This window comes from Siphateles boraxobius, unplaced genomic scaffold (genome assembly GCF_051911475.1).
Source record: "Siphateles boraxobius isolate OS27281-9 unplaced genomic scaffold, OSU_SipBor_1 25, whole genome shotgun sequence".
Lineage (NCBI taxonomy): Eukaryota > Metazoa > Chordata > Actinopteri > Cypriniformes > Leuciscidae > Siphateles > Siphateles boraxobius.
This window is the reverse complement of record NW_027508866.1, coordinates 27,437,096-27,496,125: the sequence shown is the minus strand read 5'-3', so window position 1 is coordinate 27,496,125 and position 59,030 is coordinate 27,437,096. Positions and strand designations below refer to the sequence as shown.

At 43.3% G+C, this 59,030-nt stretch overlaps 1 protein-coding gene and 2 long non-coding RNA genes across 3 annotated transcripts in view; 1 reads left to right on the top strand and 2 right to left on the bottom strand.

Annotated features, from left to right (window-relative positions):
* The window catches only part of ctxn3 (cortexin 3), a 24,221-nt gene extending 20,869 nt beyond the window's left edge, over nt 1-3,352 (top strand). The window contains exon 3 of the mRNA XM_077243445.1: nt 2,071-3,352. Coding sequence (XP_077099560.1) covers nt 2,071-2,387 — 317 coding nt within the window. The 3' untranslated portion in view covers nt 2,388-3,352. The remainder of the gene's footprint in view (nt 1-2,070) is intronic.
* Nucleotides 3,353-33,706: 30,354 nt separating this feature from the next.
* Nucleotides 33,707-43,608, bottom strand: LOC143750394 (uncharacterized). The gene is made up of 3 exons (XR_013207153.1): nt 43,569-43,608; nt 43,361-43,470; nt 33,707-34,107 (listed from the first exon to the last, which is right to left on the bottom strand). It is a non-coding gene; the product is annotated as an uncharacterized LOC143750394 (long non-coding RNA).
* LOC143750395 (uncharacterized) lies at nt 34,308-35,885 on the bottom strand. The gene is made up of 3 exons (XR_013207154.1): nt 35,707-35,885; nt 34,487-35,638; nt 34,308-34,350 (listed from the first exon to the last, which is right to left on the bottom strand). It is a non-coding gene; the product is annotated as an uncharacterized LOC143750395 (long non-coding RNA).
* Nucleotides 43,609-59,030: the final 15,422 nt, after the last annotated feature.

Here is a 59,030-nt window from a genome sequence, read left to right as displayed (position 1 = left end):
GACGATTGGCTTTTTAAAGCCGAATAGAAGGAGAAAGTGTTGCAGGATACCTGCTATGTGCTTGCGCACATCACATCTCTCGGGTTCAGGGTGAATGTGAACAAAAGCAATAAAGATATATTTAGATGCTTGCTAAGTTTTCCAGTTCTTAGATGTGTAAAAACATTGTCTCTGCTTACCTTCAGACAAATTTTTACTCAAATCAACTAACTGTTAATAGTGGCGCAATAACTTCACAAATGACTCAAGACTGTGATGTATCCACTTTGGGTCGAATCTGCTTCGGCTTGATAGTTACTTGAGGCTAGGGGTGTCCCCGACTAAGGATTTTCATAGTCGAATCAGATTCGTCGAGTCCTGCCTATAGTCGACTAATAGTCGAATCATGTGTGTGGTGTTGGGGAGGGGGCGGGGCTTTAACATATTAAAGCCGCGATGTACAGAACATCACACAAAGGTATAGAAGAAAATGTATAAAAAGATTTTGGATCAATAAAACTAAGAAATAACATAAATAACTGCAGAAAGGCCACACTGCAGATAGGATTTGCATTTCACATGCAAATTAAATCGGCTGAATTGCCTGTATGAGCATGCTCTAAGTAGGCCTACAGCGCAACATCGATGCACTGAAAAATAATCAACAATTAAGAACACAATATACATTTATAATAAATAAAAATACAAAACGAAATAAGTCAGAATCAAGCCACAAGAAGCAGAACAAATGTGTGCAAAATGCCTAAAGTGCAGGGGTACAAATATTCAAAACACAAGTCACAGATAGTTAAATTAGATCACCCTGAGTGATCAATTAATAAAATTAAAATAAAGAAATTATTAAAATAACGAAAGTATGGGCAGGATTGTCAACTTTGTCTTTTTAACTGCAGAAACAACAATAAACGCTAAACTGGAGCGGCAGTCTTTTTAGCTAAACATGTTCACAGCAGGGGCGTAGAATTTAGAAATGTTAGAAGAATTTAGAAATGTTTTGAAATCACTTGTACCCATACCTGATCGAAAAAACTAAATCCAGTCTTTCACTCGGCCTGTGTCCGTTTGAGTCTTTTCAAATTGTGTGCGCGGATAAAATACATTCTAAAACGCTTAACGTGAAAAACGCTTAACGGCTTTGTCCTAAAACTGTTATATTAAAAGATCAAATTCTGTACACACCTTATTAATAAAGCATACTATATAGCCTACAGAAAAGCAGATGAGCCCAGAATATGAACGCAGCGCATTTTATTATAGGCTAAGTTAAGCATTTTCCTCCCATAGAAAACCGTTAAAGAAAAAGCTTTAGGCCTACGTGACTTTCTATAGGAGAAACGCGTTGCGTTCATATTCTGGGTTCATCTGCTTATCTGCTTATCGAATGGTTTCTTAAGGTGTGTAGCCTACTGTATACATACATTAAGCACGTAAAAGTGCCATTTAAGCGATTTAAAAGCTTTTTTCACGTTAAGCATTTTAGAACGTCCCGAGGAAAACCAACCTGTTAACGTTGGCCGGCAGAAGTGCGATCATGGCTTTCCTGATGCTAAATCCAGCCTTGGAGAATATCCTTTCTGATGGTGTGCATTTAGATTTTCTTATCCCAGACATTTTTAAAGATTTAAATCCTGCCGAAAAGACGCTCCTCTGTCGGTCACGGATCGAAAGTGAAACTTAAATCTGTCACGGGGTGTTTGGATTTATTCACGCTGCACGCACGTTACAAAATATTTATTAAAAGCTTCTTTCTTTGCACATTTTTATTGACAGCATTATCATAATAGGCTGTATATTAACGTATTGACAGAAAACCAGTAGTTCTATGTGAAATCAGACATTGAGCACACTCATAGAGCCAAAATGACATAATCCTCGTTTAATAACACATCTGCAAAGATTCGACCGTGAGATTGGTAGTCGAATCAGGCTCCTCCTATCGAAGCATCGAATCTTCGACTATTCGGGGTCACCCCTACTTGAGGCTATATTGTTTAATCTACCATTTAAGAAAGTTTAAAGGTAAAAGAAGCGTACCTCATAGATGTGCTGATTGTGTGTGTGTGTGTGTAGATGAGGTCCGTGTGAAGGATGTTGGGCACGTGAGGATGCGTGAGCGTCTGCTGTGGGACGAGCCGCTGCAGATCTCCTGGCTGATGGAGGCTGAGCCTTTCACCTCCTCCCTGCAGACGGCGGGTTCTGTGGCCGGCGTGACCCTGGAGCAGAAGACCACCTTCGCCTTCGTCATCCTCCTCTTCGTCTTCCTCTGCATGCTGATCGTGCGCTGCTTCCGAATCCTGCTGGACCCATACCGCAGCATGCCCACCTCCACATGGGCCGACGGGCTGGACGGCCTCGAGAAGGGACAGTTTGATAACACACTGGCTTAGAAGACACACACACAAACACACATGATGATGATGAAGGCAAACAACCTTTCTGCTGAACATCCTAAAGTCATTCACAAACACACTGTGTAGAAGAAATACATCAAGAATACAGTAATTCTGCATTTGAGCAGCTCCACCACAAGCTTGTGAAGATGACGAACACACACACACACAAACACTGTGCTTATTGCCATCCACATACGATGTTGTTTGAGAAAGTCGTGTGCAGTGCTTTATTACAGACTGAATGGATGTTGAGCTCTTTGGGACACAGGGTAGCTATTTTCCTCCTATATGTGCTGTTGTTAACTGCCAAGTACAAATCTCTAGAAGAGAAGCTCTTTCTAAACCGTTTATAAGCACTTCATAAACACCTCTGACGGTTTTGTCAAAATAGCCTTAAAAACGTGCACTGAAATCGACCACTGTCAGAGTGTACATGTTTCATCACCGCAGTGCTTCTGGGCTCATCAGGGCCTTTTTAGAAATATTTAGGTGATGTTAATACAAAGTTAGGCTAGGCTGTTAGATGAGCTGTTGATTCGTTGTGTAAAATGTGTCTTCACTGGTTCTTAACATTTGAAATCTCATAATTCATGGTAGTAATTCATGGTAGTAATCACAGGATTTGTCAGCCTTACAGCACAACAAATTCTCTGATCTTAGATCTCGTCTATATCTGTATTCATAGGCTGTAGTTTCGTGAGCCTTGCGAAGCTGCTATCAGCAGAACCATCATAATGTGAAGCTGCTCGACCCGTTTGAGCCTTTGAGTCAAACGCTCATCTTGATGATGGTGTAAATCGAGAATGCTCTGTCTATCATAGTTCATCTCATTGATGATTGTGATGGTTTTTGTTGCACTAATTCATTGTACCTACTGTCACTGTGAAAGAGACGACAAGCTTTAGAGCACTTGGTAAAGAACGTTTTATCATGTCATAATAAAGATTTAACGATCCAAAGCTGCTCATTTGTTTTTGAAAGACTGAAGTATTGGAGTGAACAGACAGTGTTCAATGTTCCCCTGCTGCTCTTTCAATGATACGAAGCACTAAACACTCTGTCTGTGAGTTTAATGTGTTGAACAGGACAGCATGTGGAGCCTCAAATCAATGAGAATTAGTGTTTAGACCTTCATACTGTTATAAGAAACAAATGTCTGTGCAGTAAGAGGAGTAATAAATGTATGAGCACCAGTATATTCAAACAAGTCAAGTCAAGTCATCCTCATTTATATAGCGCTTTTAACAATGTAGATTGTTTCAAAGCAGCTTTACAGAGATAAACATATAATTTAAGGTAACAGAGATTGGTTTAGTTTTATAGTGGTTCTTGAAAAATGTTTTTCTTCCAGCTAAAGTTAGTTTTGATTGATTCACTACCGTCTAAATGATAGTTTGTTATGAAATTAGGCGCCGCTAAGACGACACCGTTCTCTCTAAACAGACTTTAAACGCGAACCTGTGATAGACGCTGATGGCGTTCACATGCGCATTAAGAATTGATTCTATAGTTATGTGCATTTGAATATACAGGTCCTTCTCAAAAAATTAGCATATTGTGATAAAGTATAATAGCTCGTTTAGAGACCCTTTTCATGATATGCTAATTTTTTGAGATAGGAATTTGGGGTTTTCATGAGATGTATGCCAAAATCATCAGTATTAAAACAATAAAAGACCTGAAATATTTCAGTTGGTGTGCAATGAATCTAAAATATATGAAAGTTTAATTTTTATTATTACATTATGGAAAATAATTAACTTTATCACAATATGCTAATTTTTTTAGAAGGACCTGTATGTGCGCAGGTTTGTAATTCCTTACAAACCATGCCTAAACAAACTACTTGTCTTGTCTATAAATTTTGATGCAGAACTTTATTTTATCTTTTCACTTCGGGTAGGTACCACAAAAAATCCACAACGCTTTATCTGTAGAGTGGTATAGGGATCCTCCATAGGGAGAGGCTAGTTGGCACTTCAGCACTGCATTGTCATCCTGTCAAACAGAAAATGATTCAGAATTATAATGCTTTGTTTTAATGGTGTCATTAAAACACTTTCTGTTCCCACCCCATTCATGTTTCAGAGAGATGAATAATAAATAGTTTCCAATGCAAGTATACATGGTGTTTCCTTCTTTAATAAACAAGCTACAGTTAGTGCAAAATGCAGCTGCTAGAGTTCTAACTAGGTCAAGAAAATATGATCATATAACACCAATTTTATCATCTCTACACTGGTTACCTATCAAGTTCCGTATCAATTACAAAGTACTATTACTGACCTATAAAGCCCTAAATGGTTTAGCTCCTGTGTATTTAATGGACCTTCTATCGCCCTACAATCCATCACGTTCTTTAAGATCACTAAATTCGAGGCTTCTGGTCATTCCTAGGATATCTAAGTCCACTAAAGGAGGAAGGGCGTTCTCACATTTAGCTCCAAAACTCTGGAATAGCCTTCCTGATATTGTTCGAGGCTCTGACTCGCTGTCCCAGTTTAAAACTAGATTAAAGACGCATCTCTTTAGCCAAGCATTTACATAATGCTTACCTTTTATACCACTGCTGAATCAGATCAAATGCATTTAATATTATAAAACTTGAAGAGTCTGTAGGTTATTTGTATAGGTTGCATAGTATTTACAGTCATTACGTTCCTGTGTATATTGCGTGAATGACGGGTGGTTGGGTAGATATTGTGTTTTGCGGTAGTTGGTATGCCATACGGAACCGTTGCCACTGAACCTGCTTTAACGACGACAGTGGGGCTCGACAGCCTTAGTCAAACGGGTCGGCGCGTATGGTAGGGTTGCGGAGAGATTGTGAGATTGTGGTTGCGTCTCAGCAGCAGGAGGGATGTAGAGGTCAGTAAGCAGGGCTGAGTTGAGTGGGGGACGGAGGGGGGTGACTCTGGGACGCAAGAATCACTGTCTTCATGTTTTTTATCATTTACGCCCGTGTTATGGAAATCATTATGAACAGCAGCTACGCTAATTATTTTCCCTTTTTGCTTTTCTGCTGTTATCTCGGGACGCGAGTCCAGAGAAAAACGGCGTTCGTCAGCTCCAGTTTGTATCCAGCCTTTCACAGAGACTTCAGATACGCCAATCACAAAGCCTGTGAAGAGAACTCAACACTGGCGATATGGACCCTCTATGGTGGACGGCACTGATCCTCAACAACTCGTCTCAACACCGGCGTGATTACTTGGACTTCCAAAAGATGGAAATGGATAAATATTCTAAATGTTCCGATCCAATCTGACTTGTAATGCTGCCCGAATCATAAATCATGCACTGTTCCTTCGTTGGCCAGAGGAGAACTGGCCCTCCGACTGAGTCTGGTTTCTCCCAAGGTTTTTTTCTCCATTCTGTCACCTGATGGAGTTTTGGTTCCTTGCCACTGTTGCCTTGGCTTTTGGCTTGCTTAGTTGGGGACATTTAATATTCAATAATATTATTGATCTGCCTTATTTAAGGTGGACGTTGACTCAATTTTCTTTTAGACACAAACTCTGTTATATTATTTTCATGTTATCACTGTGAAGCTGCTTTGATACAATCTGTATTGTGAAAAAAGCTATATAAATAAAGGTGACTTGACTTGACTTAATATCAGCAGTGTTTGTACAACATCGCCAAGATGATTCAAAATACCCATTTGTATTGTACAGGCTTTAAGACATATTAATAGTGATCCTACACAAACATAATTTCAAGTTTTAAAAAATAAGTTTTAAGAGTCACACAACGCTGGCTTGTTTATGGTTCAGGCGCTGAGATATAGATCGTTAAATTCATCTTATGAATCCTGTTAATCAGTAGCCTGGCTAACGTCAGACCGAGTCTCATTGAGACGTCGGTCTGGGAACCACATGTTCATTTTCACGTATTTGAGACGTGGTTTGACGTGGGCTGCATCGAAAGGTAACTTCGCGTCTGCTGCCATGTTCTATAGGTATAAACAAACTGCTTCGGTGTGTCGCATAGATGTCGTCATCGTCTTGCTGCTCCCTCCCGGTTCTGTGATTGGTCACCTCGCTGAGGCGAAAATCTGGTCCATGGAATCCAGACTGCCTGGCAGCATGAATAAAATCGCGCTGCGCGCAAGGCAGAACAGGGAAAAACAAGAACAGGAAAAGGATAATAGAGAGGCTTTATTTAAATATTTGGAGAACAAAGGGTTAATTAATAGGATTTGAAAGTTGTTGTTTTTTTTAAAGCCAGAGGAGCTGAACACGCAGCGCTGGCTTTAACATATAATGTTTTAATAGTGGGTAAAGATGAGGAGTGGGTGGTGGTTAGAGTCTCTGGATCATGGTCACAGTAGGTGGAGATAATGCACGAAATTGATTCGAATCGCCAAAAAAGGAAGAAGAAGAAGAAGAAGAAGAAGAAGGCAGCATGGGGAAACCCAGGCTAGTTAATCAGTGGTTCCCAGCACTGTTCCAGGAGCCCCTCAATGCTGCTTATATATTTGACACATATTTCAAGTCTTGGGGTTTCTCTCAGGTCTAGACATTCTCCCTAATCAAAGGTAGATTGACCCACTTTAACAGAATTACTGAAACTGGTGTTTTACCCGATTCCTTTAGTAATTCCATGGTCTTCTGTGTATGGAAAATTAGATTACCTCATCTACCACCCAAGGTGATCAGGGTAAGACAGAGTAAACATCTTAACACTGATTTTTTTATCCAAGATTTATTAGATATAAATTGGAATAGGTTTAACTGCATTCCTTTTGTTGAAGATGCTTGGAATTTTTTCTATACTGAAGTTCTTAAAGTAATTGATAAACATGCCCCATGGATATCAGTAAAGGCTAAGGGCCGACATTTGTGGTGGATTGATGCTGATTTAATACATCTTTTAAACAAAGAGATAAGGCATGGAAAAAGTACCGCCTGTCAAAGGACTCATCAGACGGGGCTGTATATTAACAATTAAGAAATATGTGTACGACCAAAACGAGAAATGCTAAATCGAATTATTATACAATCTTTTTGTCTAATAATTTCAATAATCCCAAGAAGTTTTGGAAAAGTCTTAATTCTTTATTTAAAAATTCAACCAAAAGCATTGCTACCAAAATCAAAGTTAATAATGATGTTATCATTGATCCTTCTAAGGTTGCCAACGCTTTTAACCAACACTTTTCCTCTATTTCCAGTTCACAATTTTCTTATTTCTCCTACTCTAGTTTGGTAGATGAGCTCAACAGTTCCTTTTCATTTGCTACAATAAATCCTACTGAAGTTCAGCAAGCAATCTCCGAACTAAAGTTAGGTAATGGTATTGATCCCGATGGCCTGGAGATTGTTTATTAAGCTTGCGTCTCATATACTGGCATTTTTCTTTATCAGATTTATTCAATTTATCGTTATCCACTTGTGTGGTTCCACTAATGTGGAAGTCTGCCAGAGTTACAACAATACACAAGGGTGGCGATGCACTTGATCTTAAAAACTATAGACCTATCTCTATCATCAGTAGTATAGCAAAAGTGTTTGAAAAACTAATATTTAAACAATTATTCAAATGTATTAAGGAGTTTTACGTTTTGTCTCCAAATCAATCTGGTTTCAGACTAAAAATTTCTACAACTACTGCTCTTCTAAAATTTACCAATGATGTTTCATCTTCCTTAGACAATAACATGTCAACTGGTGCAATATTCATAGATCTCACTAAGGCCTTTGATATGGTCGATCACTATATGATTCTCGACAAATTATATGCATTAGGCCTTTCTAAAGATTCTCTACTCTGGTTTAATTCTTACCTCCACTGTAGACGACAGCGTGTTTCTCTTTATGGTTGTGTATCACAGTCCTTAAAAATGGACAAAGGTGTCCCTCAAGGCTCCTCCTGTCAGGAGCCAATCAGATCCCTCACATGTCACCACGCAAAGATCACTGTCCCCAGATTACTGATCACCTGCACCTGTTTCCACTCAGCACTCACTTCCCAGCCAGCACAAAAGCACCCGATTCACTCCCAGTCATTGTCAAGCCTCCAACAGGTACGACCCTTACCAGTCACCACTTGTCTCACTCTGAGCCATCCTTCAGCAACGGACGTAAAGTATACTTACCTGAAAGAAACTAACCTTGTTGTCCTTGTTCTGATGTTCCCAGGATCCGCTCCATGACTCATGTTCTCCGTTTCCTGGAATCCGCCACGAGTCCCGTTTCCCACTGGATGAGCTGCAAGAGAAAGGGAAAGTATCACTGAACTGGTGAGCTCATTGTCAAGTGCACTTCAAAGGATCTACTCACCTGGAGTCCTTCCTGAATCACGCCTATCCACGAACGATCTTAAAAGAGAGAAAAACTCAAGTTATTGATCTGTGTTACCCGCCACGTTATTCCTTAAGAAGAGGATTCACTCACCTGGATGCATTCCTGCCACATATATCCTATTCGAGATCACCGTTGAACTCCCGAAACCCTGCATACTTACCTTTGAGTTAAATAAAGATACATTTACGTTTATTACTTACCTCTGTCTCCGAGCCTGAATCCTGACAGAAGGCTTGACCTAACAACAGAAAGAGGTGAGAGATGGATTCCGGACAGCCCGCTGTTGCGACCAGCTCCACACCTACCACCGATCCTCCGACAGAACCCATGTTTACTCCAGTGAGAACTTCCGCGAGCGCCGCTTCTGCGATTACCTGCTTTGCAACTCCCCCGTCGCGCCCAGCGCCCTTCTCTGGCCGGGCGGAGGACTGCAACGGATTTTTACTCCAGTGTTCGCTAGCTCTGGAACAGCAAGTTCAGCTCTAATCCCAATGAGAGATCGAAAGTGGCATTTATCATTCAGCAACTCTCTGGAGCAGCTCTGAGGTGGGCAGAGGCGTTATGGATGCAGGAATCCACAGTGGTTGCGTCAGTTCAAGAGTTTGTCAAACATTTTAAGGAAGTTTTCGGACGACCCGCGGATGATTCCTCATTTGGAGAACAGCTCCTACAATTCAATTCAATTCAATTCAAATTTATTTGTATAGCGCTTTTCACAATACACATTGTCTCAAAGCAGCTTTACAGAAATTGCATTTCGGAAATGTACATAGAAAAATACAGTTAGTTAATCAAGTATTAATTTATGGCATAACATATCGCCGGCTTTGAGTCGTCTCTTCACAGGCGTCGAGTCGTCTCTTCACAGGCGTTGGGGCATCTGAAGTCTCCGTGAGAGGCTGGATACAAACTGGAGCTGACGAACGCTATTTACCTCGGGACTAGCGTCCCGAGATAACAGCAGAAAGGCAGATGGGAAATAATTAGCATAGCTGATGTTCATAATGTTAATGCATTCGAACTGATTCAGCAGTAGTATCAAAGGTTAAGCATTAAGTGAATGCTTGGTTAAAGAGATGCGTCTTTAATCTAGTTTTAAACTGGGAAAGCGAGTCTGAGTCTCGTACAATATCAGGAAGGCTATTCCAGAGTTTAGGAGCTAAATGCGAGAACGCCCTCCCTCCTTTAGTGGACTTAGATATCCTAGGAATGACCAGAAGCCTCGAATTTAGTGATCTTAAAGAGCGCGAAGGATTGTATGGCGATAGAAGGTCTGTTAAATACACAGGAGCTAAACCATTTAGGGCTTTATAGGTCAGTAGGAATACTTTGTAATTGATACGTAACTTAATAGGTAACCAGTGTAGAGATGATAAAATAGGTGTTATACGATCATATTTTCTTGATCTAGTAAGAACTCTAGCAGCTGCATTTTGCACTAACTGTAGCTTGTTGATTGAGGATGCAGGACAGCCAGCTAATAAAGCATTACAGTAATCTAGTCTCGAGGTCATGAATGCATGAACTACCTTTTCTGCATCAGAAACAGATAGCATGTTGCGTAGCTTAGCAATGTTTCTAAGGTGGAAAAATTACGTCAAGGAAAGAAGTCATTGACTGAGTATTCTGTGGAATTTCGCACACTTGCATCAAATAGTGGATGGAATGAGAGAGCCAGCTTTGCGCCTCCAACTGGCGATCTATGATGACAGCTTAGGAATTGAGAAATTCATTCAGCAAGCCAAGCGAGTCCATCAACGATCTTTGAGTTGTTACGCTGATCAGTCTCATCACCGTCCTGTCTTTTCAGAATCCCCAGAATCTCAATCCAGAAAATCAAGTGGAAGAGATGCAAGTCGACACTTCAAAAATTTCTCAGGCTGAACGTGTTCGTCGAAGAGAGATGAAGTTATGTATGTACTGTGGTACCAAGGGTCACTTCAGACTTAACTGCCCAATTCGACCGGGGAAAATGATGGTAAGCTCAGTCTTTAATCAACCCATTGTCTCAGCACCACTCACGATTCCTGTGATATTAAAGATTCAAGAAAAACACATCTCTGTAACAGCTATCATCGACTCAGGGTCCGCAGGAAACTTCATTTCTGGAGAACTCTGTAAGAGGCTCAGTCTGCGAGAGATCAATACTCCCAAGTCTTACGCCATCTACGCTGTAACGGGTGAGTTAATTAACAAGACGAACGTAACTACCCAGATTGGTCCTATTCAATTGTGTGTGGGAGAGACGCACCAAGAGTGGTTTGAACCATTTGTGTTGCTAAACAGCCAAACAGATCTCATCCTTGGTCGGCCATGGCTCGTCCATCACCAACCCACCATTGATTGGACGTCTGGGAAAATCCTGAAATGGGGATGTCAATGTCCAGAGATCAACGATCCAGTATCCCGTTCATCCAGTAACCCAAGGACCCAAGTGCTCAAAGTTAACTCCACGTCCATAGAGAGTCCCACGGAAAACTTGTCAACTAATATCCCAGCCTGTTATTCTAAGTTCTCTGACGTCTTCAATCCTGTCACTGCATCCAAGAATACCCGTGCAGACGCTCTTTCCCGTATCCATGCCCCTGAGAGCCCTGTTGATCAACCTGAGACCATTCTACCCGAGAGGTTATTCGTAAATCCTATCCAGTGGGAAATAAACGAACAGCTTCAAGAATTGGCTCATCAGCAACTCAGAGTTCCCGGATGTCCGCCCGGGAAGATTCATGTCCCTGAAGAATTTCGCAACGCCTTGATTTCCTCAGCTCATTCTTCAGTGGCCACTGGACACCCAGGTATAACCAAGACCTTAGCCACACTTCAGGAGAAGTATTGGTGGGCTCACATGCGCCAAGATATCACTCAGTTCATTCAAGGTTGCATCCCATGTGCCATCTCCAAGGTCCCAAGAAATCTGCCAGTGGGGAAACTGGTCCCCTTGCCAATTCCAAATAGACCTTGGTCCCACATCGGAGTGGACTTTGTTACTGACCTTCCGATTTCTGACGGAAATACTTGCATCCTAGTAGCCATCGATCGGTTCGCGAAGGCATGCAAGTTCATTCCATTAAAGGGACTTCCAACCGCCTTTGATACTGCTGAGCTTCTCATGGAACATGTCTTTCGAAATTTCGGTCTGCCAGAGGACATTGTCTCCGATCGAGGGCCACAGTTCATTTCCCGAGTCTGGCGATCATTTTTCACTCTCATGAATGTGACAGTGAGTCTGTCTTCCGGGTATCATCCACAAACCAATGGACAAACCGAGAGAAAGATCCAGGATCTAGGTCGGTTCTTGCGCACATTCTGCCACTCCAACCAGAACATCTGGAGTAGGTACCTCATCTGGGCAGAATATGCACAGAATTCCCTCCGACAAGCATCCACTCAATTGACTCCATTTCAATGTATCCTTGGTTACCAACCTCTGTTATTCCCATGGTCCGGTGAACCTTCAGAAGTGCCCGCGGTTAACAAATGGTTTGAGGAGAGCGAACAGGTCTGGAACCACACTCATCAGCACATCCGACAAGCTGTGAATAGACAACAGCAGTTCGCTGACACCCGCCGAAGATCCACGCCAGAATACCAACCTGAGCAACTAGTCTGGCTTTCCACTCGAGATATCAAACTGCGCCAGTCATGTAAGAAATTAAATCCCAAGTACATCGGACCCTTTCCAATTGTCAAGCAAGTCAACCCAGTCACTTACCAGCTCCGGTTGCCCCCAGAATACCGTATCCATCCCACGTTTCACGTTTCACGTCTCACTTCTGAAACCCCATCATCCACAGATTCCCCAGTCAGTCAACGAGGTCGAACCCGAAGAAAACCCCCCGATACCACCCGTTGAACCCGAGCCCATCTACCTCATCAAGGAGATCTTGGACTCTCGACGTCGGGGAGGTCAGTTAGAATACCTCATTGATTGGGAGGGATATGGGCCAGAAGAGAGAAGTTGGGTACCTCGTAATGATGTTCTTGATCCCAGTCTGCTCCTAGAATTCCATGCTCAGCATCCCGAGAAACCTGCACCACGACCCAGAGGCAGACCCCCACGACGTCGAGGTCCAAGGTCCGCTGGCGCGGACTCTGGAGGGGGGGGTACTGTCAGGAGCCAATCAGATCCCTCACATGTCACCACGCAAAGATCACTGTCCCCAGATTACTGATCACCTGCACCTGTTTCCACTCAGCACTCACTTCCCAGCCAGCACAAAAGCACCCGATTCACTCCCAGTCATTGTCAAGCCTCCAACAGGAACGACCCTTACCAGTCACCACTTGTCTCACTCTGAGCCATCCTTCAGCAACGGACGTAAAGTATACTTACCTGAAAGAAACTAACCTTGTTGTCCTTGTTCTGATGTTCCCAGGATCCGCTCCATGACTCATGTTCTCCGTTTCCTGGAATCCGCCACGAGTCCCGTTTCCCACTGGATGAGCTGCAAGAGAAAGGGAAAGTATCACTGAACTGGTGAGCTCATTGTCAAGTGCACTTCAAAGGATCTACTCACCTGGAGTCCTTCCTGAATCACGCCTATCCACGAACGATCTTAAAAGAGAGAAAAACTCAAGTTATTGATCTGTGTTACCCGCCACGTTATTCCTTAAGAAGAGGATTCACTCACCTGGATGCATTCCTGTCACATATATCCTCTTCGAGATCACCGTTGAACTCCCGAAACCCTGCATACTTACCTTTGAGTTAAATAAAGATACATTTACGTTTATCACTTACCTCTGTCTCCGAGCCTGAATCCTGACACCTCCTTAGGGCCTCTTCTATTTTCTTTGTTTATCAATGATCTTCCTCTAATTTGTTCAGACTGTTGTATCCATCTATATGCAGACGACACAGTTATCTACACATCTAATACACAAACTTGAAGGCATTGAATGTTGCTTTTAATAATATATGCAGATTTGTGCTGAGATGTCCTTTTACTACTCACCATTGTGTTATGTATGACTCCCTGAACATATTATCACCAAAAGCCAGAAGACAGTTTCACTGGTATCAAGTAATTTTTAAGTGTGTGTTATAAGTATACCTCCTTTTTGAAGTAATATTTAATTCCATTTAGACCCAGCTATAGATTGAGACACACTGAATATCTCTCCTTCACAGTGCCAAACATCTTCAAAGAGAGTGGTAGACGTGCATTTAAATTTAAAGCCCCCTCAGACTGGAATAGCCTACCTGGGTCTCTAAGATCTGTCACATCATTGCGTTCCTTTAAAATATCTCTCTTTACTTACTTGCAAGCAAACTGTTGCTGTAAATGTTTTCCTCATGTGTGACTGGACTTTAGTTTGTTATACCCTACCTGGGATACTTATATTTATTTTAAGGGCTAAATGTTGTCATGCATCTTAATACTGCAATATGTTTTATACATGCATTTGTTTCCAATAAGGAGTTGGTGGGCGGGGTGGGCCGGGCGAGGCAGGATGAGGTAGAGCTTTAGTAAGAGTGAATGTATATGTGTTGTATTATCTTTGTCTTTGTCTCGAGGACCCCCTCGAAAACGAGATGTTTGATCTCAAGGGGTTATCCTCAACAATAAATTTAAGAATTTTACTTGAAACTTGATTTCTTTTCTCAAGATTATGGAGAACTATTTTATTTCTACAGGTAACAGCAGCATCTGACTAATTATAAGTTTATTATTACTTACGTTATTATTGTAGAGATGGTGCCGCAGATGGCTGCCTCGGTGTGGAGCTCTCCAGCTATTGTGTTGTTTTTGTTAGTTTGTTCTGCGTTTAGTCATTCTTTTCCTATCAGTTTCACCAAAGACGAACTACTGGACATTAGGAAACACAGAAACACACACCAGAAAACTTTTCTACAGCTTTTGATTATTCGGACGTTTTGCTGGACATCACAGCGGCTACGTCACAGTAGAACGTATACCCGACGGCGACGTGGCGACGGCATATGTGAGAAATGCATAAAAAATTCACGCCTGATACACACGTCGTTCCTCTACGTCGGATTATAAGACGCCTGATACACATGTCGTCCCTCTGTATGTCGCCTTATAAGATGCCTGATACACACGTCGTCCCCATTTATGTCACCTTTAAAACATTTAAAAGTTTGCATTAGTAGATGTACTTGTTATAGGCTATGCTTTTACAGTAATTAGTTAACTAGTTTTTAGTTCCCAAAAAGGGCCACTGGTGCTAATAACTATAAGTGTATTCAATGTTTGATATAGTTGCGCCGCTATAGGGACGGGCTCGCAGTGCTTCAGCACCCCCAAGAAAGACCAAAGCACCCCGATAGCACCCCCAAAAATAATTTCTGGATTATTTCAACATTATATCTCGTTATTTCAACATAATGATTCGTTATTTCAACATTATATCTCGTTATTTCGACATAATAATTTGTTATTTCGACATAATATCTCATTATTTAGACATAAGTCGTTATTCGACATAAATACTGTTATTTCGGCATAAGTCGTTATTTCGACATAATAAGTCGTTATTCAACATAATATCTGTTATTTCCGCATAATAATTTGTTATTTCAACATAATATCTGTTATTTCTACACAATTTCTCGTTATTTCGACATAATAAATTGTTATTTCGACATAATAAATTGTTATTTCGACATAATAAATTGTTATTTCGACATAATAAGGGGACATTCTATCCATTAAGCCTTATAATAGTTTTCAATGGGAGGAAAATGATTAACGTTTAATTAAACATTCTGGGCTCGTCTGATTTGTTTTGTATTGTATATAATAGCCTTTATTATGATTTTAGTATCATAATGATTAATAAATGCACGCACAATTATCCTTGAACTTGATAAATGTTGCAGATATGTTTTACTATTCACAAACAAATGCCTTTCAACTTATGTGTGCAAAATTCAGAATTAAATGAATGTGCAGCAATTTGTACAAATAAAGAGTCTGTATGCCCATATACTATATGTGTTGTAGCCAATAAATAAGCGCAGCTTCATATTTGTTAAAATATTATAATGTTATTTTTTCCCATATATGTTGATTATGAAAAGTGAACAGCATGAGTAAAATAGGATTCTAAATATATCGGGAGACATGAAGTGGGTCAGACATTATTTTGACCGCTTCATTCATTTTGGTTTTGTAGAAAGCCTTTCTTTGAAGTGAATTTCGTTATGTATGAATTGTATCTTAATTTTTATAAAATTTTCCATCAACCTATTTGATTAATAAGAAGCAAATATAGCAGACAATATAATCATGACATGCTGGCGTAAACTGTGAGCGTAAACTGGTGCGCATCTCAATATAAATTAACCGAAACTCAGCGTATGCCTCACAGACATGAGAAATATATCTAGAGAGTGCTTGAAATGTCTTTAACCGAAACAATTCAAAACGAAAAGAAATAGGCTACTCTCTGATTATGTAATCCATTATGCGTGTTTCTCTAGGCGCCTTCACTACGGAGATGGCGATCGTCAACATCTTTGCAGCCGACACTGACTTATTAATAAAAATGAATGCACGCATGTCACCGGATTTACATGCACATCTTGTATAATACGCACACATATTATGTCAAAATAATGAGATATTAAGTTGAAATAACATTATTTATAAAATAAATTTAAGAATATTTGATTGAATGGTGAATGTTGTGCTTGATCAAATTAACACAATTAAAACGTTAATTGTGATAATTAAAATAACTGAATATTAAATATTGAGTGGCCAAGTTTTGCCATAATTGTAGTATACATAATTGTAGCATAATTAAGTATTGACATAATTTATGCATTTTAAGTGACGGTTATTGCTAGCTGCTAAGGCGATGAGATGTGTTAACTTATCTGCATTCATCTATATGTTTGTATTTTTTTAAAGTTTATTTCTATTTATTTATTTAAAAATGTACATTCCTTATTATTTTATTATATGTTTCGGTACTTTTCCCACAATAACGTGCATTTGGGAATATGGATGAAACTTGTGCTGTTGAACTGATTTAGCAACTTAAAAACATACGCCAACAACACAAGAGAATGAACCAATATATTTCTAAACATGCAAATAGATGTCTGAGGTTTCAAAATGAAACTGTTGACTATAGCAAAACATTACAGATTAAGTTCAATTAAACATTAGATAAACAATGGTTTGCTCTTGGTGTAAAGTGTAACAATCATCAGGCCTCTGGCGCCTTCTGCTGGCATTTGTTATAATACATAATATAGGCCTACATAAGTTAATAATTTCTTCATGTATTTTAATAGTGTTGTTGAATAAAACTATATGATTAATCACATTTGATACTTTATTTGAACCAATTATTATTGCCTCATTTGTTATACAAGTCATACTAAAGTCTATTGTTCACTAAGATCGATCTTAATTACCCAGAAAAAAAATATAAATAAATAAAATAATCGTTACTGACAGCCCTAGTTAAAATATTTGAAAATGCCCATACATTGTTTTGGATTGCGTGATTAAAAGACTATTTTCCTGTCTTATATTTTATATCTGTCTTATATCATTGTTGATTTCTTGAAAATAATAGGCTATTAAAATACTTTGTTGTCACCTTCTCCTGAAAACAATATCGTGAATCGTTTCATGTTGTGTATTCGCCCATATGATCAACTGTATTAATTAAAATTCTTACCACCATCAAAAGTAAAAACTCAGAATGACACATTCCAGAATATTATGTTTATAGATTATAATTAATGAATTTATCTGTTCAAATTTAAAAGTTGTTGTTAATAATTGTGTAAATTACATAAAATTGTGACTTTGATGTTCTCTTTCATAGGTTCACTCAACGCTGCGGAAAGCGCAGTGGGATATCCTCTGGATGTGCCGATTGCCTGAAGCCCTATAGAATCACGCCAATTCATTGGCTGATGGCGCTCGCGCAAGCTGGCTCCGCCCCGACGCTCTTACGTTGTAGCATGACGAACGCGCGCGCGCCATCCTCTCCTCAGATTTCTCTGCCTTCACGAAGCGGTCACATCTTTCCCTTCGTTCGGTTTTTCTGAGCCCGAATTTTTGTAATTCAACTACAGCTTTCGTCTCAACACTTCAGCGACTGGCATAAGTGGAACTCTGTTCTCCTTACAGTGAAGTGTCATGGATTATCAACGCTGTTCTCCACCATGCGTTCGTTTCATTTCGAACGACGACCCTCACAGTAAGTGTGTTAAATGTATGGGTTTTTCGCATGCGCGTGAGGCTGTATTAGGATTGTCAAAATGTAAATTTTGTGACAATCTCCTTCTCAAAACCCTCCGCTCTAGACTCACGGTTTTTGAGAAGGAGTCATTCATTCCCCCCATCGCGCTCCCGAGACCGCTGAGGCCTCACGTGGATCCGCGGCCTGGGGCTCGGATGTTGAGCTCGAGGATATTGAGTACGAGCAGACGGGCCTCGCCCTTTCTCTCCCTCCCTCCCCCGAGCACGCACGTGGCGCGGTTGAATTCGCACATGATTATTTATGCCCCAGCCCGGGAGCCCGCGAATCGGTTTCTTTCGGTCTGGATGACGTGATTTACACTGCAGCTTCCGACTCCGAGGATTTCAGGCCTGCTTCGACTGATGACGTTATCCCGCCTAGCGGCCAGGACGCGCGGCCTACTCCGGCCTACACTGAGCTTATTGACGTGCTTTCGCGCGCTACAGAGAAGCTCTCTATAGACTGGCCTGTTGAGCCCCGCGAGTCTCAATCGTCCAAACTCGACGAGAGATTCCTTAGTGGCCCTAATTCTAGGCCAGAGCGAAGAAAGCTGCCCTTTTTCAGCGATCTGCATCACGAGATCTCCAGATCCTGGAAGCAGCCTTTCTCCGCACGCCTAACTAATGCGGCAGCCGCTGACTTCACCAACCTTGTGGGTTTTGTGGAGCAGGGTTATTCCGTTATTCCAGCGGTCGAGGACACGCTGGCTAACCACCTCGCCCCGTCATCTGCACCGTACTGGAAGTCGCGTCCCCTCCTTCCTTCCAAGGCTTGTAGGACTACTTCCTCCCTAATTGGGAAGTCTTACATGGCGGCTGGTCAAGCAGGCATGGCCCTGCATACCATGGCCATCCTTCAAGCCTACCAAGCGGACGTCTTTAAGGACATGGACGAAGGAGAGGGACTGACGCCCGAAGCTGCTCGGGCTGTAGGTCGCTCTATGGCGGGCTCGGTTGCCGCAGAGCGCCACCTCTGGTTGAATCTCACGGAGATCCGAGAAAAGGATAAGAGTTTTCTTCCGGACGCCCCTATCTCCCACTCAGGTCTTTTCGGGGAAGCGGTCAACACGGTGGTTGAGAAGTTCCGTGCCGCTAAGTCTCAGTCGGCCGCGCTCAGGCAGTTTATGCCCAGGAGATCTATAGAGCCAAGAGACTCCAACCCTCCCCCTTCTCAGACTCGAGAACGCTCTGCTCATAGGGTTGAATTCCCTACTAGAAGGAATGACCCGGCTCATCCCCCACCAACTACGGTCTGGGGAGCCCGAGGTCGTCCGTTTCCCCGCCAGCGCCCTCACAAGCGCCTTCAGCTGAAGTGGTCCAACAAATCGGCCGCTCCAGCCTCCTCGAGCCGTTCCTGACCCGCAGGTCAGAAGGAGGAGAGCCGCACCAGATCTACGAGGTTGGGACAGACCGCGCAAGCGTTTCTGCCCTCCTCCAACCGGCTCTCCTCCTCCAACCCTGTCACCTTCGCCACCCAGTGTGTTTCGAAGTGCAGGTCCTGTTTCACTCTTTTCACCCAGTCCGGAGCAGGAGGAAGGAGACGCGTCTTGCTTTCTCCCCTCGCTCCCGGCGCACGTTATACCCGCCAAACGCTTCCTCGGAGGCACAGTTTGTTTTCCTCTGAAGCAGGCGGACCCAGTTACTTCTATCCAGGTGGTGGTACCCCCCAGTACGTGTCAGGACGCCAAGCGCTCTCCTCCACGGTCAACCACGCCTCCCCATGGACAGCGCGACACCCTATCTCAGGTATGTCCCCTGCACTGCAACACTCCTCTCCCTCTATCACATTTCGTTCAAGAATGGGAGCGTTTACCAGGGGTATCACCTTGGATCCTTCGCACAGTTCGGCTCGGCTACACGCTTCAGTTTTGTCGCAACCCCCCCTGCTTCAACGGGGTCTTTCCTACTGTAGTCGACAGCGCCGCTCAGGCTTCTGTACTACAGCAGGAGATTTCATCCCTTCTGCTGAAGGGGGCGATAGAAGAGATTCCTTCGGGGGAAGTCGAACAGGGCTTCTACAGCCGTTACTTCCTGGTCCCGAAGAAGGGAGGCGGCCTGCGGCCGATACTAGATCTTTGCCGGTTGAACTTCTCTCTTTACAAAGGGAAATTCAAAATCTTGACGCTGAAGGCCATCATATCTCCTATCCGGCTGGGGCACTGGTTCGTGACAGTAGACCTCAAGGATGCTTATTTCCACATCCAGGTCGTACGGCGACACAGGAAGTTTCTCAGGTTCGCCTTTGGAGAGAAAGCGTACCAGTACAGGGTCCTCCCCTTTGGCCTCGCTCTAGCGCCAAGGACGTTCACAAAGTGTATGGATGCTGCTCTGGCCCCGTTGCGGCTCCAGGGCATCCAAATACTCAACTACCTGGACGATTGGCTCCTTTTAGCCCACTCCAGAGAGTTGGTGACTCACCACAGGGACATTGTCCTCCGTCATATTCAGTCTCTCGGTTTGAGGTTGAATACGGAGAAGAGCGTTCTTACTCCAGCTCAGATCACGGTTTTCTTGGGGGTACACATGGACTCCGTTCTTATGCAGGCCCGTTTGGCTCCTGCACGGATTTCCAGTCTGGAAATCCGCTTTGCGCTAGGCCACCATGTTTCCGTGAGCCCTTCGCCTATTGAAGGTGTCGCGCAGTTGCTTTCGCGCCCTGTCAATCTGGCGGGACCCCCTCTTCCTTCAGAAAGGAGTCGGTATGGGTGCGGTATTCCGTCGTCAAATGGTTACGACGGATGCCTCTCTGACCGGCTGGGGAGCGGTTTTCAAGGGCAGGCCAGCGTGTGGGGTTTGGACTGGCGAGACCCTCTCGTGGCACATAAACAGCTTGGAGCTGAGGGCTGTCTTCCTGGCTCTTTGCCACTTTCTCCCTTTCCTCGAAGGGCACCATGTTATTGTCAGAACAGACAATATGGCAGTAGTGTCCCATGTAAACAGACAGGGGGGTTCACGTTCGCCCACCCTAGACAGGCATGCACGTCACCTTCTTCTGTGGTCCCAGGACAAGTTCCTCTCTCTGAGAGCAGTTCATGTCCCAGGGATTCTGAACCTCGCAGCAGATTTCCTGTCGAGGCAGAAGCTCAGGTCTGGGGAATGGATGTTGAACCGCCAGACGGTGGCCCTGATCTGGGAGAGGTTCGGAAAAGCGGAAGTGGACCTCTTTGCATCTCAGGAGTCGTCCCAATGCCCGATTTGGTTCTCCCTGAGCCCTCCAGCTCCGTTGGGGATAGATGCATTCGCCCACCCTTGGCCGATGCAGAAACTCTATGCCTTCCCGCCCATCAAGCTGATCCAGGCGGTTCTGTCCAGAGTGAGAGAGAGCGGAGTCCGCCTCCTTCTGGTAGCCCCATTCTGGCCGTCCCAGCCATGGTTTTCGGAGCTGATCCCTCTGTTGGTATCCTCCCCCTGGGAGATCCCGGTCAGGGAGGACCTGCTTTCCCAGCTTCAGGTCAGGATATGGCATCCTCACCCCGACATTTGGAAGCTGTACGTTTGGCCTATCAGAGGCCGTTAACTTTAAGCTTTGATCTCCCAACCGACGTTCAGGAGACCATTGCGAGTGCTAGAGCCCCTTCTACGAGGAGGCTGTATTCCTCCAAGTGGAGGGTATTCGAGGCATAGTGCTTAGCACATGATAGGGACCCAGTTGGCTGCCCAGTAGGCTCAGTGCTGGAATTCCTGCAGGAAAAGTTTGCTTCCGGAGCGGCTGCTACCACTCTCAGAGTATATGTCGCAGCTATTGCCGCTCATAGAGAATCAGATGAGATTCCCTTGGGGAAACTGAGGTTAGTTTCGGCCTTCATGCGTGGGGTTAGGCGCCTGAAACCGGCTCGCCCCCCTGGTGTTCCCTCGTGGGACCTGTCAGTCATCCTGGAGGGTTTGACAGAGGCTCCCTTCGAGCCCTTGGAGTCAGCCCCTGAGCGGATTCTGACCCTTAAGGTTGCTCTTTTGTTGGCTTTATCTTCACTAAAGCGGATGGGGGATTTGCAGGCTCTCTCTATTAGTGAGTCATGCTTGGACTTCGCTCCTGGCCTGGTTAGGGTTACCTTGAGGCCAAGGTCGGGGTATGTACCCAAGGTTCTTTCCACGGCGTTCCGCTCTCAGTTTGTTAACCTTAACGCTTTCCACCCTCCTCCTTTTGCCTCTAAGGAAGAAAGGAAACTTAACCTGCTCTGCCCGGTCCGTTCTTTGAAGTTGTATGTAGATCGCTCAGGCGGTTGGAGGAAATCTAACCAGCTCTTGGTGTGTTTTGGTGCTGGCCGCCGCGGGCTTGCGGCATCAAAGCAGAGGATTTCCCACTGGGTAACGGATGCTATTTCGCTGGCTTACGAGGTGCGTGGTTTGCCTTCACCTCTTAGCATCAGAGCACATTCCACCAGAAGTGTGGCTTCCTCTCAAGCTCTTTTTAGAGGGGCCCTCTTGGAAGACATTTGTGTGGCGGCAGGTTGGTCCTCTCCGCACACCTTTGTGAGATTCTATAATTTAGATCTTGACATGACTCCAGGTTCCCAGGTTCTATCTGCTTGAACCGGTCATGGTTATTATTATTTGGTCTGTTACCAGTTATGGCAGCGCTTAAGCTTGGCGAGTTTGGTATTTCGTTCCCACTGCGCTTTCCGCAGCGTTGAGTGAACCTATGAAAGAGAACGTCTCTGGTTACTTGCGTAACCTATGTTCTCTGAATAGGGAACGAGACGCTGCGTTCGCTGCCAAGCTCCTCGCGCTGCCGACAGTTCTTCTTTTCGGCAGAGAAATCTGAGGAGAGGATGGCGCGCGCGCGTTCGTCATGCTACGACGTAAGAGCGTCGGGGCGGAGCCAGCTTGCGTTAGCGCCATCAGCCAATGAATTGCCGTGATTCTATAGGGCTTCAGGCAATCGGCACATCCAGAGGATATCCCACTGCGCTTTCCGCAGCGTCTCGTTCCCTATTCAGAGAACAAAGGTTACGCAAGTAACCAGAGACATTTTTTTATATGTTTTTTATTATATTTGTAAACAATTCAGAGATGTAATTAATGATATACTTTGTATACAATACACAATTTGTATAATGATATATTCAATGTCATCAGAACACAAGAAAATAAAAGAAAAAAGTTAACAATGATTGATAAGAACGATAACTAAGGAAAGTTAGGGAAAAAACACGAGGGTGAGATATTAATTTATTGTGGTGGCAACTTATTATTTTTTTTTTTTAATGAATACAAAAACTGAATACAACAACATGGCTGGTGGCAACGTAGTTCAATGAAGTTGCTGTGGTGCAATGTACTTCTCAGCGACGTTGGAGTCACACGTTAGTGTCATGCGTCTGTGGTGCGACGACGTTGGAGTCACACGTTGGTGTCACGCGTCTGTGGTGCGACGTACACCTCTCACGTAAAAGTACACAACTGTCTATTTCGGAAGGTTATCCGTGGCTCTATCCACCCACCATACAAATCACACCTCATAGAAGCGAGCCGGCGCGCTGGTTAAACTCCGCGAGCGTATGGCGCTCCGATCGGTTCTTTAATATGACTTTGTCATGACTTTCAGAATTATATAAAACAGTTACACCTCAAAAGAGAAAGGCGAGCACAGTTTATTATTATTAGGCTATTATTATTATTATTTAGATGTCTTTGCTGGTGCATATAAACATTTAGATTTGTATCAACAGGTAGGCTACAGAAATATTTTGGCACAATAGTCATAAAAGCTGGAAGAGAATTACCATACAGCTAGGGTTTCTCTTTCAATTCTCCCATGGTTTTTAACATCACACTTATAAAACATTTCCTTACATTTCCTAACATTCATGTGCAGTAACTGTTATGGAGGAATCAACAATTGTGAACATTGAGGTGTATTCTCAGTGTATAATTGTAAATGTTGCAGAAATTTCTTGCCTTTTTAATGTTGATACTTTCTCGATATAAATATTTTATTATTTCCCATTTGTGAATTTGAAATCTCTTTCATTCTTGTGAATGTGTACATCCCTCCACACGCGTGTGTGAGCGCGGCGCTACAACAGCTGGCTGAACAAATAGCTGAAACAGAACAAAGGTACCCAGACTCTTTTAATCATTCTTGGGGATTTTAACAAAGCAAATCTCTACTGTGAACTGCCAAAATACAGACAACACGTTACATGTTCCATCAGAGACAGTAATATACTGGACCGTTACACCACACACCGAAACACATAGGAATGTTTATATTTATGACCCAGTATATTTGGACCCCTTGATCCTCCAATTCCAATATGGCAGCTGTCCAAAAAACCAGTTTGGGCTGTAGAATGGGGCTTTACACCACATTGTTCACGCAAATTCATCTACAAGCACCAAATTTGGCACAGATGTAGCTGAGGGCATACTGAAATGATTTAGCCAGGGCGCCCGAGTCAATGGTCCCTGAGACCAAGATGACGGCCAAATCCAATATGGCCGCCACAGGAAAGAGGATTCGGCTGCATATTTTGAACCAGATGAGATACAAATACAAACTTGATGTCTATTTCACCTTTTCTGGAAAAAATATTTATATTTATGATTGGGTATATGTGGACCCTCAAAGTCCCCAAATCCAATACTGTCCGAAAAAGGGTTTTGACAACTTTTGAACCAAATGGAATCTTAATGTCTATTTAAATTTTTTTTACCATGATAAATACATGGGAATGCTTTTGTGGTGGGCCGTTATCAGCGATAACGTGCTGTGTTAACGTGAGACTCTTATTGGACGATAAAAAAATATCGCCGTTAATCTATTCTCAAAGTCTATACTATGCAAGCTATGATGACTTTCACCTTGATATTTTAGCGCAGATGTATACCTAGCCGAATTGCACTGTAGGGTGTTTCCCTACGGATGGGAATTGAAAACCGGTTCCACTCGAAAACCAGTATTCGATATTTTATGCCCTCGACGTTAACGATTCCTCTTATCGATGCTCCTACTCCGAGTCCCAGCCATAATTTATACACATACAGGCCGCAAAGTCAACTTTCCCTTTTGTCCTTTATCGGGCACCATAGCGCGACGTCCTATACGTATCTGTGCGTCATTCTTGATGTCAAAGCGATTGGAGTAGAGGAGTTAAACATGGAGTGGAAAAGACGATCTAAAGCTTGGCTTTATTTTACTAAACGAGACAAGTAATGCTGTTTCCTGTTTGCATAAACAGGGGTTTTCCTGTATTAAATTTGTTGAGTAATGTAGATGAACTGCTGCGCTTGTGACTGGGCACATGTTTAACTGAAAGAAAGAGAGAGAGAGAGAGAGAGAGAGAGAGAGAGAGAGAGAGAGAGAGAGAGAGAGAGAGAGAGAGAGAGAGAGAGAGAGAGAGAGAGAGATTTTGATTTTTAAAATACCCTTTTTATTACAAATATTCACATATCACAAACCAAACAAAATTAATAAAAACAACAGAACAATTCCAAAAAAAACAAAAACAAAAACAAAACAAAAACTAAAAAAACTAAAAGGGGAAATATAACTCTTCTTCAACAACTTCACAAATGACCCCGTTTAAACACCAAATTGCTTCAAAAGTTAAAAGATCACGCATTAATCTGTAGTAATGATAGTCAATCAAAACCCTTGATTTGACTAATTTAGTAAAAACAGCTTCTATACTACTAAGAACATTCTGTTCCACCTTTTCCTTCCTTGTAATATAAATTGCCATTTTAGCTTGACCCAACAGGAAATTCAGCAAACAAGACTTCTGACTGTATTTTTTAACATATTTAACACCACAAATAAACACTTTCATTGAAAAAATTACATTAAAAGAAATGAAAAACATATCCAAGATATTAAAAAGAGGTTGTAACCGGTCACAGTGGAAAAACGCATGAAAAATCGTCTCTTTTTGTACACAAAAAGGACAAGCTTCAGTAACATCATCGTTAATCGAAGAAATAAAAGCATTAATAGCAATAGAACCATGTAGCAATCTCCACTGTAAATCTCCAGTTTTCTTGACCAATGGTGATTTATATAATGCTCTCCATTCAGGTTTTTCATTAACCTTAAGCTTAAGAGCCTTACGCCATGGAGTGTCACATTTGTTATTTAAAGATGTTTTGTTAAAAGCCTTCACACAACATTTGTGCATGTCCTTACCCAATGAAGAGTTTGGACCCACAACTATGAACTCTTCACACTCTAACAGTACACCATGGGTGGTGATGGCGCAGTGGATAAGGCACATGCCTTTGGTGTGAGAGACCCGGGTTCGAATCCACTGTGAGACATCAATGTGTCCTTGAGCAAGACACTTCACCCCTAGTTGCTCCTGAGGCGTGCGACCTCTGACATATATAGCAATTGTATGTTGCTTTGGATAAAAGCGTCAGCTAAATGAATAAATGTAATGTAAATGTACACCACTGCATTCCCCTAAACTAGGGGACAGACTCAAATTGGGAAAAGGATCTTTACAATCAGGCTGAATAGATCCCTTAGAGTATAAGTGTAATGTTGTGCATTACACAAAGTCAGGCTGGGGCGGGTGTTGCTCCGATTTCGCGTCCAGCCGTGCACGAGCGCAAAACCTCACAACACCCGCCCCTGTCAGTGATTGGTTGGAACACTTTATTTTGGTTTTGAGTGGTGGTTGTACCCATTTGTTTTTGTGTGCAGATCTCAGAGCCTAGGCTGCCTACAGAGACGCGGTTTTTGGACGGCATGCTTATGGGGCGGGCAGCTACCGGATCGTTAGGAAAGATTAGACATTTATTTTTGGGCCTGAAATCACTGATACAACCTTTAAGTCTCTGAGGATCCGACCAGAATAAAGCTTTATTCAGTCACCAGTCCATCAATATTCCGAAGGATTACACAGGCAGCACCAGTCAAACTTGAATCATCGGAGTACTTTAAGAGTCTTTGTACAAACTGCAGGCGAAAGGCAGCTGTTCTGCTCTGCAGGTGTATTAGTCCAAGTCCCCCTTCGTCTTTAGACAGGTACAGCACACTTTTTGGTATCCAATGCATTCTGTCCCAGAAAAAGTCAATTAAAATGGACTGAATTTTTATTAAAACTTCAGCTGGGGGGTCTATACAGGCCAAACGATGCCAAAGTGAAGAGGCAACCAGATTATTAATTATCAAGATATGTCCTTTATAGGACATTTTAGGGAGTAGAAACCTCCACTTATCTAGTCGCCATTTGACTTTTTCAATGACACCTTCAAAATTCTTTTTCACATAATTGTCATCACCCAGAAAAACTCCCAAATATTTGAAACCATTTCTGGTCCAATTCAAACCATCAGGAAGCCTTGGTTCAAACTCTGCCCATTTTCCGACTAAAATGGCTTCACTTTTTCCCCAATTTACCATTGCAGAAGACAGAAACTTAAAATCATTTAAAATCTTCAACATCACACTGATATCTTTAAAATCACTGATTAAAACAATGACATCATCAGCATAAGCTGAAATCTTAAAAATATTAGCACAGTTGGGAATACACAGACCATACACATTAGCTCTTAGCTTGTTCAACAAGGCTTCTATGGCAAGGGTATACAACATACCTGAGAGTGCACAGCCCTGTCTTACACCCCTATTCACCTTAAATGGAGAGCATAAATCACCATTTATCTTCAAAACACTCTCAACGCTACAATACATAACTTTTATCATAGAAATAAAATCCGAATTAAAACCAAAAGCTTCTAGAACACTCCACAAATAACTATGTTCTACTCTGTCGAAAGCTTTTTCTTGGTCAATTGATATTCCAAAATCCAAATCAAAGAGTTTTCCACAGTCTAAAATGTCTCTTATAAAAGAAACATTATCAAAAATCTTCCTATCTGGCACACAATACGACTGATCAGGGTGAATTATGAGCTCAATCACTTCCCCTAGTCTAATTGCTAGGGCTTTGGAGAGTATTTTATAGTCATTACATAAAAGACTTACAGGCCTTCAGTTTTTTATATCATTTAGATCCCCTTTATTTGGTAGCAGAGTAATGATTGCCCTCCGGCAGCTTTGTGGCAGTTGTCCTTTTTCTAAACTCTCATTAAAAACTGCTACCAATTCTGGACCCACCTCGAACCAAAAAGATTTGTAAAAATCTATTGAGATCCCATCAATGCCTGGTACTTTCCCACTCTCCATTCTTTTAAGTGCATCCTCAAATTCTCCTAAACTCAAGGCTCTACCAATTTACTTATTGGCATTTTTAGTAACTTGAGGCAAATTATATAAAAAAAAAAAAAACTTTCATCATTTAACTCTAAAATTTCACTTTTATACAAGTCTTTATAGAATTGTACTGCTCTTTCTCTGATCTCTATAGGGTTTGACAATAAGACTCCAGTTTCAGACTTCAAACTGTGAATGAGCTTTTTCTGCCCATTCTTCTTTTCCAGATTAAAAAAGAATTTTGAGGGAGCATCCATTAAATTGGCACTCTGAAACCGAGATCTAGTTATTGCACCTTGGGTCGTAAAACCTAAAATATCAGTTAAAAGATTATTTTTCTTTTTGATGCACTCCAAAAAAGTGACATCTTTTGTGGAGTCTGCAAGCCCTTGCAACCTCATTAAATCTTCTTCTAAAACCTTCATTGACCTATTTATGTCTTTTGTAGCGTTGCGAGTGTATTGTTGACACAAGTGTTTTATTTGAACCTTTGTAAAATCCCACCAATTATGCAATGACAAGAAAGCTTTGGCATTTTTCCAAAACTCTTTAAAAATATCTCTAAAACAAGAATCACCCAATAAATTATTATTAAAATGCCAATATGCACTTTTAGATTTAAATGTTTTTTTGCCACAATGCATTTAATCAAACTATGGTCAGAGAAACTTACTGGGACTATTGAGCATTCCCTTAACATACTTAGTTGATGCTTAAAAACATAAAATCTATCAAGCCTTGCCATTGATAGCTGGTTATTAAAAGCATGAACCCAAGTGTATTGCCTCTGCGTGCCATGGAAATTCCTCCATATATCAATAATACTGTGGGATTTCATTAAATGAATTAAAGTCTTTCTCGATTGCATGTGAGGTTCTACATGATTTCTGTCAATGGCATTTTCAGTACAGTTAAAATCCCCTCCCACAAATAAAAACTCATCAGCATTACAATCATTTAAAACATTACCCAAAGTATTTAAAAAAAATATTCTCTCTAAAGCCGCAGTTGGAGCATATACACAGATTTAAAAAAAGTGCTATTTTCAAAAGAAGCTTTTACTTTCAAGAGCCTTCCTTTTATTACTTCTTCAAGTGTAAGAATAAGGAGTGAAATTCCTAGAAAATAAAACTCCAACTCCGTCACTTAGAGAAGTAGAATGACTTAAAATCACTAAGCCATCGAACTCCTTAAGACATTACTGTGTTTTTCTTGTACAAATAACACATCAATAGTTTTACACCTCAAAGTCTCGTATATTTGTGCTCTCTTCTTATAATCCCTTGCTCCGTTAACAGTTAAAGGTGGGGTATGTGATTTGGAAAACGACCGGCAGATTTTGAAAATACACAAATCAAATGGTCCTACCTTCTTTCCTCCAACGCGGGCTCTTACTCACCCATTCGAAGAACATGGACGCGCAATCATGCACGAGCGAAAACTCAGATGCGCGAGAGATTGTAATGACGATTTACTACTAATTATGCTGGCTTTACTGACGACATCCGCATGCGTCACGAACTTTGAGTATGCGCACGAAGGGGGTCACGCGCGCTGGGGGAGGGGGGTGTGGTACGACTGTTTGATTGACTAACTTACTGTCCAATGATTCCAGGTGGTCTTGTAAATGATTGGCAGGAGTTCTTCGAGTCCTGCCCATTCCACAGATGATTAAATTGCTTAATTTTAATTTCAGTGCTTCTAACTCAGTGGCTGTAAGTGGGTTAGGAATAGGATTTCAAGTTATTTTGAAAAAATGGACAAAAAAGAGAATGACATAGGCTACCCCACCTTTAAATAAGCGAGATTTATTTCCTCCATTAAAAGGAAAAGAAAAAGAAAAGAGCAACCAAAGCAATAAAGCCAAAAAGGATATCTTATGTTATCCTTATGTTATATGTTATAACATCCTGGTCAGTGAAACGGTTTTTACCTCTGAAAACTTTTACTTTCTCAATGAACTGTTTTATGTCAGGGAAATATTCTGCTATTTTTACTCCCCTCATATTTTTTGTCACATCTAGAAAGTTTTGTATTTCCTCAATAGTATATTCACGGCTAGAGAAACCATTTAGGGGTAAACTAGCGCTAATTAGGGCTGCACGATTAATCGTTAAAAGATCGCAATCTCGATTCAACCCCCCATGCGATCTTAATCCTGCATTTCTACGATTCTGCCAACGAGATTCAACGAGATAACGCGCTAAGGGTGGAATGGATCGCACTTCGGTTGTGCGGTTCGGCACACAGTGGCGGTTCTAGAGGGGGGGGGGCCAGGGGGGCCTGTGCCCCTGTGACAACCAACGGAAACAAGGCCAATTCGACGACTTGAGCTCATTTGCGCTGAGGGACATGATACTGCCAAATCATTAGTACACTAGTAAAGTGCTAGTACTGAGCTTTATTTTTTAGCCACACACATGTCAACAGCTCAAGGTTTGGCTGAATTAAAGACGTTTTGCTATGTAACACGTGACATTACTGTGTACAGGACATTTTTTGTAATGAAACAAGTTATGCAGTTCTTTTTATTTTGTGTTCATTCGGTCAAATACACAGGACAGGTAACATTATAAATAAATGCAGTTCTTTTTATTTTGTGTTCATTCGGTCAAATACACAGGACAGGTAACATTATAAATAAATGCAGTTCTTTTTATTTTGTGTTCATTCGGTCAAATACACAGGACAGGTAACATTATAAATAAATGCAGTTCTTTTTATTTTGTGTTCATTTGGTCAAATACACAGGACAGGTAACATTATAAATAAATGCAGTTCTTTTTATTTTGTGTTCATTTGGTCAAATACACAGGACAGGTAACATTATAAATAAATGCCGTTCTTTTTATTTTGTGTTCATTTGGTCAAATACACAGGACAGGTAACATTATAAATAAATGCAGTTCTTTTTATTTTGTGTTCATTTGTCATTACAGTCATTAGCTGTAGTCATCTCAATCTTAATTAAATTTTCTTCCTTCTGAGTAACACATTAAAAATGGAAAACAACATCTGGAGTTAAAAATATGATCCATCTTACCCGAATACTAGTTGAACAGGATGTTGAAAACATATTGAGGCCGATATTAGGCATTAAAACTCAGTATTTTGACTTAAAATAAATAGTACTTCTCATGAGGACAGCAACAAAATTTAAAAACAGGTACAATACAAAACTTTAAAATTTCTTTAAACCATGTCTTGGCTACATTTACATGTTACTCTTTGACTATTGTAACAAGAATTCGATTTTATGTTCCCATTTTTCTTTGTGAGCTATGTTGTAACATTGTCTGTGCACTCTTGCTAGACCAAGTTCATGAGGAGTTCAAGGAGGAGCTCGAGTTCACCTAATTACACAAAAAACGTCGTGTAACTCTCTAATTAAATCTATTTTCACGAAAATGATTTTATGCATCTGTCCTTTTACCTAGTTACTCACAATTCGCAGACTTGGAATTTAGTTTTGACAGTTTTAAGCTTATTTTAGCCGATTTAAAAAAGAAAAAGAAAAAAAAGAAGCTTTTTTTTAACGACTGTCTATTTAAGGGAACGCGCAAAGCGCGCGCACACCCACTCACACTTGCTTAGATGTGCTAACAGGAGGATCGCTCTGCTGTATTGCAAATTAAAAAAGAACACACGGATCTGCATCCATCTCCAATACAGGGTTTTTCGACATTCCAGTGGACAATTTATATGCAGAGATATAAATAGTGATGGGCAGATCGAGGCTTCGTGAAGCAATGAAACAGTTGAACCAAATGGTCCATATTGTTTCGAGGCTTCGAATCAATCCGACACCCGTCTCAACGGTGACACCTAGTGGTCACTTGCAGGTGTTGATCTGAAACAACCTTGACGAGCCATGAAAATTTGTTGTTTTTTTATTATTGTACTTTTCTAATATGTGAATCTTGTAACCTATAGGGTCCTCACTGTGCATAATGTTATTTTGGTCCTGCAAAATTAATATTAATAAAATAAATCAAGCCACAATGTCTCACTTTTTTACATATTTTTCTTCAAAAATATTAATTTCTCGGCTGTGGAAGGACTTAGCCTACTTCTTTTTTTTACAGATAATTTCTCCAGCCTTTGAACAAATCCTCTCACAAGGGACACTTGTTGCTGGCATGCAAAGATATTTTTTAGCTAGGACATACAAATGAGGAAAGATTACTGCTCTCTCTCTTTCCAGTAAGTTAGTGGATCATGAGTTCTGGGCAAATACGCATCGTTGATGTATTTTTTCACTTCCACTGTGCCATCAGCTGTAGCATTGTGTATCATCTGGGTTTGATGGATACGAGTATCAAAAAGTTCCCATAAACTGTCCTGTGTTTCTACTGGTTATATAACTATTGATATATATCACCAGAAATCCGCTATCTCAAAATCAAACTCCTCTCACAAAAACCCACGAGGTCAATATGCGTTGATTTCACTTTTATACAGATGTGCGATTGTGTGGTCTGTTTCCGACCGTGTCAATCAAACGCTGATTCGGCGGATCACAGCTGATGAAACATTTAGTGAAACACTTCGAGGCTTCGTTTGGCCATAGTCACGTGACATGGGTGTTTTGAATCACGCTTCGAATCAGTGTTTCGAAACATCTGCGCTTCGGGATCTCGCAAAGCTTCGGAACGACTGTTTCGCGTCAGCCATCCCTAGATATAAATATGTTTTGAAATGTGTAAGTATGATATGATCACTTGGTTACTAGGCAACAAACAAGCTACCACACACTCAGACCCATTTACTTCAGGAAAGCCTTTTCTGTTTAGCTAAATATGTGTACTATCTTACAAATGTGTTATATTTTAACATTAGCAGTGGCCGTGTGTGTGTGTGAGTGTGAGAGAGAGAGAGAGAGAGAGAGGGGAGGTGTAAGACTTTTATTAATAAAACAAATTCTAACCAGTATATTTTCATATTGATATATTTGAAGTAGGCCTACGTTCCATTTTTTATTTATGTATTACTAGTGACTTCTTTCCAGAACATGAATTATAGTGAATTATTACCACAAGCCTTTAAAATTTGTTCCTTTCAAATCAGTCATGTAAATACGTCCCTGGTTTGGGCTTTATTCGTGCCCAGGAAGGCTGCTCAGTACTAGAAATATTTAAAACAAGCTTGTAGGACTTGTTTGCCCTCATGGTAATCCAGAAAGTTATTCCACTCTGTGTCCAGATCAGCCTGATTGGCCAGGCAGCCTCGCATGACGTCGAGGGTTGACTCACTGTTTTATATCTTTTTTGGAATAAATCAATGAAAAGAATGCAATGAAACAATGGATTAAGGGACATTTTATTATTTATATACAACAAAGCACAATGAACAATAAATAAAATGTCAACAAGAACAACACTTTTTTATTTTTATTGGCCCACCACCACCCCCTCTCTTTGGAGGACAACTGTATTTTTTAATAAAGCAAAGTATATACACATTATGGTATAATACAGACAATAGATTTATATACAGTGCGTATGAACAAAACTGATGAACTCGCAGAGACTATGAAAAACAAAGAAGAAGTGTAATGTGTAATAGCACTGAACAACAAAGAAGAAGTGTAATGTGTAATAGCACTGAACAACAAAGAAGAAGTGTAATGTGTAATAGCACTGAAGACGTGGCGGTCTGTTCAACTGCTGCAGTCCATGTCTACACCCTGGGAGACGTCCGTGTGCTCGTTTAAAAGACATTTAAAAATCTTTGCACTTTCAATATTAAATATTTATTCCACGCTGATATCCATGTCCCCATCATCTGCTTCATTAGCTCAAAACTGTCACAATGTGACACAGCGCCCCTCTGCTCAGCTCCTCGGAGAGCTCCAGAACCTGGTTAGTCTGCTCTTCTTCAGTCAGAGAGCTCCACTGTCCATCCGTATGTTTCGAGCTGTTGAGGGAACCGATGTCACTGTCAGAGAACTCCTGCTTGCCGTTGGGTGTGACGATGGCTGCATACACTCGTTTCCTGTAGAGGTTTTTGCCCTAAGCGTAAAAAACAAACAAAAAAACAACAACGGGGTAAATGTACGTCAAGTCCAAGTCGAAGCAATCTTCCTGGTTCCTGTTTTTGATTTGCAACAATATTTTTTATAATTAAATTATAATTAAAATGATTAAGTGAATCAGTCACTGTTTTGAATCAAGGAATCTCAGCACATTATAAATGTTATTTCTGTAGACTCCCTCCAGTCGCCTGGAACCCAAGCTCCTCATCTTCATCGTCACCTTTGCCAGATAATGCACGGTTGAGAGGGAACACCGCTCTTAAGCAAATATTTTTAAATGTCTTAAAAACATGAAAGAAGTCAAAGTATAATTTAAGGTGCACTTTACTTCAATCTTAAAGATTAAGGTGCAATACCTGGTTGTGCTTCCGTACTGGGAGACGTCCGTGTGCTCATCTTCACTGTCCTCCCGAACCTGCTCTTCTTCATCCTCAATTGTACCAGACACAATAATGTCTCGCACATCTCCGAATCTGCTGGGCAGCACACTGCTTTGGGCGCTTTCTTCTGGAAGAAACTCAGAAACAGCCATGTACAGCCAAAACATATGTTGTGCAGGTGTGTGTGTGTTTGTGTGTGTGTGTGTGTGTGCGTGTGTGACCTTAACTGGTTGCGTGTGTCCGTAAAGTATGTCTGTCCTCCTCTGGTCCAGCATCAGCAGGTCAAATCAAGCCAGAAGCGCTGAAGACGGGTGCGGTCTGTCCAACTGCAGCAGTCTATGCCTACCCTGGGAGACTTAAAAACATGAAAATATGATTAGTACAAGAGATTAAAACTTACACAAACTTTTTTTTTATTCCATGCCGATATCCATCTCACTATCATCTGCTTCATTAGCCCAAAAAGGCTACAATGTGACACAGCGTCCCTCTGCTCAGCTCCTCGGAGAGCTCCAGAACCGGCTTGGTCTGCTCTTCTTCAGGCAGAGAGCTCCACTGTCCAACTGCTGCACTTGTGTAGCGATGTTGTCCAACAGATCGACCATTAGGTTGTCAGTTCCCCTCCAAATTGTGCTTCACTAAAGAACCTAAACACTTATGTTGTAGCTGAACAAAAGGTATTAGTAGCAACAGCTGATTCATATCTGTAATGGTGCATCTTCTTCTCTTTGTTTATGTCACACAATGTAGTTTGAAAAAAAGGGAAAAGGTCTATTATTTCACTTGTATAGCATTTATATAGCATGGTAGACACGTGTCGGTATCGTTTACGGTCGGAACTACGACCTGCTCTGATGTACGTACAGTACATCACGGGAAACAGTTTGTGCAGACTGACCTGAAATGTGCTCTCTATATAAACAACCATTTCAGTAAACTCTAAAACATATCAACATTAAAAATGAGTTAAAATGTGGCAGCATACCTTAATAAAAACCACAGTGACAGTGTGATCAGATCATACCTGGCTGGCTCCCAGCCACGGCTCTCCAAATCGCACCGCTCCAGTGAAGAGGAACTCCCCGTGGGCCGCAGCATTGTGGCATCTTCACAAGCCCCAGATCATATCTACACATATTGTATATAAAAAAATAAAATAAAAAAAACTTATATATATATAAAAACACACACATCACCTGTCTCTCCACGGAGGCGCTTCGATCTGGGCTGTGACATGGCTGTCCTCTGGAGACTCACAGGGCCTCTGTATCCACAAGCCCAGCTGACACCACTTCGTCCTGTTTTCCTGCTCATGTTCAGCCTGTTTTCCTTGGTCTCTGTGGGAGCCTGCATCCAGGAGCCTGGTGAAGGGGTGAAGTGTCAATGGTTAGGCGGGTTTATTCTGCATGGGACCGTGGGTTGAGTCAGAGAGATCCCATGACCCCCCTCACTAAACAAAGTCTGTGAAATCGTCGACGGTCGACACGAGCCTCTTCCTCTGGCCGGCGTCCGGGTTGGAAGCAGGACCGGAGGGCTGGTGGGCGGGTTTATTCTGCATGGGACCGTGGCTTTGAGTCAGAGTCCTCACAGGTGAAGGTCTCTGCATCGACGCAGACTTCCTCACTGCCCTGTTAGAAGAAAAACGTCTCGGTTACGTATGTAACCCTCGTTCCCTGAGTAGGGAACGGAGACGTTACGTCGGATGACGACGAATGGGGTTTCGCTTAGAAAGCTTATCAACTTCGAGTATTACAAAACGAGCCAATGGCAAAGAAATGCCATGGGTCTGCGGAATTTGCATGACGTAACTCCGCCCCACCTCGTGGGTATAAAAGGAGGACGCCGGCAACAGGCAGATATGTTTCTTCGCTGAGGAGCCAAGACTGAGCTCAGGCGATCCCCGCGGTACAGCGGAAAGTGGCAGGTAGACGTAACGTCTCTGTTCCCTACTCAGGGAACGAGGGTTACATACGTAACCGAGACGTTCCCTTTCGTTGTCACTCCGAGTTACGTCGGATGACGACGAATGGGGTTACCAGTCTAATCACGCCACCTTCTCAGTTGTCTTCCAGTGCCCTGCATAAATCTGAGATCCCTGTCGTGAGACTGGCACGGACGAAGGACTCCTATTTAGCACAGGAATACCAAGGTACACTGGGGAGCATATCCCAAAGTTTAGGGGAAATATGCAATTACTGCCAACCCAGAGGGGGGGACTTAGAGAATACACATATGACCCGAAGGAGACATATGGAGAACACTGGGGTGTCCAGCCGCAGGTGGAATATTTCAACCCAAGGGGTGGCAAGGTGGCTTGCCAAGGGAAAGACACATGCTCAAGAGGCTTACAGTGGAAATATACATGTGGGGGTCGCTCAGAGGAGGGACCATGCACACGGGAGGCACCTAGCCGACGCACAGGCAATAGACACTGGCGCCGACGTCAGGAGTGCTGGAGGAGCTCAGGGCTTTCGGGGAAGCTCACCTGAGGAGAATATCGCACGTATCCAGTCCGTGGAGTGGAATGGCGAGCAAGCGAAGACACCTGAGCGGGTCCGGTACTAGCTGGTTGAAGCGAGTACATGAGAGGACACTGGCTCCACTCGGAGATTGTAGAATCTGGCGAATGTGTTAGGTGTCGCCCAGCCTGCAGCTCTGCAGATGTCTGTTAGCGAGGCGCCATGCGCTAGAGCCCAAGAGGATGCCACACTCCGGGTGGAGTGGGCAGTCACACCAAGGGGGCACGGTCGACCTTGCTGCTGGTATGCCAAAGCAATGGCGTCCACTATCCAGTGAGACAACCTTTGCTTGGAGAGAGCCTTTCCCTTCAGCTTCCCACCATAACAGACAAAGAGCTGGTCTGAGGTCCTGAAACACTGCGTCCTGTCTACATAGGCGCGGAGGGCGCGTACTGGACAGAGCAGTGCCAAGGCTGGGTCTGCCTCCTCCGGGGGCAGCGCTTGCAGGTTCACCACCTGGTCCCGGAAGGGAGTGGTAGGAACCTTGGGCACATATCCAGGCCGGGGTCTCAGGATCACGTGAGAGTAAGCCGGCCCAAATTCCAGGCACGCTTCGTCAACGGAGAATGCATGCAAGTCCCCCACCCTCTTGATGGAGGCCAATGCAACCAGGAGCGCTGTCTTCATAGACAGGAACTTAAGCTCCACTGATTGCAAAGGCTCAAAGGGAGCACTCCGCAGGGCAGTTAGAACCACTGAGAGGTCCCAAGAGAGAACGAGAGGAGGGCGAGGAGGATTCAGTCTCCTCGCTCCTCTCAAGAACCTGATGATCAGGTCGTGCCTTCCAACAGACTTACCTTCGAATGGGTCATGGTGTGCGGCAATAGCGGCAACATAGACTTTCAGGGTGGAGGGAGACAGCCTTCGCTCCAGCCTATCTTGAAGGAAGGAAAGTACGACACTAATCGAACATCTCCGGGGGTCTTCTCGGCGAGAAGAGCACCAGTCGACGAAGAGGTTCCACTTCAACGCGTAGACGTGTCTCGTGGACGACGCTCTAGCGGAAGTGATGGTAGCCGCCACCGTAGGTGGAAGGGTACTCAAGCCTGCTTCGTCCCGTCCAGGAGCCACACGTGGAGGTTCCAAAGATCGGGACGAGGGTGCCATAGGGTGCCCCGTCCCTGAGAAAGGAGGTCCTTCCTCTGGGGAATCGGCCAAGGAGGTGCTGTCGCGAGGAGTACTAGTTCGGAGAACCAGGTCCGGGCGGGCCAGTATGACGCGACCAGAATGACCTGCTCCTCGTCCTCCCTGACCTTGCGCAGGGTCTGCGCAAGAAGGCTCACTGGGGGAAACGCATATTTGTGCGCCAGTGCATCCGTGCCGAGCGTGCCCTCGGTCAGGGAATAATACAGGTTGCAATGGGTCGAGTCGTGAGAGGCAAACAGATCTATCTGTGCATCCCCGAACTGGTCCCAAATCAGCTGAACCGACTGGGGATTGAGTCGCCAATCTCCCGGGAGGGGCTGAAGCCGTGAGAGCTCGTCGGCTGCACAGTTCAGGGCTCCGGGGATATAAATGGCATGAAGCGACCTCCGATGCTTCTGACTCCATATGAGGAGGTGGCGGGCGAGTTGCGACATACGGCGGGAGCGTAGACCACCTTGATGGTTGATGTACGCTACAGTGGCGGTATTGTCTGAACGGACTAGTACGTGTTGGTTCTTGAGCACGGCCCGGAAGCGGCGCAAAGCAAGACGTACGGCCAGCAACTCGAGGCAATTGATGTGCCAGAGGCGGCGGGGTCCTGTCCAGGAGCCCGCGGCAGCACGTCCATTGCACATGGCACCCCAGCCCGTGGAGGAGGCATCTGTCGTTACAACAACATGCCGCGAAGCTCGTTCCAGGGGCACTCCGGCCCGTAGAAAACTGAGGTCCGACCACGGGGTGAAGGTCTGACGGCAAGACGGAGTAACTGTTACTCGGAAGGTGCCGTGTTGCCATGCCCACCTCGGGACTCGGTCGCGAAGCCAAAGCTGAAGCGGTCTCATATGAAGCAATCCGAGCGGCGTTGCCACGGCTGCAGATGCCATATGCCCCAGGAGCCTCTGAAAGAGTTTCAGTGGAACCGTACTCTTGCCCTCGAACTGTCTCAGGCAAGTCAGCAGTGACTGCGCGCGCTCGCTCGTAAGCTGCGCGGACATGGCGACCGAGTCGATATCCACAAATCGATATCCGGGGCAAAGTTTGCTCTTTTCCCAGTTGACCCGAAGGCCCAGACGAGCTAGGTGCCAGAGCATTAGGTCCCTGTGTTCGCATACCTGGTCTCGAGAGTGAGCTAGGAATAGCCAGTCGTCGATGTAGTTCGTGATGCGAACCCCGTGTTCCCGAAGGGCAACAAGGGCTGCCTCGACTACCTTCGTGAAGACGCGAGGAGACAGGGCTAGCCCGAAAGGGAGAACCGCGTACTGGTATGCCTGCCCCTCGAAGGCAAACCGAAGGAACGGTCTGTGTCGAGGGAGAATGGAGACATGAAAGTAGGCGTCCTTCAGGTCGATTGCTGCAAACCAATCCTGGGGCCGCACACATCTGAGAATGTGTTTGGCAGTGAGCATCTTGAACGGCAGCCTGTGAAGGGAACGGTTCAGCACACGCAGGTCCAGGATTGGCCGTAACCCACCGGTTTTCTTGGGGACAATGAAGTACGGGCTGTAGAAGCCGGTCCTCATCTCGGCCGGAGGGACGGTCTCGATCGACACCCTTCGCCAGCAGGGTGGCGATCTCTGCTCTCATGATAGGGGCGTTGCCACCGACCAAAGTGGAGCGTACTCCCCTGAAGCGGGGAGGAGACCGCGCGAACTGAATCGCGTAGCCGAGCCTGATCGTCCGTGCGACCCAGCGGGACAGGAGGGGAAGCTCTAGCCAGGCTCCCAAGAACTGTACCAGCGGGGTCATAAGGACCACAGACTTCCCACCGATGGTGCAGCAGGGCGGAATGACTGGCCCGGACGTGGACGGCATAGCGGCTCGGTGTGGGGGCACAGTCATTAACTGCGCCCTGACAGAGGAGACCAGGGAAGGAAGAACGTTCCACGGGGGTCTGCTCTGCCAGGGGGCTGGCGACAGAGGCGGAAGAGAGCGGCACGGTCCGGGGACGGCGCGCACTGTCAACCGGCTCTGGGACAGAGGGGGACGAGGGGTGCACGGCTCGGGGGCGGCGCACCGTGTCGTCCGAGAACTCTGTGTGCTCAGGGATGGGAATGTTACTTCTTTCTTTAACCACATTAGGGTGCTGCCCACCCGTGGGTGAGCAGCGGGGAGTGGAGAACAAAAGATTCTCCCCCAGCCCTCCACCGGGGGAAGGAGTGGTCCTGCTACCATCTCCTGAGAAGTAATTTTCAGCATCCCTGAGCAGCCCGTCTCAGGAGCGCCGCTTGGCCCGGCGTTTAGCGGGGGGCGGGGCTGGAGAGGGCTGGGGCGCCTTCTTAAGGCTTCCTCCGCGACCGGGCCTGGGTGGAGGCTGCTGCTTGGGCCGGGCGGGAGCCGCAGGAGGGCGCCCTCGGCGGCGAACAGACTGAGGGATCTGCCCGGTCGGCTGGGTGGAGGCAGCAGCGGGCCGTCGGGGCAGAATGTGCTTAATGGCCTCAGTCTGTTTCTGGGCGGTGGAGAACTGTTGGGCGAAGTCCTCCACCGCACCGCCGAACAGGCCGGCCTGGGACATGGGGGAGTCAAGCAGGCGAGAGCGCTCAGCGTCCCGCATGTCAGCCAGGTTCAGCCATAAGTGTCTCTCCTGGACCACAGCTGTGGACATCACCAGACCCAGGGAGCGTGCGGTCACCTTCGTCGCCCGGAGGGCGAGGTCGGTGGCGGCGCGCAGCTCATCGAAGAGCCCTGGGTCCGTCCTACCCTCGTGCATGTCCCTTAGCATCTGCGCCTGATAGACCTGCAGAGTGGCCATGGCATGCAAAGAGGCAGCCGCCTGTCCCGCCGCTCTGTAGGACTACGCCACTAGGGTAGACGAGAACCTACAGGCCTTGGATGGGTGCTTAGGCTCGCCGCGAGAAGAAGCACTCTGAGGACACAGCTGCATCGCAACAGAGCGCTCAACCGGGGGGAGCCCAGTGTACCCACGGGCGGCTGCCCCATCGAGGGGAGGAAAGGCGGATGAAATCAACGAGCGGTCGCGGGAAGACATGGGAGTCTTCCAGGACTTCGAGATTTCATCATGCACATCCGGGAAGAAAGGTATTGGGGCAGGCTGAGGACGGGAAGCCGCAGCTGCACCCAAAAACCAATCGTCCAGCCGCTCGCGGCCGCCCGGGAAAGCATGGCCGTCATCTCTGGATCGGACTGAGCCACAGCCGTATTCACACCCGAGGGTGGCAGCTGTGACGAGTCGTCACTTCCAGACGAATCAGACCCGCCTAGTGATGCTGCGATTGACATCGCACCTTCCTCTGGAGCGCCAAAGGACACCCGCGGGACCTCAAAGGACGGTCCCGCGGGGATCCCCTGAACGCTCGCGGGTTGCAACACTGGAGAAGGTGCTGCGGGGCACGGACACATAGTCGGCGCTCTGTTCCACACAGTCACCCTCAGATCACCCTGGCCACCAGCCGAAGTAGAGCCTCTCGAGGAGGCGCTAGATCGGGGTGTGGATGAGGGGACTCTCACTCTTGCGAGATCCTTGAGTCTCGATCTAAGTGTTGCGATGGTCATGTTCCCACAGAAAGAACATGACTCATCCACGAGCGCTGCTTTAGCGTGATTAAAGCCCAAACACACCAAGCAGCGCTCGTGCCCATCAGAGTCAGACACCAGTCAACCGCAACCAGAAGTGCACAGGCGAGGCATCTTTAAAAAGACGTGCCGCGTGCAAGCTCTTTTTGTGAGAGAAACTCAGTGCTGAAGCGCCCGCGGAGAACACACTCGCTGGCAAACCACGCTCAGATAAGCAGGAAGTGTGCACTCGCCGGGAGATCGCCGTCACACCAACACTGGAGAGTTGCTCGTCTCGTAAGAAGCTGACAATCAGAGATAGCTTAAGGAGTGAAGAATTACACTTGGCTCCGAAGCGAAAACATATCTGCCTGTTGCCGGCGTCCTCCTTTTATACTCACGAGGTGGGGCGGAGTTACGTCATGCAAATTCCGCAGACCCATGGCATTTCTTTGCCATTGGCTCGTTTTGTAATACTCGAAGTTGATAGGCTTTCTAAGCGAAACCCCATTCGTCGTCATCCGACGTAACTCGGAGTGACAACGAAAGGGAACAGGTGGTCCAGCTCATCCTGCATCACTGCCATCTCCCTGACACAGACGATGATGTAACTATTCAGTATAAGGACATCACAGACCTGGTTATTTACATTATACTTGCAGTGCGCTTACCTGGTTTACCGCTGCCCTTGTCACCTTCTACAAACACCTGGAAAAGACAAATACAAAAACAACAAATCAAAAAAAAATATGATCATAACCTATGAAAAAAATTCTATTATAAACTAGATTAGTGGATAACTCAGCAGTAAAATTTAGTCTAGAAAATGCACAATAATTGTATAAAATCTGAACATTTAGTGAAAAAAGTGCCTGTACCTTTCCACGTGTACATGAAATGCACACAAAAGGCCAATAAAATAATTTTACAATTGTTCTTGATATTTGTCCCGAAGATGACTGGTCTATTCTTATTGGTCCTCAGGCTGCAGAGTGCAGACAGCAGCTAGCATTGGCCAACACAGCGCCTTGGCTGCAGGGTTAGATGTGAAGTACTTGACCATGGAGCGCTGCAGAGATACTGAAGATGGAGCAGGAAGGTGTGGAACGTTCCTCACCGCCAAGCCTTTCCGGTCCATTTACTTTAACAAGGCAGCTAGGTAGACATATAGAGGGAGTAAGATAAATTAACTATATGTTAATGCCATTGTGTGTGCGTGTGTGTGTGTGTGTGTGTGTGTGTGTGTGTGTGTGTGTGTGTGTGTGTGTGTGTGTGTGTGTGTGTGTGTGTGTGTGTGTGTGTGTGTGTGTGTGTGTGTGTGTGTGTGTGTGTGTGTGTGTGTGTGTGTGTGTGTGTCCATCCGTACAGTAGAGAAATAAAAATCAAATGAAAAGTTTACACAATTGCAACTGAGAGTTTGATAGCCTATATTGAATACATGTATGTCCATTACCTCATCAAAATCCTCCTGTTGAGGTTGTGGAGGGGGCGGATGGTGGGGCGGATGGTGTGGCAGATGGCGGGGCAAATTGGGGCTGTTAGGAGGAGGAGGAGGAGGAGGAGGAGGAATATCTTCCTGGTTCCTGTTTTTAATTTGCAACAACATTTTTTATTATTAAATTATAATTAAAATGATTAAGTGAATCAGTCACTGTTTTGAATCAATGAATCTCACCACATTATAAATGTTATTTCTGTAGACACCCTCCAGTCGCCTGGAACCCAAGCTGCTCATCTTCATCCTCACCTTTGCCAGATAATGCACGGTTGAGTGGGAACACCGCTCTTAAGCAAATGTTTTTAAATGTCTTAAAAACATGAAAGAAGTCAAAGTATAATTTAAGGTGCACTTTACTTCAATCTTAAAGATTAAGGTGCCATACCTGGTTGCGCTTCTGTACTGGGAGACGTCCGTGTGCTCGTCTTCACTTTCGTTATTTTTTTTTATTTATTTTTTTTAAACCAAACATTTACCTTTATTCGTATCAATATCCTATGCTGCCTTACATATTAGGTAAATTACTTGGTTATCAACGTGCTATTTGTTTCTCACGTCCATGAAGCGCTATGATACGATTCCCGAGTGATAAAAACGGAAATATCTTGGCGAAAACCCAACGGATTTGGCGAGCACCGAGCTCGCTGGAATCGTCTTGACGAACTGAAAAGAACAATATAAGTAAAGTACAGGCAAGACTGGCTGAACCCATCCAGGAACCTGTGGATAGTCACGCACATTAATCACCACCTCCAAATCTGGCAACCTGTCAATAACTTTTAGGATGAAGTGCTCAACACCACTGCATCTTGCTGGAAACATGCAGCTTTGTTCTCTGTACAGCTTGTTACCTATTATCTGGTAGTGCGTACCAACACCCCTTTGGACTGTGTCTGCCATGAGCCCCTCAGATATGCCATTTTTAAATGGCCTAAGGTCATCTACATTGATCAAACATTTACATTGATCAAACAAGTGTTTCAACTGATTCTTATAAATGTTCAGTCATGTGATGGTGTCATCTGAGTATGAAAAAATAATATTTGATGTATATACTGTCTGTAGTAAGTGTAACACTGAGAGAGAAAAGGCCTAGCCCATAATGATGAATGGAGAAGAACTGTTTTCCATTGATCATAGTGTTTTACATTGATCAAACAAGTGTTTCAACTGATTCTTATAAATGTTCAGTCATGTGATGGTGTCACCTGAGTATGAAAACAATAATATTTGATGTATGTACTGTCTGTAGTAAGTGTAACACTGAGAGAGAAAAGGCCTAGCCCATAATGATGAATGGAGAAGAACTGTTTTCCATTGATCATAGTGTTTTACATTGATCAAACAAGTGTTTCAACTGATTCTTATAAATGTTCAGTCATGTGATGGTGTCACCTGAGTATGAAAACAATAATATTTGATGTATGTACTGTCTGTAGTAAGTGTAACACTGAGAGAGAAAAGGCCTAGCCCATAATGATGAATGGAGAAGAACTGTTTTCAGTTCTAATAAATATTCAGTCATGTGATGGTGTCATTTGAAAACAAAATACCATTTTGAGAAGAAATAACGTTCTCAGCTCTCTCTCTCTCTCTCTCTCTCTCTCTCTCTCTCTCTCTCTCTCTCTCTCTCTCTCTCTCTCTCTCTCTCTCTCTCTCTCAAAGAGAGAGAGCTGAGAAGAGCATACTGATTGCAATGATTCTGCAACATATGTGCTGCACTTTCAGTGGTCAAAATTGTGCAGCACATTTTTTGTCACAGCGGTGCACACGTTCACAGATTAACGTATTGACATGAAAAAATAACATGTCTTTTGCATAAAATTTGACTGAAAAAGTATGGTTGCAATGATTGTGCAACATATGTGCTGCACGTGCAGTGGTCAAAATTGTGCAGGCCATTTTTTGTCACAGCGGTGCACACGTTCACAGATTAACAGGGAAGATTAACAGGGAAAATGAGGAAAATGAGAGGGAAGCCACACTTTAATCCGAAAAAATTGTCTTAAAAAAGAGGCCCGCAGCATATACGCTGCACTGCGTTGAGGTGATATGAGAAAATATGAAAAAATGTTTCCTCAATTTCCAGTTATTAGAGACTAACAGTGTATCAAACAACGTGAAAGCATGCACAGGTTTTAGTCTCCTGGAAAATAAGAGTAGTGGGCAAAGCAGCATTTGTGCAGCTTATCTGCTGCGTATATGCTGAGATTTTTCTTGAAATTTTGAAAAAAATGATAAAAATACATCATACGGGAGACTAAACAGGTGACAGACGTATGGCAATAAGGAAAGACAAAGAAAAGTGGACAAAATGGGCCATAGACACACATACTGCAGCTCCGCAGCATATGTTCTGAACACTTCAACATATGTGCTGCAGACTGCAGCATATATGCTGAATCCAACTCCCGAGTCACCCTCCCGGATGTAACTCATCACAGTGTTATTTAGATCAGAGGGTGCGGCAAATTAACAAAGTTGAGTCAAATATGTTTCTAGAACAGTGAATAAAATGTTGAAAATTGGCTGGAATATATTTTTGTATATGTGACATGAACTCTGGTGGTGATTTGCATAAGAATCACTTCGAAATTAAGGAAAGTTTTATGTTTGTACTAGGTTAAGAATACTATCTTAGTACTGTGATAAAGTTTAGACAAATTGTCACAAATGAAAATGAAATCTGGTGATGCAGAATTTAAAATAAAAAACTATTGATACGTAAAATATTCAACTGTATCTTGTAGAATACACTCTAATAAATAATTTTTGTAATTAAAATGTGTGCTTGTGTGTGTAGTTTTAAATATTGTGTTTCATCTAATGTTGATTAACAGTATATGACCATTATTGACTAGGCATAGGACTCCACTTAGGGCTCCACAAGACAAGAGCAAGAGCATGAGTGAACTGCAGCCTTACACTGATTGGTAAACTGCACTGTGTTTTATTAGTTCACTTTCAAAAAAAAAAAAAAAAACAACATTCTGATAATTTACTCACCCTGATGTCATCAAAGATGTCCATGTCTTTCTTTCTTCAGTCGAAAATAAAGTAAGGTTTTGAGGAAAACATTCCAGGATTTTTCTACACAGAATGGACTTCAATGGTAACCAAATATTCAAATGTTCAAAGAAGATTCAAATGTCCGTCTCAATGTAGCTTCAAAGTCTCGACACGATCCCAGTCGAGAAATAAGGGTCTTATCTAGTGAAACGATCGGTCATTTTCAAAAAAAAAATAAAAAAAAAAATATATATATATATATATATATATATATATACATTTGAAATTTTTGAAACTTCTTTGAACATTTGAATAGTTGGTTGCCATTGAAGTCCATTCTGTGTATAAAAATTTTAAGAAAGAGAGACATGGATATCTTGGATGACATCAGGGTGAGTTTGAAAGTGAGCTAAATACTTTAATACTTTAAGATATATGCTGGACATGAATATTAAATTAGCATTATTTTCCTACATTTTTACATCAATAAAATATGGCTTTTGTACATAGGACATAGAGTATATGACATATATGATTAAAAATACATTAATATTATGACATTTATATATGTGGATTTTGCAGCATATATGTCCCTTACAATATTCTGTTGGAACATATAAGAATCACAGGTGTTTTTAGCAAACCTTTTCCATATGGGAAGTCAAGTTGCTGAGATCTAGAGAGATCCTGTTACTGTTTAGTATTTAAAGTCATGTGACATGTATTCAGCTTAGCCAGTTCCAGCAGCCAGAGAAAAATGTTAATGAGTCAATGTTAAAGAGTCAAGAGCCCAACTAAAGCACAAATACTTTACAAACTTTATTATTTTCAATAAAACATCAGCAACTAAATTCTCAACAAATACTTTTGTACATATATGAAATAAATAATGTTACACAGGTTTGTAAACTGGTTCACACTCTGTGTGGCTGGAGACTTCAGTTGTAGTTGTTGTGTTTCTCTTTTTTCTGTTCTTGTTTCTCCAACGTTCAGTGATTCTGCTTATCAGGTGTTCATTAGTGTCTGAATTCACTCACTTATTCCTTCACTCTCACAACTGGACTATATTAGTGAACTAATGTAGGGAATAGTTAATGAGGGTATAGGGTTTATACTTTGAGTGGTGTTAATTTACAGTATATTCCTGTAGGCTGTTTTCTCTAAAATGACAAATGTTAACAAGAATGCATTGTTTTCTACTGTTTTAATGGAAAATGGTATGATACTGTCAGAATTTGGCCTTTTTTTACAGCAAGGGTTAACAGTGTAGTTAATGTCAGTTATTGGACTGTATTTGTTCTGCCTCTAAAAAGGTGAGAAGACCTCCTTGCAGTCCATGTTTTTTACAGTATATCTTCCTGCTGTTCTGTTTCCTCGTCTAGTGTGCTGAGGCTTTCAGAGCTTCACTTCTGCAGTAAACAGAAGTTTATCCAGGGAAGACGAGGCTCAACAACAGTACACTGGAATTTACAAGGTCTCGTAGCGTCGATTGCCTGTTGTTAAAGTTAACATTCAAATGCAAATGCTGGCAGGGGTTTAATGTAATCAATAAAACTCTTGGACTGAAGTGATTAGGAAAAGGCTACTCTTGTCCAGATGGTGCACATACAGAGCTGTGGAAAACTCATACACACATTAGATGCTTCACAAACACATTTGTTTTAAGATGGTTATTCGTATCTTTAGCCTCAGTGTGCCATCATGAAATAGCAGTTTTAGATGTTTAAAAAATCTATTTTGCAAATATTGTAAAAATCCCATGTGAAGGACAGAAAACCTGTATCAGACTCACATTTTGTATGTTTTTCTGATCTGACGCTGATGAATGTCAGATGAAGGTGTGTAAAATTAGACACAGTTCTGTTAAACATGCTGTCTCTAAATCACACAGGCAACATACGACAATACTGCTATTTTAATCCAATAGCAGTTGGAATAAAAGTCTTACCAAATATAAGACGACTTTTATTCCAACTGCTATTGGTATTTTAGATCTGATCTTAAGATCAATCTTAAATTTTTCTTAAGAATTGTGTAGGTTTTGATGTAGTAGGTTTTAAAACTGATGTTATGTTTTTGTAATGTTTGTTGAGCTTTTGTCTAAAGAATTTTTTTTTTACCCCTGTGGCAATAGACAATAAAGTTAGCTGAATGTTGTTTTTTAATTGAATCGTTGTCTCCTGTGATACTTTCATCTGATATCAGCATATGTGTCCTTTGCTGCCTGTGCATTTCATTCCATGACTAAATAAAATTGCATCTGAAAGTTGATTGATTTCTGAATTTTTTTTCATCATTTAATTTAATTTCTAGTGATATATTAGTATTGTAGCAATTAAATATTCGCTTAGTTATCACCTAAACTCTCTCTATTTTGCATGTTTTATTTATTTCCATATATTTATGATCAATATATTATATGGTGTAAATATAATGAAAAATATATGAAATAATATATTACATTAATATATTGTGTTATATACTACAATATTATGAATAATACATAAGGCATTGTCACTTTTTATATATTGAAAAATATTTACACTGTAAAATGTCATTAGATGAGTGTACTTAGAAAACATGTGGGAAAAGGAGGTTCCCTTTCGAGGGAACTCGCACTGCATCGTTGAAAACGACTCTTTGGGGACGCTCCCTTAGCGTGCGCCTCTGAAGTATGAATGAAACTAATCCAATCCTGATTAGTGTTGCGTCATGACGTAACATGTGACGGCACATAAAAGTGACGCCGGCACACACACAGCTTTCACTCTTCAGCAAGCGCTCTCTGTGAAACTGTCTGTCTTATTTGGTGTTGTTTTGTCTATGCAAAGCTCTATATTATGGCGAGTGAAATACACTAAGTGTGTGCACCCCTGCCCTAGATATCTCACGGGTGAGGACACGCATCAGTTGTGTGTGTATTGTTTAGGAGCACAGCACGCACAGACAGCTCTCGAGGGGGCTGCCTGTGAACACTGTGAAGCACTTCCTATTAGAGTGCTGCGCTCCCCTTGGCTATATTTTCTTATGATGGCCAGGCTCGCGATCCCCGCGATTCGAGTCCCGGCTTAGATCCGCGGCTTAGATCGTGGGGATCGCAGAAGGATCTCGCGGATGAGCTCGTGGAGCTTGTGACACGTGCTGTGGCCAGGCTTTAAAAAATAATAATAAAATATATATAAAAAATATAATAATTATATATATATATATATATATATATATATATATATATATATATATATATATATATATATATATATATATATATATATATATATATATCAGCTGGCCGCAAAATAAGCAGTATGATCCCCGTCTAAGCAAGCTAGACGAGAGATTCCTGCAGCACTGTTCACAACCTCAGCGCCGGGGCTTACCGTTTTTCCCAGATCTTCATAAAGATATCTCTAGATCCTGGGAAAAACGCAACTCTTTACGTATCTCATCACATTCATTATATGGTTATTCGAATGTGGTGGTTGCGAGAGGGGCGGGTTATAGCAAGATGCCGCAGATGGAGGAAGCTTTAAAAAGCTAGCTTTCTCCTGATCTCCTGATATCTTCGCTTAAAGCCCCGGCGCTGCCCAACAAACCGTGCATGGACACCTCTGCACTGGTTGGCCGGGCTTATATGGCGGCTGGTCAGGCTGGTGCGTGCCTGCACTCTATACGATTTTGCAGGCGTACCAGGCCAATCTTCTTAAAGATCTAAATGAGGGCGAGGGACTCCTGCTGACTTCGCGGAGTTGAGAGGAGCCACAGATTTGTCTCTCCGGGCCACTAAAGAGACGGCACGTGCCATTGGCCGCTCTATGTCAGCTATGGTGGCCAAGGAGAGACATCTGTTGTTAAATTTGTCTGGTATAAAAGAGAAAGACAAATATTTTTGTTGGATGCTCCGCTATCACCTTCTGGCCTGTTCTCCGATGCTGTCACTTCAGTCGTCGACAGGTTTCAGGAAGCGAAAAAAACAGTCAGCGGCGTTCCAACATTATCTCCCTCGCCGCTCTAAATCTGGATCTAGGAGGGCTGGTCCAAGTGGCCAGCCTCAGCCGTCAACCAGCTCCTCCCATCGGCAAGAGCAAAAAGAGAGCGTTGCCTCTAGAGCCCCTCCTGCGGGAGCCTGGCAACAGAGGAAGCACTCTCAACCAAAGTCCTCCACCCAGAAGGGTGACCTGAGGGCCGTCCTTCAGGCGAAAAGGGCTTCGGGAAAGAGGTCCTAATTGTAGTGTAGGACCTCTGAGGGCTTCTTTGTCCTGCCGGTCCTCTGCTTCAGGAGGTCGAGAATAGTGCTCGAAAAACACCCGAGGCCAGTCTCGAGGGGCTGGTTCCCTTAGTAGATTTTGTAGAAGAATGGCAATGCCTTCCGAATATATCTATATGGGTCCTGAATATTATAAAATATAGGTACAATTTGCAGTTCGGTCACCGACCTCCCAAGTTTGCTGGGGTGGTACCGACTGCAGTGGTTCCAGAACAGGCTCGGGTTATGGAACAAGAGGTACAGACTCTACTGGATAAAGGGGCCATAGAGAGTGTTCCCTTACCAGACAGGGAGTCCGGGTTTTACAGCCCGTACTTTATAGCTACAAAGAAGGATGGCGGACTGAGGCCAATTTTAGATCAAAGGCTTTCGAATCGTTCTTTGGGGAGATCCAGGTTCAAAATGCTTATCCATTTATCAAATCCATTATCGTGAACCAAATCAGATCCAAGGACTGGTTTGTTCACGATATATCTAAAAGACGCTTATTTTCATGTCTCCATCCTTCCATGTCACAGGAGGTTCCTGAGGTTCGCTTTCGGGGGCGAAGCATACAATTATCGGGTTCTTCAGTTCGGCCTAGCACTCTCTCCCCGCATGTTCACTAAGTGTATGGATGCGGCTCTGGCTCCACTGAGGCAGGGCATCCGTATACTGAATTGCATCGACGACTGGCTCATATTGGCCCAGTCTCGAGAAATGGCAGTTCGGCATCGAGATGTCGTCCTTGGCCACATTCAGAACCGGGGGTTAAGACTCAACACTAAGAAAAATGTGTTGGCCCAGCTCAGAAGACTACTCTTCTGGGCGTGGTATGGAATTCGGTTACGATGCGGGCACGTATGTCTCCTGCGCGTATCGAATCCATCCTGGCCATGGTGTCCGGGATAAAGCTAGGCCAGGCCATCACTGTAAAGCAATTTCAAAGACTGCTGGGCCTCAAGACAGCGGCATCCAACATAATTCTTTTGGGCCGGCTCCACATGAGGCCCCTTCAGTGGTGGCTTAAAGCCAAGGGTTTTTTTCCCCAAGGGCAATCCGTTCCGTATAATAAAGGTTACGCGTAGATGCCTTCGTTCCCTATTAATATGGAAGAAACCTTGGTTCTTGTCCCAAGGGCCAGTGTTAGGGGCGTCATGTCGCCGGAAAACTGTTTCGACAAACGCTCGGGCGGCCGCTTTGCCAGGGGTCTGTGTCAGGACCATCATCATTCTTGGCATATAAATTGCCTAGAGATGTTGGCTGTGTTCAGGGCTCTGAGGAGCTTCCTCCCAGACATCAAAGGTTACCACGTCTTTTGATACGTTTAGACAATACATCACTGGTAGCTTATCTGAACCGACAAGGGGGACTCAGATCGCGCCCTCTATCCAGATTGGCGCATCAGATCATTTTATGGTCCCAAGGGAAAATATTATCTATAAGAGCAATATATATCCCGGGGGTTCTGAATCAGGGAGCAGGGGCTGAGGCCCGGGGAATGGAGACTCAATCCAGAGGTGGTGGAGTTGATATGTCAGAGGTCTGGACCAATGGAAGTGGATCTGTTTGCGTCTCGAGGGACGTCCCACTGTCCACTTTGGTTCTCCCTCACTCATCCAGCCCCGCTGGGGTTGGTTGCCATGGTACAGGCCTGGCCGAGGCTTCGCCTGTACGCTTTTCCACCAATCGCTCTGCTCCCGGGAGTCATGGAGAGGGTCCGTTAGGAGGGCATCAGTCCTCTTCTGGTCTTCTTCAGTCTTCTTCAGTCTTCCCCTGTTTTGGCCAGCCCGAGTATGGTTTTCAGACTTAATTTCACTCCTGATAGCTCCGCCATCGCAGATTCCTCTGAGGAGGGATCTGTTGTCTCAGGCGGAGGGCACTATATTCCATCCTCGTCAGGAGCTGTGGAAATTGTGGGTCTGGCCTCTGAGGGGGCTCAGTACCTAGATGCTGGTCTATCCTCTGGGGTGGTCGAAACCATACTTATCTCTAGGGCTCTGTCTACTAGGAGATTATATGGCCTCAAGTGGAATATTTTTCCACTTGGTGTAGAGAACATGAGTTAGGCCCAGTTAACTGCCCAATGGATTCAGTTCTGGAGTTTCTTCAAGATCGGAGTTAAGGCCATCCTGCATCCGAGACCCAGCTATGTGCCTTGAGTGTAATCTAACATGGCTAGGTCCATGGTCCTGCAAATATTTAATCCTCCACCTCATGTGTCGGCAGAAAAGGAGCGGTTCCTTGCTCTGCCAGTCAGAGTTCCGAGTATTTACCTTGAGAGGTCCTCTTCTCTGAGGAGGTCGGACCTACTGTAGTGTGTTTTGGGTCACCTATTAGGGGCTCCCGGCTATACAAACCATAAGTAGGCCTACAAGGTTCACAATTTGCCATCACCTTTGGCCGTAAGCGCTTATTCTACTAGAGGCATGGCGTCCTCTAGGGCCCTCCTCTCGGGAGTGCCCCACCAGGAGATCTGTGAGGCAGCCGGTTGGCCTACCCCGCACACTTTTATCAGGTTTATAGTCTGCACCTCCCTAGTACGCCTGGCGCACGTGTGCTCTCGTCCTAGCTGAGTGCCTGAGTGCCAGTTTCACTCTAGGGCAGGCCTTTTTCGGTGCGTGGCCTAGTGGGCATTCGTTCCCCAAAGAGTCGTTTTCAACGACGCAGTGCGAGTTCCCTCGAAAGGGAATGTCTCGGGTTATGACTATAACCCTTGTTCCCTGAGAAGGGAACGAGACACTGCGTCGTCTTGCCACGCCCCTCTATGCCTAGGAGCAGCTTGCTTCATCGCGAGGCTAATGTGTGTGTGTGCCGGCGTCACTTTTATGTGCCGTCACATGTTACGTCATGACGCAACACCAATCAGGATTGGATTAATAAGGGTTGAGAGTGCTTCCTCTGTTGCCAGGCATCACGTTGAAAGGTCACGCTCGATGTCGCCGGCGGAAGTACCGCCCCACTATTTACAAAGCGACCAATACAATTTGTTCTATCCTCCTTCGCACGGTCGAGTGGGGCGGTACTTCCGCGTCGAGCCTGACCTTTCAACGTGATGATGTAGTGATCAGCTCAATCCGAACAATTGTAGTTAAAAAGTATATATATATAAAAAATGTTTTTAAATGACCAATCGTTTCGCGAGATAAGACCCTATTCCTCAACTGCGATCGTGCACAGACTGTTAAAGCACTTCAAAGACCTTTGAAACTGCATTGATTTGGACTTCAAAACGATGGTTGTCATTGGAGTCCATTATCGGAGAGAAAAATCCAGAAATGTTTTCCTCAAAAAACGTAATTTCTCTTCCACTGAGGAAAGAAAGACATGGATATCTTGGATGGCATTGGGGTGAGTAAATTATTAGGAAATTTTCATTTTGAGGTGAACTAATCCTTTAAGGGCCTGAGTGTGCTCGTTGTACCATGGCGTTTTTTCTTTAATCTTCTTTAAGCGCAATGGAGCAACTGTGTCTAAAGTGCTGGAAAAGAGAGAATTAAAAGTTTCTGTCGCAATATCGAGTTCTTCTAAGCTATCTGGGATGCTGAGATGATGAAACTGATCAGGAAGATTATTTATAAAGCAATGTTTAGTGGCAGAAGTGATAGGTCTAACATATTTGTAACACGGAGTCGGCTTTGCAGCCTTGGCTAAATGAAGTATACACGAGACTAGATAATGATCTGAGATGTCATCGCTCTGCTGCAGAAATTCAGCGGCATCAACATTGTTTCCATGTGATAATATTAGATCTAGAGTATGATTACGACAATGAGTAGGTCCTGACCAGATAAGAATGTCTTTAAATGCCAATCAAAATGCAATCTTTTTCGTTATCTACATGTATTAAAATCACCAACAATTAGGACTTTATCTGCAGCCAGTACTAACTGTCATAGAAAATCAGCAAATTCTTTGATAAAGTATGTATGGTGCCCTGGTGGCCTGTATACAGTAGCCAGCACAAATCTCAAACATGATTTATCATTTACACTGGATATTGTTACATTAAGCACCAACACTTCAAAAGAATTATATTTGAAACTAGACTTCTTAGCAGTGTTTGGAATAACGGCGTTTAAAAGAACGGCGTTAGGTAACAACGTTATTTTTTCAGTAACGGGCTAATCTAACTAATTACTTTTCCCTTTGTTACAACGCCCTTAACGTTACTGGACGTTAAATGCGGTGCGTTACCACGGGCTCAGTTTGGTTTGAAATGTGTTGAGGACAGAGACACATTCGGAAGTGCATTTTGAGAAGTGCTGGGTACAAACTTGTCAAACTGTGCAGCCTGTTTGCTAGGGGTGTAACGATATTGGAACCGAACCGAAAAACCGCGATACAGAACACACGATTCAAATCGCGATACTCTCATTGCGTACCGAACACGCCCCTCCCCGCCCCCTGCTACCCCGGCCCCGCCCAGCCCGGCTCAATGGACCTCATGTCTTATGTGTACAGTACACAACGAATTCAGTTTTGTAGCCTAACCACCATTAACACCAAATAACAAGCTCCGTCTTTTGTTACTTTCGATCACGAAACTGTCTATTTGATCACGAAATTCAAACAATAAATGTCGTTTTGGCGCTCTTTGCTGTGGCGTGACAGATCGCTGTAGGCCTACTAAGCTCCTCATTTCAAGCGGCAGCGCGGCTCGCGGGTAAACGCAATCATCTCTTCCTCAGTTACAGAATGGACACCTGAAGGTATGTTGAAAGATGCAGTATACTTACTGAAAGGCATCATAACTCGTGTAATCGCTCAATCAGTGTTTCAGCAGCGTAAAGACGTCAATAAAACAGCATAGCTTGTCACTAGCATTATATTTACCTCAACAGGCAAGTGATTCAGTGTCCACACATTTGGTTCCTATAAATGAACTCTTGCACTAAATAAATGCACCATGTTAGCCTATATATTATATTTTACTTAACCTGTTAATGATATCTTGATTATTTAATGTATGTTTAAAATATCTTTCATGAAAATGACAACTGTGTAAAGTATTATATTTCAATAACAAATTAGAGTAAAAACACAAGTTAATGCAAAAACTGCCTTATGTTCAGTTTACATGTTATCATACAATGTGTTATGTGTTGATTATTATATCTAAAAAATAAATAGCATCTGAATTTAGGTTAAAAGTCTAGGCTACAACCTTTAATGTTATAGTAATGTGCGGCTCCCTATATAGTTTACAGATTTAGCAGATTTTTTTTTAAATCCTTGTGAAACGTTTAATTGTAATTGAATTAATTTAAAGACAAAGACATCATTAAACCACTGTTTAAAAAAAAAGAAAAAAAGAAGCAATTTTAGCTTTCTAAACCGAACCGAATCGAACCGAACCGAGACGTCAAAACCGTGGGAAAACCGAACTTTCAATTTTGTGTATCGTTAAACCCCTACTGTTTGCTCAAGCCGTAAATAAATACATCGATCCGCAAATTTTTTTTTGAGTTTTTAAATGGTCTAGTGGTAAATCTTTTGCCAAGCGTGTCAGAGGTTACGGGTACGAATCCGCCCTCAAATAGTTTTTTTCTCTCATCAAAAGTCAATATGTTCAACAGTGGTTACAGTGTATATATCAAACAGGGACATGTTTGTGTGCATTTTATTTTGGGATTTCACCTGAATGAATAGAGTCTCCACAACGGCGATAGACTGAAGCGCGAGTCCGAGTAAAGACTGCGAGAGCCTGTTTTCATGACACTTATTGCCGCGACACCAAGCGCTCAGCTTGAGATAAAAAACAACACATTTTAGCGCTAGATATCTTATTTAATAGCGAATTAAATGGCAACGCATGGCATTGTTAGAGTTTGATTTATTTAATTTGCTACAGCTACTGCAAACACACTTTATATTATTTAACTCTTTACTTTTGAAGACTACTTGAAGTAGGCTACAGAATGTATTCCAGACCAGTTGTCTGACATTGGGAGTTTGATTTATTTAATTAAGAATAAGACTACAGAGCTAAACACAGTTTTTTTTGCTGTTTAAAAGTTTACTTTTGTTATGAACAAAACACTTGAAAGTAGCCTGGGTTGTTTACTTGACCAGTTGTCTCAGGTTGAGAGAGTTTGATTTAATTTGCTAGAGTTAAATGCACTTTGTATGGTGTAACTGTTTACTTATCTTACAAAGATAATACTTTAAGTGCAAGATAAACCTCCTGCTGTCTGTCGACGTGCAATAAATATCGAAAGTTATGTACAAACATCTGTCTGTTCTACTCATTTCAACTGACTTGTGAAAACTGCTAAAAAAATCCAAATTCTTTGACATAGGAACTTTTTTTAATAACAGTAACGCAAATAGTTACTTTCCCTGGTAACGAGTTAATTTTATTATAGAGTAATTCAGTTACTAACTCAGTTATTTTTTGGAACAAGTAGTGAGTAACTATAACTAATTACTTTTTTAAAGTAACGTTCCCAACACTGCTTCTTAGTAATTCTGAAAATATTACTATAAATTACAGCAACACCTCCCCCTATGCCTTTCATACGAGGTTCATGGTTATAACCGTAATCTTGCGGGGTGCACTCATTTAAAGTAATGTAATTGTTTGTTTTTAGCTAGGTTTCTGTCAAACACAGCCCATCTAGGTTATAGTCTGTAATCATATCATTAACAATAAGTGCTTTTGAAGTAAGGGATCGAATATTCTGCAACCCAAGCTTTATCATTTGTTCATTTGTATTATTTCTGTTGTTTTTTTATTTCTGTTGAACATCAATTACATTTTTAGCCTTAGATGGGTTTGGAAGTTTTTTGTATTTCCTAATTTGGGGAACAGACACTAGGTGAAAGAGTCTCTATAGGCGCTTTTCCATTTCCATTACCAGTACCAGCTCAACTCGACTCGCCTCGCCTCGTCTCGGCTCGCCTCGCTTTTCGCTTCGTTTTTCATTGCAGATAGTACCTCCCCAATAGTACCTAGTACCATAGCGACGCCGCAGGAAACTGTCGTGACGTAATCTTCAACGCGACACAGACCCGCTATCCACACACAGGACAATGGAGGAAATCGAGTGTCTGTTTTTGATCCTCGGGATGTGGCTGTTTCTCACATGGCGTATTCTTTGCCATGGGTAAAGTTCTCTGGCCAAACTCTGGCCAAACTATTTAAAAATGGCGGGGTTATTCAGGATACTCATGAGGATACTCCGTCTGGCGCGTGCAATGATGACGCAGTGAATAGTGACGATTCTCTCTGACCAATCTTTCTTTCTTTCTTTCTTTATTGTATTTATATAGCACGATTTATTGCAACAACAGTTGCACCAATGTGCTTTCCAGCAATAGCAAATAAAAAGTAAAATACATAGACATCACACATCACACATACATATACAACATAGGACAACAAAAGAGGATTTAGCCTCAACGCCCAGAGGAATTAAACGCCTGAGTTAATAGGTGGGTTTTCAGTAGTGATTTAAAACTGGAAATAGTCTGAGCCATTCTAATTATGAACTGGTAACAGATTCCAAAGTTTCGGGGCAGCGATCGAGAAAGCACGATGCCCCCAATGTTTAAATCTGGATCTAGGGATTGTTAAAATCCACCATTTGCTTGTTTAAAAGCCTGCGCTGACCAACTGGCCCCGGTCTTCACGCAGATCTTCAACAGATCATTGGAGCAGTGTGAAGTTCCCTGCTGCTTCAAACGCTCCACTATCATTCCTGTCCCCAAAAAACCCAAAATCACTGGACTTAATGACTACAGACCTGTCGCTCTCACGTCTGTGGTCATGAAGTCGTTTGAAAGACTGGTGCTGGCCCACCTGAAGGACATCACTGGACCCCTGCTGGATCCCTTTCAGTTTGCTTACAGAGCAAACAGGTCTGTGGATGATGCAGTCAACATGGGACTGCATTATATCCTGCAACATCTCAACAGACCAGGGACTTATGCAAGGATCCTCTTTGTGGACTTCAGTTCGGCCTTCAATACCATCATGCCTGGTCTTCTCACAGCCAAACTGACCCAGCTCTCCATACCATCCTCGATCTGTCAGTGGATCACCAGCTTCCTGATGGACCGGCAGCAGCGAGTGAGACTGGGGAAACACACATCCAAGACTCTCACCACCAGCACTGGCGCCCCCCAAGGGTGCGTTCTCTCCCCACTGCTCTTCTCCCTGTACACTAATGACTGCACTTCTAAAGACCCCACTGTCAAGCTCCTGAAATTTGCAGACGACACCACTGTCATCGGTCTCATCCGGAACGGTGACGAGTCTGCTTACAGACTGGAGGTTGAACAGCTGGCTGCCTGGTGCAGTTATAACAACCTTGAGCTGAACACGCTCAAAACAGTGGAGATGATCGTGGACTTCAGGAGGAACAGCCCACCACTCCCCCCACTCACCATCATGAACAGCACTGTGGAAGCAGTGGAGTCATTCAGGTTCCTGGGCACTATCATCTCTCAGGACCTGAAGTGGGACAATCACATTGACTCCACTGTAAAAAAGGCCCAGCAGAGACTGTACTTCCTTCGCCAGCTGAGGAAGTTCAACCTGCCACAGGATCTGCTGATTCAGTTCTACTCAGCCGTCATTGAGTCTGTCTT